Here is a 72089-nt window from a genome sequence, read left to right as displayed (position 1 = left end):
ATGACTAAGCCCCCTAACCTAACACCCCCTAAATTAACCCCTTAAAGGGACAGTCTACACCAGAATTTCCCAGTTTTGCATAACTAACACAGTTATAATAATATACTTTTAACCTCTGTGATTCTCTTGTATCTAAGCCTCTGCAAACTGCCCCTTTTTTAAGTTCTTTTGACAGACTTGCAGTCCAGCCAATCAGTGCCTGCTCCCAGATAACTTCATCGTGCACGAGCACAGTGTTATCTATATGAAATACGTGAACTAACACCCTCTAGTGGTGAAAAACTGTTAAAATGCAATCTGAAAGAGGTGGGCTTCAAGGTCTAAGAAATTAGCATATGAACCTCCTAGGTTAAGCTTTCAACTAAGAATACCAAGAGAACAAAGTAAAATTGGTGATAAAAGTAAATTGGAAAATTGTTTAAAATTACATGCTCTATCTGAATCATGAAAGTTTATTTTGGCCTAGACTGTCCCTTTAACTACAATAAAAATAAATTACTACATTGCAATAAAAAATACAAAAAAATTACATTACATTAATCTAATTACAGAAAATAAAAAAACGCTAACATTACAAAAAATAATAAACAACACTATCCAAAATAAAAAAATGAAACCTAACCCCTATGAAAATAAAAAAGCCCCCAAAATAAAAACACCCCCTAATCTAAACTACCAATAGCCCTGAAAAGGGCTTTTGTAGGGCATTGCCCTAAGTTTAACAGCTCTTTTACATTACAAATAAACCAAGTCTAACAGTAAAATCCCGCACCCACCAAACCCCCCCCAAAAAAACACTAATAAACCTAAACTACCCATTGCCCCTAAAGGGGCTCTTGTATAGGCATTGCCCTTATAAAAGGGCATTCAGCTCTTTTTTGAAATTTGCCCCAAAAAACCTTAATCTTAAAAAAAACAAAAAAATTAAAAACAAACAAACACTAAAGCCCCAAATAGGTACTTACTGTTTCAGAAGTCCGGCGGAGAAGGTCTTCTTGCAGACAGGTCCATCATCTTCAGCAACAGCGAATGCAGCGTGGAGCGGAGGTCCGGAGCGGTCTTCCCAAAAGAGGCAATCCTCTGCAGCGGTGGCACTCCTCAGCGGCGGTCCTCGGCGAAGGCGGGGTGGTTCCTCTTCATGCGATCGTCCGCCGCACACTGAAGATTGAATTCAAGGTACACCATATTTATTGGGGTACCTTGAATTCCTATTGGCTGAAAATTAAAAAATCAGGCAATAGGATGAGAGCTACTGAAATCTTATTGGTTGATTTGAACAGCCAATAGGATTTCAGTAACTCTAAGCCTATTGGCTGTTTTGAAAAATTCAGCAGCCAATAGAATGAGAACTACTCAAATCTTATTGGCTGATTTGAACAGCCAATAGGATTTTAGTAGCTCTAATCCTATTGGCTGTTTTGAAAAATTGAACCAATAGGAATGCAAGGTACTTCAAATTGATTATGGTACCAAGCATTCAATATTCAGTATACAACAGACATTGGATGAAGAGGAGCCTCCATGTCGCCAAGGACCACCGCCACTGCCGAGGACCGCCACTGCCACCACAGATGACCACCGCAGAGGATCGCCACATCTGGGAAGACTGCTCCGGACCTCCGCTCCGTGCCACCTTCACTGTGGATGAAGATGATGGACCCGCCTGGATGAAGACCTTTTTCTGCCGGACTTTTGAAACCGTGAGTACCTATTTGGGGCTTTAGTTATAGGTTTTTTTTTAAAAAAAATTGGGGGGTTTTGTTTTTTTAGATTAGGGCTTTTTGGGCAAATTTCAAAAGAGCTGAATGCCATTTTAAGGGCAGTGAAAAAGAGTTGAATGCGCTTTTAAGGGCAATGCCTATACAAATGCCCCTTTAGGGGCAATGGGTAGTTTAGGTTTATTAGTGTTAGGTGTTTTTTATTTTGGGGGGTTTGGTGGGTGGGGGCTTTTACTGTTAATGCCTAGGCATTCCATATTATGATACTCGTGGGTAGGGTGAGCTGAAAGGTGGCTTGATCTCACCTACAGGTTTGTGTGTGTGTGTGTGTGTGTGTGTGTGTGTGTATATACTGTATATATATCTGTATTTCTGTGTTTGTTTAGGGAAACAGATGTGTACATAGATATATGTGTATGTTAGTGTGTGTGTGTATATATATATATATATATATATATATATATATATAATGTGTGTGTGTTTGTAAACGCAAACACATATCAATTTGCATGCACAAATTCGTATTTGTACAGATATCAATGTGTGAGTATAGAAATCTATAAATATATAGATTGCAGTGATGTTTTCAGCAACCACAGGAGTGAATTACCGCAAGCAGCATTTTGTTTCCTCTAGGCAGCATTACATGCACATAGCTATCAAGTGGAGTCAAGGAGGGGAAGTCACAGGATGGGAGCTCAGGATGGAACAGAAACGGAGATGTAACAGCATGAGCTAGAGCTCCTATCCTGTGTTACAGCGCCATCTATTGACCGTTGCAGAACTGCTCCTCCAAACTAAAGTACCCTGCCTCCAGTTTTCTGTGACTCCACATTATTCCATAAAATGCCACCCCTGTTTGCAGGCCTATTTTTTTGCGTGCTTTTTTTAAATGAAATTATGTTAAAGCTGTTTATTTTCATTTTAAAAATGACAGGAAATCCACAACTCATCCTTGAGATAAAGGCTCGCTGTCTGATAAGCAACATACCCACATCTCTATTGGTGGACAGTCACATGTCCCACAAAGAAATGCATTTTTTTTAGCACAAAAAAATCCATTTAAAAAAAAATGGATTTTCTAATGCCCTCTATCAAATGCAAATAAAAAAAATACTTGAATGACCATTTAAATAGTAAAAATAGTTTCTTTCAAAACTGGTCCAACATTTTGTGGTATTTACAATTGTCATGGTAATAACTTGTCAGCTGTACAGATTTAGGAGAGTTAATTATTTCATCTTTCAAGGGAGCTCTTTTCCCTTATGTATAATCTGGGCGCTCACGTAACAACTGAAAGACGTGTGTTGCATATGAGTACTTGTACCTCTTTTAAAACCCTGAACAACATAAAAGTCACCATTATGATTTTTATTACAATTGGCTGCTACATAGAGGGTTAAGTGAACCTTCATATGAAATAAAAAGTTAGTGCAAGAGCAAAAAACCGAGGCGCACTAACTTCAGGACTTCAGATATCGCAACTGCGATAACTTCTTCTTCCCATAGACTTCTATGGGGCGTGCGGAAAACCCCCCAACTATTAATTATTGCTTGTGTACTAAGACGACACTGCACTAGATCAACTGTGCTGAACCCAAAAATATTACAGAATACACTACTAGATTCTTCACATAGTAGAAAATGTTATTTTTATTTTTAAATATATTTTTCTATTTATATGGCTAGATTACGAGTAGAGCACTAACGTTTGAGCACGAGCGATAAGGGGTTAATTGCGGGTGTTTGCACTCGTATAGTTTACCATTGGTATTAGGACTTGAAAGTATTTACACTAGAATGATTACCACGTGCTCAGAATGCTGGTTAACTGTTTAGCGAAACTAAAAAGTGTCACAAAACACATAAAAATACATTACAAAGTACACTTACACTCATAATAACACCATCTAATAAAATAATTGAAATTAAAGAGCTTTAACATTGAGATACATACTACATCCATGTCTAAAAATGTGTGTGTATATATATATATATATATATATATTTACAGACATACTGTATATACACATATAAACACATAAATACACTGTGCATTGCAGCCTTATACAGTTAAGTAGATGAAAACATGTAAAAACATATGCAATATTTATAAAGTGGAATGCTGCTGTTTCCGCACGAGCTTTCAGGCTCACTGGAAACTTAAGTTAAGAAGCAGCTGTCTTAAGACCGCTGCTCCTTAACTCGTCCGCCACCTCTGAGGTGGCGGACAGCAATCATCAATGTCGACATTTATCAATGTGGGGTGGACATTAATAAATCGGCCCCACAGTGTAAACATTTCACATTCCAATGTTCTTCACATAGCAGAATATGTTCTATGTATTATAGATATTTATATATATATACAGTATATATATATATATATATATATCAATACCTTTATATAATCATTTATACAGTCAACTGTAAATGTTATTAATCAACTTGGAACAGGACGTGTGTCTATATTGTCTTAACACACTCTGAAGAGGATCTTTTGAGTGGCCAAAATATCTCCAAGGATCTTAGCTAGAGAATTGCAGAAGTTATTTGCGTCTCTGGATCAGAAAGTCTCCAAAACTACAATCCAACGTCACCTACATCACCACAAGTTGTTTGGAAGGGTTTAAAGAAAAAAGCCTCTACTCTCATCCAAAAACAAACTCAAGTATCATCAGTTTGCCAGACACTACTGGAACTTCAAATGGGATCGAATCTATGGTCAGATGAAACCAAAAGAGAGCTTTTTGGCAATAAACACCAGAGGTGGGTTTGGCGCACACACGGCTAGATTTAGAGTTTTGTCGGTAAGGACCCGCATAGCTAACGCCGGCTTTTTTCTGGCCGCACCATAAAAATAACTCTGGTATTGAGAGTCCACAGAATCGCTGCGTTAGGCTCCAAAAAAGGAGCGTAGAGCATTTTTAACGCCACTCCAACTCTCGATACCAGAGTTGCTTACGGACGCGGCCAGCCTCAAAAACGTGCTCGTGCACGATTCCCCCATAGGAAACAATGGGGCTGTTTGAGCTGAAAAAAAACCTAACACCTGCAAAAAAGCCGCGTTCAGCTCCTAACGCAGCCCCATTGTTTGCTATGCGTAAACACTTCCTAAGTCTGCACCTAACACCCTAACATGTACCCCGAGTCTAAACACCCCTAACCTTACACTTATTAATCCCTAATCTGCCGCTCCCGCTAATCGCTGACCCCTGCATATTATTTTTAACCCCTAATCTGCCGCTCCGTAAACCGCCGCTACTTACATTATCCTTATGTACCCCTAATCTGCTGCCCCTAACACCGCCGACCCCTATATTATATTTATTAACCCCTAATCTGCCTCCCACAACGTCGCATCCACCTGCCTACACTTATTAACCCCTAATCTGCCGAGCGGACCGCACCGCTACTATAATAAAGTTATTAACCCCTAATCCGCCTCACTAACCCTATAATAAATAGTATTAACCCCTAATCTGCCCTCCCTAACATCGCTGACACCTAACTTCAAACATTAACCCCTAATCTGCCGACAAGAGCTCACCGCTATTCTAATAAATGTATTAAGCCCTAAAGCTAAGTCTAACCCTAACACTAACACCCCCCTAAGTTAAATATAATTTTAATCTAACAAAATAAATTAACTCATTAAATAAATTATTCCTATTTAAAGCTAAATACTTACCTGTAAAATAAACCCTAATATAGCTACAATATAAATTATAATTACATTGTAGCTATTTTAGGATTAATATTTATTTTACAGGCAACTTTGTAATTATTTTAACCAGGTACAATAGCTATTAAATAGTTAAGAACTATTTAATAGTTACCTAGTTAAAATAATAACAAAATTACCTGTAAAATAAATCCTAACCTAAGTTACAATTAAACCTAACACTACACTATCAATAAATTAATTAAATAAAATACCTACAATTATCTACAATTAAACCTAACACTACACTATCAATACATTAATTAAATACAATATCTACAAATTACTACAATGAAATAAACTAACTAAAGTACAAAAAATAAAAAAGAACTAAGTTACAAAAAATAAAAAAATATTTACAAACATAAGAAAAATATTACAACAATTTTAAACTAATTACACCTACTCTAAGCCCCCTAAGAAAATAACAAAGCCCCCCAAAATAAAAAATGCCCTACCCTATTCTAAATTACTAAAGTTAAAAGCTCTTTTACCTTACCAGCCCTGAACAGGGCCCTTTGCGGGGCATGCCCCAAGAAGTTCAGCTCTTTTGCCTGTAAAAAAAAACATACAATACCCCCCCCAACATTACAACCCACCACCCACATGCCCCTAATCTAACCCAAACCCCCCTTAAATAAACCTAACACTAAGCCCCTGAAGATCTTCCTACCTTGTCTTCACCATACCAGGTTCACCGATCGGTCCAGAAGAGCTCCTCCGATGTCCTGATCCAAGCCCAAGCGGGGGGCTGAAGATGTCCATGATCTGGTAGAAATCTTCATCCAAGCGGGGCAGAAGAGGTCTTCCATCCGATTGAAGTCTTCATCCAGGCATCTTCTATCGACATCCATCTGATAGAATGCAAGCTCAATCTGATTGGCTGATTGGATCAGCCAATTGGATTGAACTTGATTCTGATTGGCTGATTCCATCAGCCAATCAGAATATTCCTACCTTAATTCCGATTGGCTGATAGAATCCTATCAGCCAATCGGAATTTGAGGGACGCCATCTTGGATGACGTCATTTAAAGGAACCGTCATTCGTCATTCAGTCGTCGGCCAGGATGGATGTTCCGCGTCGGAGGTTTTCAGGATGCTGCCGCTCCGCTCCAGATGGATGTCGATAGAAGATGCCGCCTGGATGAAGACTTCAATCGGATGGAAGACCTCTTCTGCCCCGCTTGGATGAAGACTTCAATCGGATGGAAGACCTCTTCTGCCCCGCTTGGATGAAGACTTCTACCGGATCATGGACATCTTCAGCCCCCCGCTTGGGCTTGGATCAGGACATCGGAGGAGCTCTTCTGGACCGATCTGTGAACCTGGTATGGTGAAGACAAGGTAGGAAGATCTTCAGGGGCTTAGTGTTAGGTTTATTTAAGGGGGGTTTGGGTTAGATTAGGGGTATGTGGGTGGTGGGTTGTAATGTTGGGGGGGGGGTATTGTATGTTTTTTTTTACAGGCAAAAGAGCTGAACTTCTTGGGGCATGCCCCACAAAGGGCCCTGTTCAGGGCTGGTAAGGTAAAAGAGCTTTTAACTTTAGTAATTAAGAATAGGGTAGGGCATTTTTTATTTTGGGGGGCTTTTTTTATTTTATTAGGGGGCTTAGAGTAGGTGTAATTAGTTTAAAATTGTTGTAATATTTTTCTTATGTTTGTAAATATTTTTTTATTTTTTGTAACTTAGTTCTTTTTTATTTTTTGTACTTTAGTTAGTTTATTTCATTGTAGTTATTTGTAGATATTGTATTTAATTAATGTATTGATAGTTTAGTGTTAGGTTTAATTGTAGGTAATTGTAGGTATTTTATTTAATTAATTTAATGATAGTATAGTGTTAGGTTTAATTATAACTTAGGTTAGGATTTATTTTACAGGTAATTTTGTAATTATTTTAACTAGGTAACTATTAAATAGTTCTTAAATATTTAATAGCTATTGTACCTGGTTAAAATAATTACAAAGTTGCCTGTAAAATAAATATTAATCCTAAAATAGCTACAATGTAATTATAATTTATATTGTAGCTATATTAGGGTTTATTTTACAGGTAAGTATTTAGCTTTAAATAGGAATAATTTATTTAATAAGAGTTAATTAATTTCGTTTGATTAAAATTATATTTAACTTAGGGGGGTGTTAGTGTTAGACTTAGCTTTAGGGGTTAATACATTTATTAGAATAGCGGTGAGCTCCGGTCGGCAGATTAGGGGTTAATAATTGAAGTTAGGTGTCGGCGATGTTAGGGAGGGAAGATTAGGGGTTAATACTATTTATTATAGGGTTAGTGAGGCGGATTAGGGGTTAATAACTTTATTATAGTAGCGGTGCGGTCCGCTCGGCAGATTAGGGGTTAATAAGTGTAGGCAGGTGGAGGCGACGTTGAGGGGGGCAGATTAGGGGTTAATAAATATAATATAGGGGTCGGCGGTGTTAGGGGCAGCAGATTAGGGGTACATAGCTATAATGTAGGTGGCGGCGCTTTGCGGTCGGCAGATTAGGGGTTAATTATTGTAGGTAGCTGGCGGCGACGTTGTGGGGGGCAGATTAGGGGTTAATAAATATAATACAGGGGTCGGCGGTGTTAGGGGCAGCAGATTAGGGGTACATAAGTATAACGTAGGTGGCGGTCGGCAGATTAGGGGTTAAAAAAAATTAATCGAGTGGCGGCGATGTGGGGGGACCTCGGTTTAGGGGTACATAGGTAGTATATGAGTGTTAGTGTACTTTAGAGTACAGTAGTTAGGAGCTTTATAAACCGGCGTTAGCCCAGAAAGCTCTTAACTACTTACTTTTTTCTGTGGCTGGAGTTTTGTCGTTAGATTTCTAACGCTCACTTCAGACACGACTCTAAATACCGGAGTTAGAAAAATCCCATTGAAAAGATAGGATACGCAAATGAGGTAAGGGGATCTGCGGTATGGAAAAGTCGCGGCTGAAAAGTGAGCGTTAGACCCTTTTTTGAGTGACTCCAAATACCGGATGTTAGCCTAAAACCAGCGTTAGGAGCCTCTAACGCTGGTTTTCACGGCTAACGCCAAACTCCAAATCTAGGCCACAGAGAGGTAGCCATATGGAAATGTACCTCATGCTCATGGTTAAATATGGTGGTGGTTCTTTAATGTTTTGGGGCTCTTGTTCTGCCAGAGGACCTGGACATTTTGTTAGGATACATTGCATGTACACTATGAAATATCAACAGATATTAAACACCTGACTGCCTCTTCCAAAAAGCTTAAAATGGGCCGTGGTTGGATCTTCCATTAGGACAATGATCCAAAACATACAAATAATTAACACAGAAATGGTTTAATGACCACAAAATCAAGTTCCTGCCATGGCCATCCAAGTCCCCTGACTTGAACCCCATAGAAAACCTGTGGGGGTGAACTGAAGAGGAGAGTCCAACAGCATCAACCTCAAAATTTGAAGGATCTGGAGAGATTCTATATGGAGGAATGTTCTCAGATCCCTTGCCATGTATTATCCAACCTCATCAGGTATTATAGGAGAAGACTCAGAGCTGTTATCTTGACAAATAGAGGAAGCACAAAGCATTGACTAAAAAGATGCAAATGACTGACTGTGGCACACATATATTTTACAAAGATTTTTGTTTCTTTGGATAACCTGTGTTGTGTTTGCAATTGATTGACATCCATGAGAGCAGAGTATTTTTCTGTACTTTTTGAACAAAAGATCAATAGGTTAAACAATAAAGAGTGCCGATATTAGTGGAGGGCACTGTATACACACTATATACACACACACACACACATATGTATGTATGTATGTATATATATATATATATATATATATATATATATATATATATATATATACATACACACACATACACAATATACACATATTTAGACATATATTGGAGTCATTTCCATTTATTCCATTTAGGGTTGCCACATTGCCGCTTTAAAGGAGGACATATGATGGAACATTATTCCACCATTTCATTAAACAGCCCCTGACTTTAATGATTGCAGTTTCTGTTGGAGACAAAATCCAGATTGCAATGGATAAAAGGAGGGAATTTAATGTAAGGAAATGTGATAAATATGTATGCACAAGCATTTCCAGAAGTTTTTAGGCAAGGGGGAGTAGGGACATAGGGCAGTAGTTGGATGGGGATGATGGACCGAGAGTAGATTTTTTGAGAATAGGTAATGAGGTAAATATACCAGTGCTGAGGGAGAGATTAAAAATATGTGTGAGAATAGGAGTAAGAGTAAGAGAGAGGGAGGGCAGTAGTTGTGAGGGGATAGGATCAAGGGGACAGGTAGTGAGGTGAGAGAACGATATAAGGGCAGAAACTTATTCCTCAGTAGCAGGAGCAAAAAAGTTTAATCTGTGGCTTTTGGACATTGGTGATTGGGGTTGGAGACTGGTAGTGTGTTGAGAGGTGATTTAATTTCTGATCGAATCTATTTTGTTGGTGAAGTGGTTGGCAAAGTCTTGAGCTGAGAGAGAAGTCGAAATAGGAGGTGGGGGTGGGCAAAGAAGGGTATTAAAAGTGGAGAACAAATGTTTTGGGTTTGAAGAAAGGAGAGATAAGAGTAGAGAAGTAATCCTGCTTGTAGAGGTTAGGGGCAGAATAGCAGGAGTTTAAGATGAACTCATAATGAAGGAGGTCATATGATTATATATATATAGGTATACATATTATATATAGGTATACATACTGTATACACACACACATATATATATATGTATATATATACACTGTGTGCAGAATTATTAGGCAAATGAGTATTTTGGCCACATCATCCTCTTTATGCATGTTGTCTTACTCCAAGCTGTATAGGCTCGAAAGCCTACTACCAATTAAGCATATTAGGTGATGTGCATCTCTGTAATGAGAAGGGGTGTGGTCTAATGACATCAACACCCTATATCAGGTGTGCAAAATTATTAGGCAACTCCCTTTCCTTTGGCAAAATGGGTCAAAAGAAGGACTTGACAGGCTCAGAAAAGTAAAAAATAGTGAGATATCTTACAGAGGGATGCAGCACTCTTAAAATTGCAAAGCTTCTGAAGCGTGATCATCGAACAATCAAGCGTTTCATTCAAAATAGTCAACAGGGTCACAAGAAGCGTGTGGAAAAACCAAGGCGCAAAATAACTGCCCATGAACTGAGAAAAGTCAAGCGTGCAGCTGCCAAGATGCCACTTGCCACCAGTTTGGCCATATTTCAGAGCTGCAACATCACTGGAGTGCCCAAAAGCACAAGGTGTGCAATACTCAGAGACATGGCCAAGGTAAGAAAGGCTGAAAGACGACCACCACTGAACAAGACGCACAAGCTGAAACGTCAAGACTGGGCCAAGAAATATCTCAAGACTGATTTTTCTAAGGTTTTATGGACTGATGAAATGAGAGTGAGTCTTGATGTGCCAGATGGATGGGCCCATGGCTGGATTGGTAAAGGGCAGAGAGCTCCAGTCCAACTCAGACGCCAGCAAGGTGGAGGTGGAGTACTGGTTTGGGCTGGTATCATCAAAGATAAGCTTGTGGGGCTTTTTCGGGTTGAGGATGGAGTCAAGCTCAACTCCCAGTCCTACTGCCAGTTTCTGGAAGACACCTTCTTCAAGCAGTGGTACAGGAAGAAGTCTGCATCCTTCAAGAAAAACATGATTTTCATGCAGGACAATGCTCCATCACACGCGTCCAAGTACTCCACAGCGTGGCTGGCAAGAAAGGGTATAAAAGAAGAAAATCTAATGACATGGCCTCCTTGTTCACCTGATCTGAACCCCATTGAGAACCTGTGGTCCATCATCAAATGTGAGATTTACAAGGAGGGAAAACAGTACACCTCTCTGAACAGTATCTGGGAGGCTGTGGTTGCTGCTGCACGCAATGTTGATGGTGAACAGGTCAAAACACTGACAGAATCCATTGATGGCAGGCTTTTGAGTATCCTTGCAAAGAAAGGTGGCTATATTGGTCACTGATTTGTTTTTGTTTTGTTTTTGAATGTCAGAAATGTATATTTGTGAATGTTGAGATGTTATATTGGTTTCACTGGTAAAAATAAATAATTGAATTGGGTATATATTTGTTTTTTGTTAAGTTGCCTAATAATTATGCACAGTAATAGTCACCTGCACACACAGATATCCCCCTAAAATAGCTATAACTAAAAACAAACTAAAAACTATTTCCAAAACTATTCAGCTTTGATATTAATGAGTTTTTTGGGTTCATTGAGAACATGGTTGTTGTTCAATAATAAAATTAATCCTCAAAAATACAACTTGCCTAATAATTCTGCACTCCCTGTAGGTATACAAATATACAGATACATATAGGATTATCTATTCATAAATCTTAGAACATAGTCCCTTGTGTGAAGAACTTTATTAAATTTAAATATTACATAAAAATGATTTTACATGTTTTCAGCTACTTAACTGAAAAGGGCTCCAATGCATATATATATTTAATTTATACAATATGGAATATGACATACATTTTTTGAATTTTGTTGATCTTATTACATGGGATGACTTCTGACTAAAAAGTAGATATGTGCAATTCGGTTCGGTTCGATTCGGAAATTCAGAAAATTTGGCGATTGGGATCGAACCGAATTTCCGAATTAAAATTCTGCCGAATTTTCCGAATCGAACCAAATCGAATCGATTCGTAAATTCGGATGGCCATTGGATTACACTAGTATTGTACAGTATGTTAGGTTAACACCTAATATACAGTATAATAATAGTCTAATCCCACCTAACACTTACCGAAATGCCGAATTTCCGAACCAAATCGAACCGAATCAAACCGAATCGAGCCGAATTTCTTCGAATCCGAATGAATCTGAAATGAATCCGAAACGAATCGATTCAGAATTTTCCGAATTCGAATCGATCCGAACCGAACTTCGAAAAATTCCGAATCGATCTGAACCAAACTGAATTTTTTCGCCATGCACATGTATACTAAAAAGTGGAACAGACGGTCAGCTTCACTTAAGTGAATTGATAGATATATGCATATATATGTATTGACAAGGCTCTGCCTATCTGCCACTCCTGCTGCTTCCAATTAATTGTTCCTTAAGCTTCCCCCAGCGCTCCCCGCTGCTTCACACCCCTCCCCAGGGCCAGTACATGCCTGCAAGCTGCCCAGCCTCCCACTTCTCTCCTCTACTTAATGGCTGCCGCTGGAAGAAGAGGGTGAGTGCATTGTCTGACAAGGCTCTGCCTTTCTGCCAGTCCTGCTGCTTCCAATTCATTGTTCCTTAAGCTTCCGCCAGCGCTCCCCGCTGCTTCACACCCCTCCCCAGGGCTGTTACACGCCTCCCAGCTGCCCAGCCCTCCCAATTCTCTCCTCTACTTAATGGCTTCCACTAGAAACAGAGGGTGAGTGCATTGTCTGACAAGGCTCTGCCTCTCTGACACTCCTGCTGCTTCCAATTCATTGTTCATTAAGCTTCCCCCAGTGCTCCCCGCTGCTTCACACCCATCCCGGGCACACGCATCGGACACACGCAGTGGACGCATGCAGCGGGCATGCCAAAGGCAAGCCCGTCTGTGCCTGGAAGGTGCCTAGCGCCACGAACCCTGGTTCCTGCAACCGCCACCGCTACAACGCCTGCACCCTCTGTGTTCTCGACACCGGCAGATCGTCTGCCTGTCACCATGCATCCCGGACAAACACCAGAGGACCCTTCACCTGCCACAACTGCTCCTTCTCCTCCCTTCGGACCACAACCCAACTAGTCGACCCACACAAAAACAGCCACAACCACCTCAACTGCATCCTCCTCAACACCCGCTCCATCCACAAGGACGCCATCAAACCTTCTCGACTCCACCTCCCCAGACGTCGCCTTCCTTACCGAGACCTTGCTGAACCCTGCATCAATGCCTGACATTGTCATCCCCGATGGCTACAAGTTCACCCACAAGGACCGCAGCAACCCACCTGGAGGAGGCATTGTCATTGTCCACAAACACTCCCTCCACGTCACAACCAGATCCAACAACCAATCACCAGGCTTAGAACACCTACACTTCAAGATCCCGGTCAAACCCAACACCACCCTCTGTGGCACCCTCATCTACAGACCTTCCAGACCACGCCCTGCCTTCTGCGACTCCATCACCAACCACATCACACCCCACGCCCTTGCCTCAATGGACTACATCCTCCTCTGCGACCTCAACTTTCACCTAGACAACCCCAATGACCACAACACAACCAACCTTCTGGAAAACCTTGGAACCATCTGACTGAATCAACTCATCAACTTCCCAACCCACGTACTCGGACACACCCTCGACCCGATCTTCTCCACTTGCAACCACGTCTTAGTCAACCACATCCCGAACTCCATTGGACCGACCACCACTGCATACACTTCTCCTTCAACAAACACACCAGACACCTTCAGCAGCACCACCTACCCCACAGAAACTGGAACAAAGTCACTGAAAACCAGCAGTATTCCACCCTGAACAAGTCCCCCCAGAGACCTCCACAGACGCCAACTCCTCCATCCCGCAACCTCCACCACTGGATAACTGACTGTGCCAACACCCTCGGCCCCCTTATGAAACCGTCCAGCCACCAACCCACCAACAAGGCCAGCTGGTTCACCCCGGCCCTCCAGGACGCCAAACGCCACTGCAGACAACTAGAAAGAACCTGGAGATTCCTCAAGACCCCTTCAGACAAAGCGGCCTACAAAGAAGCCATAACCACCCACCACCACCTCATCAAAACCACCAAGAAAACAGCAATCCAAGACAAAATAAACGACAATGCCCACTACAGCAAGGAGCTGTTCACAGTCATCAATGAATTCTCCAAACCCAACAGCAACACCAACAACATCCTGCCCTCCCAGGACATCTGCGACAACCTCATCACATACTTCCATCGAAGATCGTCGACATCTACGACAGCCTCACGCCCCAGACCTCACCCACTACCACCAACCCACCAACCCCCACCAACAATGCACCCATAAACACTTCCGCCTACCCCCCACGGACCATCTGGAGCCCCCTCACCACAGAGGACACCCTAAGGATCATGAGTTTAATCCACTCCGGTGCCCCCTCAGACCCATGCCTGCATCACATCTTCAGCAAAGCGGGTTACACCATCGCTCCCGAACTTCGCTGCACCATCAACTGCTCCATCAAGACCGGCACCTTACTGGAAGCACAGAGAGGTGAACCCCCTGCTGAAGAAACCCACAGCAGACCCCAAGGACCCTAAGAACTTCTTATCTCACTACTCCCCTTTCCAGCCAAAGTCATCGACAAGACAATTAACGCTTAACTTGTAGACCACATTGAAGCCAACCACACCTTGGACCCCTCCCAGTCCGGTTTCAGGAGCAACCACAGCACCGAGACTGCCCTCTATGCCACCACAGACAACATCCACACCCTACTCGACCGAGGAGAGACCGCTACCCTCATCCTCCTGGACCTCTCAGCAGCATTCGACACCGTCTTCCACCGCACCCTCCACTCCCAGCTGGATCATCTCCTTCCTCACTGGCAGAACACAGAAAGTGAGACTCCCACCCTTCACCTCCAAGCCCACAGAGATCAGTTGCGGTGTACCCCAAGGCTTTTTGCTGAGCGCTACCCTCTTCAACATCTACATGGCCCTCCTCACCGCCATCTTCCGGTGACATGACCTCAACCATTGTCTCCTATGCCGATGACACCCAGCTGATCCTCTCACTCACCAGAGACTCCACCACCGCCAAGAAAAACATCCATGAAGGGATGACAGCAGTCGCCACCTGGATGAGAAACAGATGCCTCAAGCTGAACGCAGACAAGACCGAAGTCCTCCTCTTCGAACCCTCCACATCTGCTAGGGATAACTCCTGGTGGCCCACAGCTCTTGGACACCCGCCTACCCCCAACAACCACACACAAAACCTAGGCATCATCCTGGACTCATAGCTCTCCATGGACCAACAAGTCAACACCGTCTCCTCTTTATGCTTCCACATACTCCACCTGCTGCGAAGGATCTTCAAGTGGATCCCAACCAAGACCAGGAAGACAGTCATGCATGCCCTCATCAGCAGCAGACTGGACTATGGCAACACACGCTATGCCGGCTCCACCACCAAGCTCCAAAACAGACTCCAGCAAATCCAGAACGCCTCGGCCAGACTCATCCTCGACCTCCCTCACCAATGCCACATCACCAAACACCTGCGAGACCTGCACTGGCTACCCATCAACAAAAGAATCTCATTCAAGCTTCTCACCCACGCGTTCAAGGCCCGCCACAATATCGGTCCGGAATAAGTCAACCACCGAATCACCTTCTACACCCCCGCCAGACAGCTTTGATCGGCCAAACAAGCTCTCGCAGTCATCCCCCGCATCAGGAAGACCACAGCGGGAGGCAGATCCTTCTCTCACCTGGCAGCCAAGACATGGATCACTCTCCCGTTGCACCTCAGACAAGCTACCACCCTAACTAAGTTCAGAAAGGACCTCAAGACATGGCTCTTCGACTGAACTGCAGCAACCCCAAGCGCCTAGAGACCCTTATGGGTGAGTAGCTGCACTTTACAAAAACCCAATAGATACTGATGTGTTAATATGTGCAAATATGTCTGTAAATACATATACATACATAAATAGATCTGTACACACATATATAAACATTATACACATATAAATAAATATATATATATACAGTATATATATATATATATATATATATATATATATATATATATATATATATATATATATATAAAGAATAAAAAGATAGAGTCCAGCACCATACCCATAGGTATTTTTACACACTGTGTGCTCCTCACCGTGGAGTATCAGCAAAAGCTCCAAATTGTACAGTCAATGCATCAAGTGTGACAGCACCACAATACAGACGTTTTGCTTAAAGGTGAAAAATTCTTTCTTTATTTGGATATTACAACCTTAAAAGTAGCGACGTTTCAGACCTACTTGGTCCTTAATCATGCATAGTTAAAAACAACTGAACATACACTTTAAAAAGTGTGTATATATATATATATATATATATATATATATATATATATATATACAGGGCTTGACATTTCCAATGGTCCATTAGTTCCGTGTGACTTTGAAATTGCAGCGGTCGACTTAAAAATTTGAATTTTTCCTATCTTTAACATTGAGTGGACTAGTAACTTTTTCCCTCTGGGCAAGTAGCTTTTAACCCCTGACTAGTAAACCATAGCGATATTTTTCCACCCCTGTATATTTATATATATTTTTATATATATATATATATATATATATATATATATATACATACATACATACATATTTAGACATGTTTATGTATCTCTATGTTAAAGCCCTTTGCAGTCTTTTTTTCTAACACCTGAGACCTCGGCCTCTATTTAACAAGCTCCGTAAAGAGCTTGATGGCCCCTGTTTAGCTCGCCAGAAACAGCAGTTATGAAGCAGCGGTCACAAAGACCGCTGCTCCATAACCTGTCCGCCTGCTCTGAGCAGGCGGACAGACATCGCTGGTAATCAACCCGATCCAGTACGATCGGGTTGATTGACACCCCCCTGCTGGTGGCCTATTGGCCACGAGTCTGCAGGGGGCGGTGTTGCACCAGCAGCTCACAAGAGTATTGCGCACCGTATTCAGCGAGGTCTGGCGGACCTGATCCGCACTGTTGGATCAGGTCCGCCAGACTATGATAAATAGAGGCCTTTATATCTTTGATCATTTTTTTTAATGCATTTTTTAAAAAAAAAGTAATTTTTATCAGATAGTGTTATTATGTGTGTAACTGTACTTTTAATTTTAGTTAATTGTGCAACTTTCTATTTGAACATAACAGTTAACCAGAGCTTTGAGGTTGTGCCAACCTGACACACGTTAAATGCAATTGCGCTCAAGCAAATGCGTTTACCTTCAACTTATAATACAAACAGCTGCAATAAACCAGATTTTGCTTGCACAAAATTAATTCTAGATATAATGATGTATTCCAAGCAAATATATTAGTTGTTTTAATATTGAAGAAGTGTAAAGTTTTATTTTCAATCAAGTAATGGGTACCACCATGTTGAAACACAGTTTTCTCTTTTCTAATCACTGATTCTGAGGACAATAAGTAACGCATATAAAACCATAGTGTGTGGAATATAGAGAGTTTTAAAGCGACATTAAGGTAAACATGAATGTTTCATATGGCATGCAATAAAAAAACTTTTCAATGTTATTCCAATATCAAGTCTACTTCTTTGCTTCTTCCATTGTTGAAGAGCATACCTAGGGTAGGGTGTGTGTGTATTGAGCATTAATATTGCAGTGTTTGCAACAATGTTTGTATTAATATTGTACATTATTGCAAATAATGCTGCTAGTTATATTGGTAAATCAGAGTGGGTGTGGGTGGAGATTTTTGAGAAAAGGAAAATTACCTTTCCAATACAATTGTGAGGTACTTACCCGCAGCACCTCTCCTGTTTCAGGTGAAACGCTGAGGTCTTTCTCCCCAACCTCAGCATCCCATGTGGAGGAACGCCAAGGCCAGGTTCCTGCTGCAGATGCTGCTTCTCTATAGGTGTGTGTGGCCAAGCAATGCCTAGATTTAAAGGGGCCCTGTCCTAATTACTGGTACTCCCATCTGGAGGCTATTGGCGTGGGAGTTCCTATAAAAGGTACTCAACCCATCACTCTGGGCTGAGTTATTGTAAAGCTTACCTTGTTCCTGAAACTTGTATACTTCCCTTGTACCTGCGTATGCTCACCTGGTAACTGAAAGTCAAGCATCCTCACCTGATACCTGTGTATGCTCACCTTTTTCCAGAGACCAAACATACTTACCTTGAACCTGAATATGCTCACCTGGTTCCTAAAGCTGTGCCTAGGGGCACCCTGTGTGAAGATGCGGCACAATGTGTTTTTAAGGGGTTAAAATAAGAAAACAGCTTTTGTAAGTCTGTCTGTGAAATCAGTAAATTCACATCAGATAACCTGTTTTACTTTCCAGAGCTACAGACTTATGAAGGCGATTTATCTACCTCTAATTATGAAGATTCAAATTTGGGTAGTTTGATTATATGATTCCTAAAGATAAAATCATAAAGTGTAAGGATATTCTTACCTACGTTTGGGTTTGTTTCCATTAAATCGTAATTAGGTTTGCGCGAGGTAGCAAACCAATAAATATGCTGTTGGAAGCAATTTTGTGTATCGACCGCTTCTGATGACGTGTTATACCACAATATCAGCGTCCCATAGAAAGTATTAGTAGCCATTAAGCAATAATTTATGTCAGGTCTCCAATGAAAGCGTAAACCGTTAATACACTGTCAGAGGCTGTCGATACACTGAAAAAAATTACACCCAGCTCAACTAGGTGTAAAAGAGGAAAAAGGAGCTTTTTGAGGCCTAGTTCTGATTAAAATTTTAAAACTTGCAAATAATGTAAATGTTAATAATGTAATATTTATTGTTTTCCCATTTATAGGAATAGTTGCACTTATGTTCTTATAGAAATATCAATATGTATTTACATACAAAAATATATCAATAAAGAAGAAAATGTAGTTTTAATAAAAAGTAGTTTTGCCTATAATTAAAAAATATGTATTATAAATAAGTGCATGCGAGAAATGTGCCGAGAGTTGAGTTCCAACAAGCAGGCAAGGTGAGCTGTAAAATGTTTTTACCACTGTGAAGGTATGGGGATGTACCGCTCCACCTCTTACTGACTGCATACTCTGCTTAACTTTCTTTGAAGACAATTTGATGAAGCTGAACTATTATTTCTGCTAAAATGCTTCTCTTTTCTTCGCTTGCCATTAACTGACAAAGGACGTCTGGCTTTATATCACTAAAACCTCACGTAACACTAATTGCATGCAAAGATTTCCAAGATACAGCTGTGGAGACGAATTTTATTTAGGAATTAGACAGAGTTACAGTCTATATGTATTTTGTACAGGTTGGTGCCAATAATCAGCGTTTATTGATATGGTATCAGTGATGTGACATATTAGTGTATGTTAAGATTACCCTAATAAATGGGATTCAATTGACTAGTGTTTACCTCCGCTTCTTCTGTGTTTACGTTTGGTCCACATAGTGCACCGAGGGTAACTCACAATTTGGGTAAATGAGTGTGTGCTGGACTAAGGGTATTTTCTGTGCCTCTTTTCTTTATAAATAAGTGCATATTTAGTTTTTGTTTCTCTTTAGAGGTAATCACAGGTAATGAGCGCAGATTTTAAACGTAAATTTTATAGCGTAAGGTCGGGTTACCATAGCAACTAACTTGTTATGGTGCAATTTTCATGACACCTTACATCGGATGGAAGCGTTAACGCAATCTTATCTTACTCCTACTCGAAAAGAGCGACTGCATGCACTGTGCAAAAAATTTAAATGGAAACCTGGTACTAATATGGAGCCATAAGCTAGTTTTAGCTGTTGGCAACTTCAGTAGTAGGGATGGGGGAATATGCTGGAACTGTAATTCGGTTTTAAGAACAAATAGTCCTGTAGACATAAATTTTGGAAAAATCGAATGTTAATAAGAATGAAAATCCATTAATATTCAGTAATCTAATGTTATTTCTGTTTTTTGAATGAAACTATCACTTTCGAATGTTCATAATTAATTTGAAAATCCACGTTCGAAATTTTGAATGTAACATTCGATTTAATAAATATATTCAGAAGTTTAATAGTTCATATGGTAGGGAATTTAGTAAATTGATACATAATAGATACAAATATAATATATATATACAATTTGAATGTTTCTATTTTGAACATTGCATAATTAGAATTTTACATTTAAAGAGAGCATTAGAAATACTATTACAAATATTTGGATTCAAATTTTTCGAATTCGAATATTGCATAATTTGAATCGAATTTTAAGAAAAATTTGAATAGAATATTACATTTAAAGAAAGCACTAGGTATACTATTACATTAAACAAATGTTAGAATGTTGTATAAACATTCGAAACTAAATTTTAAAATTTGTTTATTTTTTTTTAATGTTGCAAAACATTCGCCCATCCCTATTCGGTAGCTTATGGCTTCATATTTATGGCTAAATGGAAATTAGCTTTTTTTTCCCTGGACGTGGACGAAAGAGAAAAATGTATCAAAGATTGCAACGAATGATTGTTCGAATGGTGGATAAAGAACCTCGATCAACTTGCAGACAAATTCAAGCTGACCTTTAGACACAGGGTACAAATGTGTCAGCTCGCACTGTAAGTTGCCATCTAAATGAAAAGGGACGCTATTGTAAGAGACCCAGGAGGACCCAACTGCTGACACCTGAGGAAGCCAAAATCCTTTTGGGAGAATGTGCTGTGGACAGACGAAACAAAATTACAGCTTTTTGGTAAAGGCCATCATTCTACTGTTTTCAGAAAAAGAAATGAGGCTTTTAAAGAAAAGAGAAAACTAGACTCACTCTTCAGTGAAGAGGAAAGTATAGAAGAGGGCGCTAAATTAAGAAGTGAATGAAATAAAAATAAATAATGTAAGGTATATATGATAATAATGTAAAAAAGTATATATAATATACATATATATATATATCCTATAGAATACAAATGTGTATGGATTCGCACAAATAATGTGATGCACAAAGGTATAAATGAACAATTAAAAAAAAGAATTAAAAATTAAAATTACAAATAAATTAAATGAAAATAAAAATCTAATATGAATAGTCTCTGAGTAATATATCCCAGATTCTAGAGTCCACAAGTTGTCTCTTCTTCCAACGGATTGGGCTTGTTGATGTGGGTTCTACGAATGAAACAAAAAAGAGCACCTCATGGTGCAGAGAAATGGTAACATGTGGTAAAGGTTCTTAAGTTATAGTGAAAAGTACTCACAAACAAAAAGCACTGTATGAAAGTGCTAATCTAGCAGGCTGAGCCTCTCAGTCTCCAGCTGACTGTCTTACAGGACCCTCAATAGGAGGTTGGTCTCTTGTTAAAAAACACAGAAATAACTGCCCAATGGTGCAGATCAATGGTGTTACCAAAAAAGTATGTGAAAAACAAGTAAAGTACTCACATTTGGATAAGCACTAACAGGAAGTGCAAATCTAACAGGCTGGATGTTTGTAGTCACCAGCTGACTAATCTCCTATTGTACCTTAGACAATGATTTTAGAATTTCAATGATGTTTGTGTATTTTGTACAGGTTGGTGCCAATAATCAGCGTTTATTGATATGGTATCAGTGATGTGACATATTAGTGTATGTTAAGATTACCCTAATAAATGGGATTCAATTGACTAGTGTTTACCTCCGCTTCTTCTGTGTTTACGTTTGGTCCACATAGTGCACCGAGGGTAACTCACAATTTGGGTAAATGAGTGTGTGCTGGACTAAGGGTATTTTCTGTGCCTCTTTTCTTTATAAATAAGTGCATATTTAGTTTTTGTTTCTCTTTAGAGGTAATCACAGGTAATGAGCGCAGATTTTAAACGTAAATTTTATAGCGTAAGGTCGGGTTACCATAGCAACTAACTTGTTATGGTGCAATTTTCATGACACCTTACATCGGATGGAAGCGTTAACGCAATCTTATCTTACTCCTACACGAAAAGAGCGACTGCATGCACTGTGCAAAAAATTTAAATGGAAACCTGGTACTAATATGGAGCCATAAGCTAGTTTTAGCTGTTGGCAACTTCAGTAGTAGGGATGGGGGAATATGCTGGAACTGTAATTCCGTTTTAAGAACAAATAGTCCTGTAGACATAAATTTTGGAAAAATCGAATGTTAATAAGAATGAAAATCCATTAATATTCAGTAATCTAATGTTATTTCTGTTTTTTGAATGAAACTATCACTTTCGAATGTTCATAATTAATTTGAAAATCCACGTTCGAAATTTTGAATGTAACATTCGATTTAATAAATATATTCAGAAGTTTAATAGTTCATATGGTAGGGAATTTAGTAAATTGATACATAATAGATACAAATATAATATATATATATACAATTTGAATGTTTCTATTTTGAACATTGCATAATTAGAATTTTACATTTAAAGAGAGCATTAGAAATACTATTACAAATATTTGGATTCAAATTTTTCGAATTCGAATATTGCATAATTTGAATCGAATTTTAAGAAAAATTTGAATAGAATATTACATTTAAAGAAAGCACTAGGTATACTATTACATTAAACAAATGTTAGAATGTTGTATAAACATTCGAAACTAAATTTTAAAATTTGTTTATTTTTTTTTAATGTTGCAAAACATTCGCCCATCCCTATTCGGTAGCTTATGGCTTCATATTTATGGCTAAATGGAAATTAGCTTTTTTTTCCCTGGACGTGGACGAAAGAGAAAAATGTATCAAAGATTGCAACGAATGATTGTTCGAATGGTGGATAAAGAACCTCGATCAACTTGCAGACAAATTCAAGCTGACCTTTAGACACAGGGTACAAATGTGTCAGCTCGCACTGTAAGTTGCCATCTAAATGAAAAGGGACGCTATTGTAAGAGACCCAGGAGGACCCAACTGCTGACACCTGAGGAAGCCAAAATCCTTTTGGGAGAATGTGCTGTGGACAGACGAAACAAAATTACAGCTTTTTGGTAAAGGCCATCATTCTACTGTTTTCAGAAAAAGAAATGAGGCTTTTAAAGAAAAGAGAAAACTAGACTCACTCTTCAGTGAAGAGGAAAGTATAGAAGAGGGCGCTAAATTAAGAAGTGAATGAAATAAAAATAAATAATGTAAGGTATATATGATAATAATGTAAAAAAGTATATATAATATACATATATATATATATCCTATAGAATACAAATGTGTATGGATTCGCACAAATAATGTGATGCACAAAGGTATAAATGAACAATTAAAAAAAAGAATTAAAAATTAAAATTAAAATTACAAATAAATTAAATGAAAATAAAAATCTAATATGAATAGTCTCTGAGTAATATATCCCAGATTCTAGAGTCCACAAGTTGTCTCTTCTTCCAACGGATTGGGCTTGTTGATGTGGGTTCTACGAATGAAACAAAAAAGAGCACCTCATGGTGCAGAGAAATGGTAACATGTGGTAAAGGTTCTTAAGTTATAGTGAAAAGTACTCACAAACAAAAAGCACTGTATGAAAGTGCTAATCTAGCAGGCTGAGCCTCTCAGTATCCAGCTGACTGTCTTACAGGACCCTCAATAGGAGGTTGGTCTCTTGTTAAAAAACACAGAAATAACTGCCCAATGGTGCAGATCAATGGTGTTACCAAAAAAGTATGTGAAAAACAAGTAAAGTACTCACATTTGGATAAGCACTAACAGGAAGTGCAAATCTAACAGGCTGGATGTTTGTAGTCACCAGCTGACTAATCTCCTATTGTACCTTAGACAATGATTTTAGAATTTCAATGATGTTTGATTCAATATAATCTTAAACTGATAGCTCAAAGGGATAGTTTACCTAACATTAAACTGTCATGATTCAGATACAGCAGAAATTAAAACCACCTTTTTACTGTCATGCTATTTTCAGTGTTTTTCTTTCTTCTCTTGAATTTCATTTTCATTAAGAAATGTCATCTTATATGCCAGCCCATTTTATAACACCTGTGTAGGGGTGGTGTTTAAAACTAGATTGCAATCAGGAAGGGTTACCCAGGTGCAGAGAGAAAACTGGCCCATCTCTTAAAATATCGATTTGCAAATAAATACATATGATACCCTGATTACATGTTATATTTGCAATTATTTATGCTCAGAATAATAATACATTTACACTATATACATATAGTGGTATAAATAAACACAGAGATATGAAAATCAACATTGTTTAGAACAAAAAAAGGAATTTAGGGACATGTAAATATGTTTGCAAAAGATTTCTGACATAACACATATACAAGTATGTGCAAAGATATATGTACAAATTCTAGCATTAATAATCATTTTAAAAAACAAAAAAACATGAGATAAGGCATATTATGATTTATACAAATACAAATATACATTAATTAATTTTTTTGTATAACAAATACATAGAAAATAAGTTTCTATGAGATATTATTGTTTGTTCAGGTATAAATCTAGCTATTTCTTGGACAATAACAGATGAGAAATAAAAGATTAGCTTTAGTGAAATGTGCTTGCTCATGGACAGTAATGAAATGGTATACATAAAGTCGAAAAAAACAGAATATCCGCGACATTGCTAACTCTTATTTATCAACAGTCCAATGCTCATCGCTCCGTACTTGACACGCGTGTTTTTTAAAGACTTTTTAATAAATAAGAGCGTCGTATGTAGATTCGCGGCAGCAATGTCTGGCAAGCATATTGACTCCAGTGAATGCGTCGAGATTGACACAATGATAAATAGGCCCTATAGACTTCAATGGAGAATGAAAAATGCAAAAAACCTAACACCCAGACTCGCGCGCTAACCCGACCCCGTATATTCAAGGGTGCTAAATGTAACATCAAATATGAATCTTTTACATTCACAATGTTCTTCACTTTTTATTGTAAATACATATTTCTATATAGATATGTATTTTACATGAACAGTGTCAGATATATATATATATATATATATATATATATAAAAATATATATTTAATAATAAAAAGTATGCTATTTTCTACGTAAAGAACATAGGAATGTAAAATATGCGTAATGTGGATCATAAACTACCTATTAACCCCTAAACCGAGGCCCTCCCACATCGCAAACACTATAATAAAATGATTAACCCCTAATGTGCCGCTCCGGACATCGCCACCACTATAATAAATATATTAACCCCTAAACCGCTGCACTCCCACTTCGCAAACACTAATTAAATATTATTAACCCCTAATCTGCCACCCCCAACATCACCGCCACCACTATACTAAAGTTATTAATCGCTAAACCTAACCCTAAGTCTAACCCTAACACCCCTAACTTTAATATAATTAAAATAAATCTAAATAAAAATTACTATCATTAACTAAATAATTCCTATTTAAAACTAAATACTTACTTACCTGTAAAATAAAACCTAAGCTAGCTACAATGTAAATAATAGTTACATTGTAGCTATCTTAGGTTTTATTTTTATTTCACAGGCAAGTTTGTATTTAAAGGTTCCTTTAATCAGTCAAAAGAATGCAAGCTCAATCCTATTGGCTGATTGGATCAGCCAATAGGATTGAAGCTCAATCCTATTGGCTGATTGCATCAGCCAATAGGATTTTTTCAACTTTAATTCCGATTGGCTGATAGAATTCTATCAGCCAATCAAAATTCAAGGGACACCATCTTGGATGACGTCCCTTAAAGGAACCTTCATTCTTCAGTAGCCGTCAGCAGAAGAGGATGCTCCGCGCCGGATGTCTTGAAGATGGAGCCGTTCCGCGTTGGAAGGACGAAGATAGACAATGCCATCTGAATGAAGACTTCTGCTCACCTGGAGGACCACTTCTTGCCGCTTGGATGAAGACTTCTCCTGGCCTCGTTGAGGACTTCTGCCCGCTTGGATGAAGACTTCTCCCGGCTTGATGAGGATGGATATCCGGTCTTCAAAAACTGTAAGTGGATCTTCGGGGTTAGTGTTAGGTTTTTTTAAGGGTTTATTGGGTGGGCAGTTTAGTTTAGCCTAGGGTTTTTTTATTTTGGGGGGGATTTTTTATTTTGATAGGGCTATTAGATTAGGTGTAATTAGATTAAATATTTGATCATTTCTTTTTTATTTTGTGTAATTTAGTGGGGTTTTTTGTAATTTAGTTAATTGTATTTAATTAATGTAATTTATTTAATTGTAGTGTAATGTTAGGTGTTAGTGTGAGACAGGTTAGGTTTTATTTTACAAGTAAATTTGTATTTATTTTGACTAGGTAGCAAGTAAATAGTTAATAACTATTTACTAACTAGTCTACCTAGTTAAAATAAATACAAACAAAACCTGTAAAATAAAAATAAAACCTAAGATAGCTACAATGTAAATATTAGTAATTTTGTAGCTAGCTTAGGTTTTATTTTATAGGTAAGTATTTAGTTTTAAATGGGAATTATTTAGGTATTAATTGTAATTTTTATTTAGATTTATTCTAATTATGTTAAAGTTAGTGGGTGTTAGGGTTAGGGTTAGACTTAGGGTTAGGTTTAGGGGTTAATAACGTTAATATAGTGGCGGCGACTTTGGGGGCGGCAGATTAGGGGTTAATAAGTGTAATGTAGGTAGCGACGATTTTCGGGGGCGGCAGATTAGGGGTTAATAAGTGTAATGTAGGTGTCAGCGATGTTGGGGGTAGCAGATTAGGGGTGTTTAGACTCAGGTAGGTAGCGACGACATTGGGATGGAAGATTAGGGGTTAATAAGTGTAATGTAGGTAGCGACGATGTCGGGGGCGGCAGATTAGGGGTTAATAAGTGTAATGTAGGTGTCGGCGATATCGGGGGCAGCAGATTAGGGGTGTTTAGACTCAGGGTTTATGTTAGGGTGTTAGGTGTAAACATAACTTTTCTTTCCCCATAGGAATCGATGAGGCTGCGTTACGGAGCTTTACGCTCCATTATTGCAGGTGTTAGGCTTTTTTTTAGCCGGCTCTCCCCATTGATGTCTATGGGTAAATCATGCACGAGCATGTAAAACCAGCTCAAAGCAGCGCTGGTATTTGTGTGCAATATGGAGCTCAACGCTGCCATATTGCCTGCTAACGCCGGGTTTTTGCAAACCTGTAATAGCAGCGCTATAGGAAGGTGAGAGGTGACAATAATTTGCAAATTACTACAGAGCCGCTCATAACGCAAAACTCTTAATCTGGCCATTAATTTGTTATGGTTTAAAATAATAAATATTAAAAATTACTAAACAATAAGGTGTTTCACAAAGGCTAAACATATGCAAAGAAGGGGTTGAGTAGTTGGTGTGGTGTGGGCAGGTGATGGGTGGGATCAGTGGCGAGTAACATTGTGGCCTGGATAGTAGCTTAGGACTTGAAATGTTGAGTCCTGTTAATATATATCTGATGGTATTTTGGTATAATATACAGTATATACACATGATTTTATATAGGTATCTATATATATATATATTCTGCTATGTGAAGAACATTGGAATGTGAAATATTTACAGTAATCAATACATAGTTAAGACATTTATTAAATATGAATATTGCATAAATATGATTTTACATGTTATCATGTACTTAACTGCAAAGGGCTCCAATGCATTTATATACATATGTCTATATATGTGTACATATGTATTTATGTGTTTATATGTGTATTTATGTCTGTAAATACATAAATACACTCGTAATTTGGCCCATAGATTTTTATCTAATTAATAAAGCTACGTTTAATAGAGAACTTGTAGTTCACCCATAGGGGGCTACTTATCAAGCCGTCTACTTTTCTGGCTTCGCCGGCCCAATACGTCCGCCTAAGCTCGCCTACCTTCGCCGCCGCGGACCTTGAATACGTTCGCCTAAGTTATCAAATAAAGCTGTCAAAAAGCCGCGGGGCGATGAGCAGCGGACTGTGACAGTTATCACTCATCCGATCTCGCTGCCCTTCGGCTTTTTCCCAGCTTTATTGCTAGCCTGTCACTAAGCACTCACACTAAACTACACTGTTCTACCCCCTATACCGGCGCCCCCGGAGGCCCCCGCAACTAAATAAAGTTACTAACCCCTAAACCGCCGCTCCTAGACCCCGCCGCAAGTCTTATAAATGTATTAACCCCTAAACCGCCGCTCCTAGACCCCGCCGCAAGTCTTATAAATGTATTAACCCCTAAACCGCCGCTCCCGGACACCGCTGCCACCTACATTATACCTAGTAACCCCTATCCTGCCCCCCTATACCGTCGCCCTCTATTATAAAATTATTAACCCCTATCCTGCTGATCCCGCACCTCTCCGCAACTAAATAAATAGTTTAACCCCTAAACCGCCGCTCCATGAACCCGCCGCAACCTATAATAAATTTATTAACCCCTATCCTGCCCCCCACTACGCCGCCGCCACTGTAATAAAATGATTAACCCCTAAACCTAAGTCTAACCCTAACCATAACGCCCCCCTAACTTAAATATTAATTAAATAAATCTAAATAAATTAACTCTTATTAACTAAATGAATCCTATTTAAAACTAAATACTTACCTTTAAAATAAACCCTAATATAGCTACAATATAAATAATAATTATATTCTAGCTATCTTAGGATTTATTTTTATTTTACAGGTACCTTTCAATTTCTTTTAACCATGTACAATAGCTATTAAATAGTTATTAACTATTTAATAGCTTACCTAGCTAAAATAAAGAGAAATGTACCTGTGAAATAAATCCTAACCTAAGTTACAATTACACCTAACACTACACTATACTTTAATAAATTATTCCTATTTAAAAATAAATACTTACCTGTAAAATAAACCCTAAGATAGCTACAATGTAATTAATAATTATATTATAGCTATCTTAGGATTTATATTTAGTTTACAGGTAACTTTGTATTTATTTTAGCTAGTTAGAATAGTTATTAAATAGTTATTAACTATTTAATAACTACCTAGCTAAAAGAAATACAAAATTACCTGTAAAATAAATCCTAACTTAAGTTACAATTAAACCTAATACTACACTATCATTAAATTAACTAAATAAACTACCTACAAAGAACTACAATGAAATACAATTACATAAACTAACTAAAGTACAAAAAATAAAAAAAGCTAAGTTACAAAAAATAAAAAATTAAGTTACAAACATGTTAAAAATATTACAACAATTTTAAGCTACTTACACCTAATCTAAGCCCCCTAATAAAATAACAAACCCCCCCAAAATAAAAAAAATGCCCTACCCTATTCTAAATTACATAAATTTCAAAGCTCTTTTACCTTACCAGCCCTTAAAAGGGCCATTTGTGGGGGCATGCCCCAAAAAGTTCAGCTCTTTTGCCTGTAAAATAAAAATACAGCCCCCCCCCAACATTAAAACCCACCACCCACATACCCCTAATCTAACCCAAACCCCCCTTACAAAAACCTAACACTAATCCCCTGAAGATCATCCTACCTTGAGTCGTCTTCACTCAGCCGAGCCACCGATGGAACTGAAGAGGACATCCGGAGCGGAAGAAGTTAATCCTCCAAGCGGCGCTGAAGAAATCTTCGATCCGGCCGATGTCATCTTCAAAGAGGCGCTGAAGAGGTCTTCTATCCGGGCGAAGTCATCTTCCAAGCCGGGTCTTCAATCTTCCTTCCGCCGACGCGGAACCACCTTCTTCACCGACGGACTACGACGAATGACGGCTCCTTTAAGGGACGTCATCCAAGATGGCGTCCCCTCAATTCCGATTGGCTGATAGGATTCTATCAGCCAATCGGAATTAAGGTAGGAAAATCTGATTGGCTGATGGAATCAGCCAATCAGATTGAGCTCGCATTCTATTGGCTGTTCCGATCAGCCAATAGAATGCGAGCTCAATCTGATTGGCTGATTGGATCAGCCAATCGGATTGAACTTGAATCTGATTGGCTGATTCCATCAGCCAATCAGATTTTCCTACCTTAATTCCGATTGGCTGATAGAATCCTATCAGCCAATCGGAATTGAGGGGACGCCATCTTGGATGACGTCCCTTAAAGGAGCCGTCATTCGTCGTAGTCCGTCGGTGAAGAAGGTGGTTCCGCGTCGGCGGAAGGAAGATTGAAGACCCGGCTTGGAAGATGACTTCGCCCGGATAGAAGACCTCTTCAGCGCCTCTTTGAAGATGACATCGGCCGGATCGAAGATTTCTTCAGCGCCGCTTGGAGGATTAACTTCTTCCGCTCCGGATGTCCTCTTCAGTTCCATCGGTGGCTCGGCTGAGTGAAGACGACTCAAGGTAGGATGATCTTCAGGGGATTAGTGTTAGGTTTTTGTAAGGGGGGTTTGGGTTAGATTAGGGGTATGTGGGTGGTGGGTTTTAATGTTGGGGGGGGTTGTATTTTTATTTTACAGGCAAAAGAGCTGAACTTTTTGGGGCATGCCCCCACAAATGGCCCTTTTAAGGGCTGGTAAGGTAAAAGAGCTTTGAAATTTATGTAATTTAGAATAGGGTAGGGATTTTTTTTATTTTGGGGGGGTTTGTTATTTTATTAGGGGGCTTAGATTAGGTGTAAGTAGCTTAAAATTGTTGTAATATTTTTAACATGTTTGTAACTTAATTTTTTATTTTTTGTAACTTAGCTTTTTTTATTTTTTGTACTTTAGTTAGTTTATGTAATTGTATTTCATTGTAGTTCTTTGTAGGTAGTTTATTTAGTTAATTTAATGATAGTGTAGTATTAGGTTTAATTGTAACTTAAGTTAGGATTTATTTTACAGGTAATTTTGTATTTCTTTTAGCTAGGTAGTTATTAAATAGTTAATAACTATTTAATAACTATTCTAACTAGCTAAAATAAATACAAAGTTACCTGTAAAATAAATATAAATCCTAAGATAGCTATAATATAATTATTAATTACATTGTAGCTATCTTAGGGTTTATTTTACAGGTAAGTATTTATTTTTAAATAGGAATAATTTATTAAAGTATAGTGTAGTGTTAGGTGTAATTGTAACTTAGGTTAGGATTTATTTCACAGGTACATTTCTCTTTATTTTAGCTAGGTAAGCTATTAAATAGTTAATAACTATTTAATAGTTATTGTACCTGGTTAAAATAAATTGAAAGGTACCTGTAAAATAAAAAAAAATCCTAAGATAGCTAGAATATAATTATTATTTATATTGTAGCTATATTAGGGTTTATTTTAAAGGTAAGTATTTAGTTTTAAATAGGATTCATTTAGTTAATAAGAGTTAATTTATTTAGATTTATTTAATTAATATTTAAGTTAGGGGGCGTTAGGGTTAGGGTTAGGTTTAGGGGTTAATCATTTTATTACAGTGGCGGCGGCGTAGTGGGGGGCAGGATAGGGGTTAATAAATTTATTATAGGTGGCGACGGTGTAGGGGGGGGCAGATTAGGGGTTAATAAATGTATTATAGGTGGCGACGGTGTAGGGGGGGCAGGATAGGGGTTAATACATTTAATATAGGTTGCGGTGGGCTCCGGGAGCGGCGGTTTAGGGGTTAATATGTATAGAGTAGCTTGCGGTGGGCTCCGGGAGCGGCGGTTTAGGGGGTAATAACTTTATTTAGTTGCGGCGGTGTAGGGGGGGTCAGATTAGCGGTGTTTAGACTCGGGGTACATGTTAGGGTGTTAGGTGTAGACAGCTCCCATAGAAATCAATGGGATGTCTGTCAGCAGCGAACTTGTACTTTCGCTATGGTCAGACTCCCATTGATTCCTATGGGATCCGCCGCCTCCAAGCTGGCGCTTTGAAAACCAGGTACGCTGGGCCGTAAAAGTGCCGAGCGTACCTGCTAGTTTTTTGATAGCTAGCAAAAGTAGTGAGAATGTGCCGCACTTGTGTGCGGAACATCTGGAGTGACGTAAGAATCGATCTGTGTCGGACTGAGTCCGGCGGATCGAAGCTGACGTCACAAAATTCTACTTTTGCCGGTCTCGAGCCTTTGATAACTAAGGCGTATCAGCCTCGCCACAAATACGCTGCGGAATACGCAGCGTATTTGAGGTTGACGGCTTGATAACTACCCCCCATAACCTCCTTTTCCCTTTCTTCCCCTTATTCTGAATGTGCACTAATTCCAATGCTTAATAGTTAATATTAAAGGGATACGAAAACCCAAATTTTTTTATTTTGTGATCAGACAGAGCATACCATTTTATTATCAAATTTGCTTTGTTTCCATGATATTATGTGTTTAAGAAATACCTAGGTAGGCATCTGGAGCACTACATGGCAGGAAATAGTGCTGCCATGTAGTGCTCTTGCAAAACTGCTGCCATTTAGTGCTCCAGAAATGTGCTGGCTCCTAAGAATACGTCCCTGTTTTTTAACAAAAGATATATAAAGAATGAAGACAAATTGATAATAGAAGTATATATATATATATGGTAGTAATGTATTAATTATAAATTACCCTCTTTTACACTCACACTGCTTTTTTTTTTCCGCAAAGGCAGAACAAATACAGGATTAAGGCTGTTGAGTCACTTGAACTATTATTCTCGGAGGACAACTGGCTTTGGACACAGCAATTTGATGCCACAGGAGACTAGTTCTTGGTGCGCTAATCCTGCAGGTAGCACATGTGACTCTATACTAGAATGTAATCTGTAAATTCTCAAGTGATTTTAATGGTGCCTGGATTTTCTGCTCTTCATGAGCTGTATTGGAATAGATGCCCTTTGTGAAAAAAAAAATAGCCAGATTACAATAGACTTTGGACTTAAAGGGACATGATACCCAAACATTTTCTTTCATGATTCAGATAGAGAATACAATTTTAAACAACTTTCTAATTTACTTCTATTATCTAATTTGTTTCATTCTCTTTGTATCATTTTTTAAAGAGCAGAAATGCACTACTGGTTTCTAACTCAACACATGGGTGAGCCAATGACAATCGGTATATATATATATATACAGCTACCAATTAGTAGCAAGAACCTAGGGGTGCGATCACATATACGGCGCAGGTTTCAGAGCAAGTGTGGGAACCTGCGCTGCCCGTAATTTCACCTCGCACATCGGGGTATTACATATACGGCGCCGGCAGTTCATAAATTGCCGTAAGTCGGATAAACTAGCGATGTCCAGAAATCAGCGTAACTACAAATTTCTGGAGTCGCTAGTGACTTACGACACTTTAGAAACTGCCGGCGCCTAAGAAAAGTAAAGAAAATAACAAATCTCCGTAAAAGTCTAACCTGCCTCCCAAAAATAAGCCCGACACGTAAAACCTCTATATCCACAATCCCCCCTCTCACTACTAATAATAAATGTATTAACCCCTAGACCGACAACCCCCCACAACGCAATATGCCTAATTATTAACCCCTAAACTGCCATAGCCCAAACCGCAATTAATAACTAAATTATTAACCCCTAAACTGCCATAGCCCACAACGCAATTAACCTATTCAAGTATTAACCCCTAAACCGCCATAGCCCACATAGCCTATTAAATGTATTAACCCCTAATCTGCGCCGCCAAAGTCGCCGCCACTATAATAAAGTTATTAACCCCTAAACCTAAATCTAACCCTAACACCCCCTAACTTAAATATTATTTAAATAAATCTAAATAATATTCCTATTATTAACTAAATTATTCCTATTTAAAACGAAATACTTACCTATAAAATAAACCCTAAGATAGCTACAATATAATTAATAATTACATTGTAGCTATTTTAGGATTTATTTTTATTTTACAGGCAACTTTGTATTTATTTTAACTAGGTACAATAGCTTTTAAATAGTTAATAACTATTTAATAGCTACCTAGTTAAAATAACTACAAATTTACCTGTAAAATAAAACCTAACCTAAGTTACAATTACACCTAACACTACACTATCATTAAATTAATTAAATTAATTAACTACAATTACCTAAAATTAAATACAATTAAATAAAATAAACTATTGTACAACCCCCCCCCCCCCACTAAATTACAGAAAATAAAAAAAATTACAAGAAGTTTAAACTAATTACACCTAATCTAAGCCCCCTAATAAAATAAAAAAGCCCCACAAAATAATAAAATTCCCTACCCTAAATTACAAATAGCCCTTAAAAGGGCTTTTTGCGGGGCATTGCCCCAAAGTAAGCAGCTCTTTTACCTGTAAAAAAAAGAAATGCAACCCCCCCAACATTAAAACCCACCACCCACACACCCAACCCTACTCTAAAACCCACCCAATCCCCCCTTAAAAAAACCTAACACGCATGCGTTAGTAGTTAGTTTATTTTTGCAGGCATTTTCGGGAGTTACGGTGCTCCCATACTCAGCGCAAGGCCTGCTACGGCTGCCTTTTATGGCTAGGTAAAAATGGAGTAAGATTTCTCCATTTTAGCCACGTAAGGCCTTGCGCTGGATATTGGATACCGGTTTACAACGTGGTCTCATGTTAGCCTATGGGAATAAAAAGTGTGAGCGACAGGTGAAATATACGGGCGTAACTTGTATGCTACGCCGTATATGTGATACCAAAACAGCGCAAAAAACGTCGTTGCCGGCTTTTGCGCACGACGCTCTATATGTAATGGAGGCCTAGGTTCTTTGCTGCTCCTGAGCTTTACTATATAAACCTTTCAGCAAAGAATAACAAGAGAAGGAAGCAAATTAAATAATAGAAGTAGATTTTAAAGTTGATTAAAATTGTATGCTCTGTCTAAATCATAAAATAAAAATTTTGGGTTTCATGTCCCTTTAATGTTCCTTCAAAATAAAGTTTCAATATTAAAAGGACAGTAAACATTTTCAATTTACTTCTATTACCAAATTTGCTTTGTTGAAGAATAAATCTAGGTAGGCAGATGGGAGCTTAGGAGCGTGCACGTGTCTTTAGCTTTCAATGGCAGCTTTGAATGCCACTAAGCATGTTATGCTCCCTTATCATATAAAAGCAGATACCTGCTGCCTCTCAGTTGGACTCCCGTTGTCAAAGCTAACAGTGGGACCTCAACCTGCATCACAGTGTTGGAAGTAGGTACTACATTAACACAGTACGCTGAGCAAAGCACTGTATGACGTAGTACCTATGTCCAATTGGCACAAGGGGTTAAAAATACACTGCTTCAAGGAAGAGTATATCCACATTACACCTATTTGTCTGTATAATTGACAGGCATACAGGAGTATGCTTCTACACTGTCATTTATTCTATTTATTCCCTTTATATTAACTATTAACCCCCCCCCCCCACCAGTATATTTAATCCACAGTTTAGGCTGAACCCTAGAAAGCTTAATTGTAATGTGTGTTAAACATTTAAAGTGGTTCTCTGTAAAGTATGAATAGAAATAACATTACTATCTAAACTGGTTTATATAATGTAAAAACTAATGGTTAAAAAATTAGCAACAATGACTGTGGCTAAACCTCCTATTAAATGCGTAAAAGTAGAAAAATCTTGTTTCACCAAATTGAAAGAAAAAAAAGAGCTGCAATGAGATAATTGGTATTAGCACAGCCTACTGAACTCTCATTCTTTTTTCAAGCACTGTTTTTCTACCTTTTGAATTGCTTTGAGAGTTTTTTTATTATTAAAAATTCCATCCACGCATTCTCTTTGCTACATTGGCTATTCTGCAGTCCCTGTGCTCTCACTGAAACTAGCACTTCTGTAAAATCTTAAAACTGTGGGACAGATGCTTCACATTACCAAAGTAGAGGTATAGAAAAAAATTATCTGTTCAATTTACTTGATCAAACAGCATGTATGTGCAAGTCCGTTTGCATAAATATATATCTGTGTGCTTGATATATGTGTGTGCACCTATCTGTTTGTGTGCACCTATGTCTATGTGCATCTATATGAGTACTTGTGCATGTGTGTTTGCGTGTGCGTGTGCATGTGTACTCCAGTTATATATGTCCTTTATTGCCGGTTAAATAATTCATGATACCAGGATACCAAGAAGAACATTTCCTGTGCATGTTTTATATCTTATTATGAGTGAAAAAGCATCGTTATGCTTCATAATGATGCTTTTTCCCTAACGCAGCTATTACAAGTCTTGCAGGTATAGGTGTACCGCACACCTTTTTGGCTGTCACGCAACGTCAGTACCGCACTTTTTAAAAAGTCCTTTTTCAATGGGACTTCCATAGCGCCGGTATTACGAGTTTGCCTGGGAGGCCAAAAAGTGAGCGGTACACCCTATAACCACAAGATCCGTACCGCCATCTAAAGTCAGTAGTTATGAGTTTTACGTTACAAAGCTGTAGCATATAACTCATAACTAAAGTGTTAAAAAGTACACTAACACCCATAAACTACCTATTAACCCTTAAACCGAGGCACTCCCGCATCGCAAACACTATAATAAACTAATTAACCCCTAATCTGCCACTCCGGACATCGCCGACACTTAAAAAATTTATTAACCCCTATTCCGCTGCTCCCCAACATCATTGCCACTATAATAAACCTATTAACCCCTAAACCGCCGCCCTCCCGCATTACTACATAAATAAATTAACCCCTAAACCTAACCCTAACGTAACCCTAAGCCTAAGTCTAACCCTAACATAACCCTAACCCTAACACCCCCTAACTTAAATATAATTAAATAAATCTAAATAAAACATAATTATTACCTAAATAACCTATTTAAAACTAAATACATACTTATCTGTAAAATAAAACCTAAGCTAGCTACAAAATAACTAATAGCTACATTGTAACTAGCTTAGGTTTTATTTTTATTTCACAGTTAAGTTTGTATTTATTTTAACTAGGTAGACTACAAAGTGACCTGTAAAATAAAACCTAACCTGCCTTACACTGAAAACTAACATTACAATAAAATATAAAAATAAATTAATCAAATACAATTATCTAAATTACAACCCTCCCACTAAATTACACAAAATAAAAAACAAAATTATCCAAAATAAAAATGAATTATGTCATTTGTATATACACAATGGTTTACTTTCTCATACAACTGCTAAGTCGCCAAGATTCTTATATCATGAGTCACCCAGCAAAGAAAAGCAAAACACAGTACTGCAGCAAATAAAAGATATATAATCTCACCGATTATTGAGGTATCAGTACCAAAAGAATCCACGAAGAGATAGCAGCTGTCACGCTGCACCGCTCTAACTGTTGCTAGGGGTGCAGCGTCTCCTTCCCTGCTCGTTGCCAGGGTCTGTGTCGGGTCTGGATGTGTGCGGCGCTGATGTCATCGCCGCACGCACTTCTCTCTCAGATGCCGGTCTGGATTCCTGTGGCACAAATCCTGCGCCTATGTAAGTCCCTCAATAACGATCTATCAATGCCCAAGTATAGGTGTTACTTTGTGTGCTCCTGGGCTTCTGCTTTATCTTTTATGTAGGAATTCTGGCAGTACTTCTGCTACAGAATATTCTCTCCTGGATCTCCGCCAGGGTAATAGAACTGTGGCACAATTCGCCATCAAGTTTCACACCTTGGCACTTGAAACCACTTGGGATGGCAGTGCTCTCAAGGCAGCCTTTAGGAGGGGTCTGCATGAATGCATCAAAGATGAACTGACTTATCGTGCTATTCCTTCTTCTTTGGATGACTTTATAACGCTTTGTATCAGTCTGGACTCTCGCATTCAGGAGAGAACGGCCGAGAGAGACAGAACAAGGAGGGTCCTTCCCTCCCGTCCTCCTGTTCGTCCGGTTACGGCAGTATCCTCTACCCCTTAAGCAGCTCCAGTTACCTTAGTGGAGGAACCTATGGATCTCTCCTCCTTCAAACCTTCAGAGTCTGAAAGACAGAGAAGAAGGAGACTGACATTATGCTTTTATTGTGGATCTAATTCCCACCAACTAAAGGACTGTGACATTTGGCCGGGAAAAGCCAATGCTTAGGGGATAACACAGGGGTACCTCTAAGCATGACCTCTACTAAATCCCCTCACTCCTCTTGGATAGGGGTACCTGTTACCCTTCCCTTCCCTCAGAATACTGTCTACACTCATAGGTTCAGGGGCAGCTGGAAACTTCCTGAATCACCATTTCATGATTCAAGCTGGCTTGCCTCTTTTGCAGAAAAGACATTGTCTCAAAATAACTACTCTGGATGGCACCTCCCTTCATCCATTTTGAGTCAGCACCGCTGACCCTGACTTTGGGAGTCCTTCATACTGAACAGCTGCATTTTGAGGTAATTCATTCCCCAGCACAGCCTGTCATCCTTGGTCTTCCTTGGCTTTGGGTACACAATCCACAGTTCGACTGGGCTGAAGGACAACTGGCCTCCTGGGGTGCCTCCTGTTTCCACTCCTGCCTTGCTAATGTTACTCCTCTGCTCCAAATTCCCATAGCCAGTATACAGACTCCTTCAAACCTTCCTTCAGTATACACGGACTTTGCGGATGTGTTTGAGAAATAAGCAGCCGACGTGCTGCCACCCCACCATCCTTATGACTGCAAGAATGACCTCTTTCTGGAGCACCACTTCCTAAAGGGAGGACCTATCCACTCTCCAAGGCTGAAACCAAATCCATGGAGGAGTACATCCAAGAGAACCTAGCTAAAGGTTTCATTTGCCCTTCATCCTCTCCTGCTGGGGCAGGCTTCTTTTTTGTCAGTAAAAAGGATGGTGGATGCATCGACTACAGGGCTTCGAACAACATAACCATCAAGAATCACTATCCCATACCATTGATCACCAAACTGTATGACTCACTCCAGGATGCGCGCTATTTCACTAAATTGGACTTACTTGGGGCAAACAATCTGATTCGCATCTTTCCAGGCCACGAATGGAAGACCGCCTTCAACACAAGATTTGGGCATTATGGATAACTTGTAATGTCCTTTGGGCTGTGTAACGCCCCTGCAGTCTTCCAGGCATTTGTCAATGATGTCTTCCGTGACCTCCTCAACCACACTGTCATCGTCTATCTGGATGATATCCTTGTTTTCTCTTCCACTTTAGAGGAGCATCATAGACACGTGAGACAGGTGCTTCTATGTCTCACAGACAATTCTTTAGTAGCCAAGCTAGAAAAGTGTGAGTTTGATCAAGTTCAAATCCAAGTCCTTGGTTATGTCATCTCGAAGGATGGTTTTTCCATGGATCCTGCTAAACTCACCGCAGTTCTAGAATGGCCTCAACCTTGTTCTTTGAAGGAATTACAGAGGTTCTTGGGGTTCTCCAATTATTACCGCAAGTTTATAAAGAACTTTTCTCAAACAGTCGCTCCTCTCACTGGATTGACAAAACGGAACAAAGACTGTAAACATTAGCCTCTCAAAGCCATAAAGGCCTTCTCTTGTCTGAAAAAGGCTTTCTGTTCAGCTCCTGTGCTCCGCCATCCTGATCCTGACCTACAGTTCACTTTAGAGGTTGATGCCTCCGAGAGGGGCTGGAGCAGTTCTTACCCAAAGGGATCTTTCGACTTCCAAGTCACACCCTGTAGCCTTTTTCTCTAAACGCTTTACTCCTGCTGAGAGGAACTATTATGCAGGTAATTGTGAACTCTTAGCATTAAGATGGCTTTGACTGAATGGTGTCATTGGTTAGAGGGCACTGCCAATCCCATTCAGATTCTCACCGACCACAATAATCTGACTTACCTAGAGACTGCTCATCGACTCAATCCTCGACAGGCCAGGTGGGCCTTGTTCTTTTCTCGTTTTAACTTTGTGGTCTCTTATCTTCCTGGGACCAAGAACAAGAAGGCGGACGTCCTTTCCTGTCAGTTCCCTCACTCAAGTGATTCCTCTGAAGCTCCTATTGAACACATCATACCTCCCTCCTGTGTGGTTGCTCAACTAAATACCACCCTTCTGCAAAGATTGCAATGTGCCCAGTCTAGTAAACCTCCTGGAGCCCCCGTGGCCTCCGATATCCTCTTTGTACCTCTGAACCTATGCAACCCTGTGCTATACTGGGCTCATGATAGAAAATGATAAACTTTTAAGCGTCTTTGCCAACACGTATGGTGGCCTACTATGATGTCTGACGCTCAGGATTATGTGAAAGCCTGCACAACTTGTGCTGCCAGCAAAATTCCATGATCCTTGCCTCCTGGCTTGCTCCAACCATTGTCCATTCCCAAACAACCATGGACACACATAACAATGGACTTCATTGTGGACCTTCCTCCTTCTGACCACCATTCAGTTATCTAGGTTGTGGTGGATCGCTTTTCCAAACTGGCTCATTTTGTACCACTAACCAAACTGCCTTCTGTCCAAGAATTATCGTCTCTTTTTCTCTTGCATGTGGTACGACTTCATGGCATGCCTGTGAATATTGTTTCCGACAGAGGTCCACAGTTCATCTCTACCTTTTGGAGAGCCTTTAGTAACTTGATTGGAACCACTGTTTCCTTGCCTTCTGACTACCATCCTCAGACCAATGGACTAACTGAGAGAGTAAACCAGGATCTTGAAGCCTATCTTAGAGCCTTTGTCAATGCTCGCCTTACCCCTAGATAAGCTGGCAAGAAACACTCATTGGCACTCTTCTCTTAAATGTTCTCAATTTCAAGCCGCAGCAGGGTATCAACCTTGTGTCTTCCCTCTCTCTGCTCAATCCACTGGGGTTCCTGCTGCAGACCGACACGTCACTGGACTCACCACTCATTGGCAATGTATTCGCTCTCAGCTACGTTCAGCTGTCTCTAGATATAAAAAGTTTGCTAATTGTCATAGAGCCTCTGTATGTGCCATCCCAGTGGGTGAACGTATTTGGGTCTCTACTCAACATATTTGTCTACGTCAACCCTGTCACAAATTGGGGCCTAGGTTTATCGGCCCTTACAAGGTCCTGAAAAGATTGTCTCCTGTTGCCTACAGAGTGGCCTTACCCAAAACCCTGCGCATACACCCAGTTTTCCACATCTCACTACTTAAACCTTACATTAAGAATAGATATACCCGGCTCTGAGCTCCTCCGCTCCAAGTCCGTGGTGACCCTGAATATGAGGTAGCTAAGATCCTGGACTCCAGATACAGGCACAGACAACTGCAGTATTTGATACACTCAAAGGATTACTCTGTGGCAGATCGTTCCTGGGTTCCTGCCCGTGATGTGCATGCTCCATCTTTGGTCTCCAGATTGCATGCTTCTCATCCTTTGAGGCCGGCTATGGTTCGCAGAGGGAACCCTCGAGAAGGGGGCTATGTCACACCGCACCGCGCCGCTCTAGCCGTTGCTAGGGGTGCAGCGTCTCCTTCCCTGCTCTTTGCCAGGGGCTGTGTCGGGTCTGGATGCATCATCGCCGCACCCTCCTCTCTCGCAGATGGCGGTCTGGATTCCTGTGGCGCGAATCCTGTGCCTATGTAAGTCCCTCAATAATGATCTATCACTGCCCAAGTATAGGTGTTACTTTGTGTGCTCCTGGGTGTGATAGATCGTTACTACAGTATTGCCTTAATGTGTTTGAACCCTGCCTGTCTGACTACTCTACCTGTTATACCCCTGAATTGCTGGATTGATATACTGCTGCTGAACTCTGCCTGTTTGACTACTCTGCCTGTTTAACCCATAAATTGCTAGACTGATATACTGCTATTGAACCCTGCCTGTCTGACTACTCTGCCTGTTAAACCCCTGTTGTTCTGGATTGCCTCTTTGTTGCCGAACCCTGCCTACCTGACCATTCTAGTGGTGTGCCCTTGGACTCCTTTACTGTTGCCAAATCCTGCCTGCCTGACCATTAGTGGTGTGCCCTTGGACTGTTTTGCTGTTGCCAAACCCTGTCTGCCTGACGCATTATGTGAATTTCACACAGCAGTATCCTATAGGATTACCACGAAGGGGTTTGTTTGATTCTCCCATACTTGGGGGAACGGACTTTCAATGTTGTTTAATACAGTGTGCGGCTTCACTTTACCCCATACGTGGAACCTATAAGCAGTGGAACTTTATTTGTTTATTGGAACTTTGCTTATCTACATATATATATATATATCAAGCATTCCTAATGGATACAGCATACATCCTTATATGAGTTTGTGTACTGTGGAAGATTACAATTTATTTAAGTTGAACATTCTGTCTCTATATTCGCCTAAGTGTCATACACAGCATTGTTTTCTGGGACCCATTGATAAAAAATTTTTTTTTTGGTGCTTTGATAAAGAGGGTTATACAAGCAGCCTACAAAGCATCTCCTTTTTGTATACCATTGATTCGGAGTGTACATGTACATTTATAGTGAGGGGCCACATTTCTATCCTCTTTTGATCCAGAGAAACTACTTCTGTCATATGAATGTCAGGATTGTAGCATTGTAAACCAAGAAACCCCATAGCTGTGTTATGTTCCTGTCCCTTTAAATCAGGATGTTCAGGTATTCACATCCCTATATAAGGCCCCTCCTCCAGTCTACCTATGCTTGGTAATTTGTATTCACTTAGCTATAAGCTGAGCAACAACGAAGACACCTTGCTGATATTCCTATCCAAGGAATTTACTCATAATAACTACAACTGCTGTGTGCTTTTCAACTTTGGATCGTCATATACCAGTTTCCCTTGTTCTGTCCGGAATCCTTAAAGTATCTCTTACTTGGTAATTCTGATTCTCCCGGCTTCTACATTGAAGCCGTGTATCGGCGTCTGACGTCACCGTAAGTCTCTGGAGCTCTCTCTCACTCTGGCTACAAACAACCAACTCCTGTGCTTAATAGCAACTCATCTTGAAGCTGCGGTAACCGTTACTATTCCTTATTCTCTGAAGTTGGTAACGTATTATACCTTAATTCACTTACTACTTTGAAGGACTTTCCTGCATGTTTTACAGTGTGACGCTTATGCAAATACAGCTACCGTTAACTATCTGATTGCCTGTAATATCTATCGATTCAGCTTGATGAACTGTGCTTATTTATTCTATGTGCTTTATTAAATAATCATACTGTTGGTTGTGAAAGACTGCCTGCTGTTTATATGAATACTAACAACGTTATAGACTAACTAAGGACTGCCTGTTAACTAAAAACAACATAACCTGTTATAGAGCTCTCCTGCTTACTTTATATAGAAACACCTCCTGGTTGCAACCTGTGTTTACTGAGGCTGACATTCACCTACTAATACTTAATCTTATCTAATCTTTCATTTATCTACTATCTCTATAATTATCTGCATATTGCAACCTGGTTTTGCAATCGGGATAATATACCTTTAAATCTCATTTCTTTCTCTCTGCATAATTATCTGCATATTGCAACCTGGTTTTGCAATCGGGATAATATACCTTTAAATCTCATTTCTTTCACTCTGCATCCATGCAGCAGTGACCCTCAGATCTATGAGCAAAAACTAGGTTCTTGATTACATCTAATGAACCTAAAGGTTTGGTGTGAGACTGAGTGGTCCTGCAGTTAAGGATATAAAATACTTGCACCTAACATAACATATAACATATTACCAAGCCATAACATATATCCTACAGCATGGATATTACTGAACTTACAAACCGTGTTGGTTCCCTTGCACAAAGCATGGACCATATGCTACAAGGCCTCAGAGAAATTAAAATTGAAAATGATCACATTAGGAAGTTTATTAATGAGCACTTATCTGATAAACCTGCTCCTATTGAATTAACACCTGAACCAACTGTATCTCCACCTGAAAAATTCTTTGGTGACAGGACTCAGTTTAGAGAATTTAAAAACTCCTGTACTTTTCTTTAAAACCCCGAACCTATACATCTGATCGGGTCAAAGTTCTAACGGTCATCTCATACCTCAGAGGAGAGGCTAAATCCTGGGCTAACGCCTTCTATGAGAACAATGACCCCATATTGGACTCCTTAGATGCTTTTTTTTCTGCCATGTCCCTATTATATGAAGACCATCATAAGCAGAATACTGCTGAGACTGCTCTTAGGAGCCTACGACAAGGTAAAAGAGCAGTAGAAGAATATATCACGGACTTTAAAAGATGGGCACCAGACACCCAGTGGAATGAACCTGCTCTGAGAAATCAGTTCAGAACAGGTCTTTCTGAAACATTAAAAGATGAATTAGCCCGTGGTGCAGTTCCTGTGGAATTAGAGAATCTTATGACCTTATGTATCACTGTTGATAGAAGGATAAGAGAACGTAGATCTGAAAGGGCACTATCTGATCCTATTGCCAAGAAAATCCCGATATACCATCCTGTGGTCACTGCACCATCTAAATCAAATGATGAACCTATGGAAGTTGCTGTCATGAGGGGTCCTCTAAAACCAGAGGAAAAAGCCAGAAGGAAGCTACATAACTTGTGTTTATATTGCGCAGCAAAGGACCATGCTGTTAGAGACTGTCCTGTGCTTATCAGACAGAAGAGGGGTAAGAATCTTCAGCACCAAAATTGCCTTAATAAATTGTCTACGCTTACCACTCATTTACCAATTTCTGTTCTTTTGCAGTGGCGTCTACAGAAGACAAAAACCCAGGCCGTTATTGACTCTGGTGCATCTGGGAATTTCATTGACCAAGCATTCGTAACAAAACATAAAATACCCACAATAAAAAAAGATAGTGCACAAGCCATAAGATTGGTTGATGGTTTTCTTATGAATACAGGGCCTATCACTCATCACACTACACCCTTACAAGTTATCACACAGAAAGGCCATACTGAGACATGTACATTTGACATTTTGCCCTCTAGTTTATACCCATTAATTTTTGGTATCAATTGGTTGATAAAGCATGATCCTGATATATCTTGGAAGCAAGGTGTTGTGAATTTTAATTCCACTTACTGTAAGGAAGTCTGTTTCCCCAAAGCTTCTGTGTGTTGTATGACTGATCATGTTTTACCTGAATGTTATAAAGAATATTCCGATGTGTTTGACAAAGTAGAAGCTCAGAACTTACCCCCCCATAGGTCTTATGACTGTCCGATAGACTTACTACCGGGCAGTTCTATTCCCTTTGGTCATATATACCCTATGTCAGAACCTGAATTGGTTCATTTGAAACAGTACTTAGAGGATAACCTTAAGAAAGGTTTTATAAGACCTTCCACCTCGCCAACGGGTGCTGCAATGTTTTTTGTTAAAAACAAGGACGGATCACTTCGTCCTATTATCGACTACAGACAACTTAACAAATGCACCAAGAAAAACAGGTACCCACTTCCACTTATCCCTGAACTTATAGAACGGTTGCAAGGAGCTAAAATTTACACAAAATTAGATCTTAGAGGAGCTTATAACTTGATAAGAATGAGGAAAGGCGATGAGTGGCTAACAGCTTTCCGCACACGTTATGGACTGTATGAATATACAGTAATGCCTTTTGGACTGTGCAACGCTCCTGCAACGTTCCAGTGTTTTATAAATGACGTATTTCATGACATACTTGATGTCTGTATGGTCATTTATTTAGATGACATTTTAATTTATTCTGACAATATAACAAACCATCACACCCATGTCAAGCTTGTTTTGTCCAGACTTCGTTCACACCATCTCTATGCCAAGTTAGAGAAATGCATTTTTAATACCACTACTATCTCCTTCTTAGGATACCATGTTTCCCCTTCTGGTATCGCCATGGAAGCAAACAAAGTGGAAGCTATTACTAACTGGAGCACCCCCCGTACAAAAAAGGATGTTCAGAGATTTCTTCGGTTTGCAAACTTCTATAGGAAGTTTATCAAGGGCTTTTCTGAGATTGCTAAACCCTTGACTAAATTAACTCAGAAAAAACCTGGTTTCTCTTGGAATGTCCATGCTGAGAACGCATTTAATATATTAAAGGAGAGGTTTGTAACAGCACCGATACTCAAATTCCCAGATCCCAGTTTACAGTACACGCTTGAGGTTGATGCTTCTGAGTACGCTCTTGAGTCTTGAGTACGCTTCCTTGAGTTTCACCCAAGGAAGCACTGCATCCAATATCATATTACTCTAGGGTAATGAGCTCAGCCGAGCTAAATTATGCTATTGGTGAAAAAGAGCTTCTCGCTATAAAATCAGCACTAGAGTTTTGGAGACACCTCCTTGAGGGTACTAAACATACTATTCTTATACTTACGGATCATAGAAACCTTGAATATTTAAAAACCAGCAAAACGTTAACATCTAGACAAGTTAGATGGAGCCTCTTCTTTTCAAGATTTGATTTTACCATCACTTACCGCCCGGGTTCCAAAAATACAAAAGCAGATGCGCTCTCAAGGAAGGATCCAAAACCTCAACATTATATACCTCCAGATTCTATCATTCCACAAAATAAGTTCATTGGATTAACTTCAATCACTGAAACCTCTATAAAAGAGTATCAGAGAGCAGATCCAAAACTCCCATTAGCAGATCTACAAAAACACAGTAGTAATCTGTATTATCATGGAAACCAGATATACATACCAGAACCTCTACGTAATGAATTGATGCATTCTGCACATGATTCTCTTCTTTCAGGACATCCTGGACTTCATAAAACACTACGCATACTTCAAAGAGACTATTGGTGGCCCAATATGAAAAGTTCTGTCTCTTCTTACATTCGATCCTGTTCAGTCTGCGCTACTTGCAAACATACTAGAACTCGTCCTTATGGTCTTCTTCTTTCATTACCAGTTCCTGAAAGACCCTGGAAGGACATAGCAATGGACTATATAGTGGAGCTACCCCCATCCTCTAACCATAACACAATTCTAGTCATTGTTGATCTGTTTTCTAAAATGGCACATTTTATTCCACATATGGGTTTACCAACCGCATCCGAAACAGCCATACTGTTCTTGAATCATGTTGTAAAGTTACATGGACTACCCGACTCCATCACGTCTGATAGAGGATCTCAATTCACCTCTAAGTTCTGGACTCAGTTATGTTCTATTCTCAAGATTACTAGGAGATTAAGTACTGCTTATCATCCCCAGACTAATGGTCAGTGCGAAAGGACTAACCAGTCTCTTGAACAGTATCTAAGATGCTATTGTACCAACCAACAGGATAACTGGTTCGCTCTGCTGCCTACTGCAGAATTTGCACATAATAACATGACCAACGCATCCACAAAAACTTCGCCATTCTATATTAATTATGGTTTTCACCCTTCATATCATCTTTTCCACAGAACCGATTCCTTGCTACCTACGGTTGATCAGACTGTCAATACTATTGCTGAGGGTTTTTCTGTTCTCAAAACAACCTTACAAGAAGCTCAAGCTTCACAGAAACATCATTATGATTTAAGACGCTCAAAACCCCCTCTTTATAAACCTGGGGATAAGGTTTGGCTAAGTACCAAACACCTGAAACTCTGTATTCCAAGTAAAAAGCTTGGAAGTCTTTTCATAGGTCCCTATGACATAGTTAAGGTTGTTAATCCAAATGCTGTGACTCTTCAGCTGCCTCCTTCTCTCAGGATACATCCTACATTCCATGTGTCCCTTCTGAAACCTTTCTCTCCGATAAGGGATCCCCCTCATCCTTCGTTGACTAACCCTCCAGTTGTGGATGAAGTTGAGTATGAGGTGGATTCTATTTTGGACTCTCGTTTATACCGCAATCAACTCCAGTACCTGGTACGATGGAAAGGTTTTGGGGCTGATGAGGACTCCTGGGAACCATACTCTAATTTGTCGGCACCCCGTCTTCTTTCAATTTTTCATCGGAGACATCCCGACCGACCCAAGCCTTGATCCGCGGAGCGGCTCTTTTTAGGGGGGCGTCCTGTTATGTTCCTGTCCCTTTAAATCAGGATGTTCAGGTATTCACATCCCTATATAAGGCCCCTCCTCCAGTCTACCTATGCTTGGTAATTTGTATTCACTTAGCTATAAGCTGAGCAACAACGAAGACACCTTGCTGATATTCCTATCCAAGGAATTTACTCATAATAACTACAACTGCTGTGTGCTTTTCAACTTTGGATCGTCATATACCAGTTTCCCTTGTTCTGTCCGGAATCCTTAAAGTATCTCTTACTTGGTAATTCTGATTCTCCCGGCTTCTACATTGAAGCCGTGTATCAGCGTCTGACGTCACCGTAAGTCTCTGGAGCTCTCTCTCACTCTGGCTGCAAACAACCAACTCCTGTGCTTAATAGCAACTCATCTTGAAGCTGCGGTAACCGTTACTATTCCTTATTCTCTGAAGTTGGTAACGTATTATACCTTAATTCACTTACTACTTTGAAGGACTTTCCTGCATGTTTTACAGTGTGACGCTTATGCAAATACAGCTACCGTTAACTATCTGATTGCCTGTAATATCTATCGATTCAGCTTGATGAACTGTGCTTATTTATTCTATGTGCTTTATCAAATAATCATACTGTTGGTTGTGAAAGACTGCCTGCTGTTTATATGAATACTAACAACGTTATAGACTAACTAAGGACTGCCTGTTAACTAAAAACAACATAACCTGTTATAGAGCTCTCCTGCTTACTTTATATAGAAACACCTCCTGGTTGCAACCTGTGTTTACTGAGGCTGACATTCACCTACTAATACTTAATCTTATCTAATCTTTCATTTATCTACTATCTCTATAATTATCTGCATATTGCAACCTGGTTTTGCAATCGGGATAATATACCTTTAAATCTCATTTCTTTCTCTCTGCATAATTATCTGCATATTGCAACCTGGTTTTGCAATCGGGATAATATACCTTTAAATCTCATTTCTTTCACTCTGCATCCATGCAGCAGTGACCCTCAGATCTATGAGCAAAAACTAGGTTCTTGATTACATCTAATGAACCTAAAGGTTTGGTGTGAGACTGAGTGGTCCTGCAGTTAAGGATATAAAATACTTGCACCTAACATAACAAGCTGTTTGGGCTCTACCGTTCAAGTGGACTGAACATTATTGACTGTGACTCTCTAGTTGATTAAACAGCACATCAAAATTATTAATAATTGGATTACATTATATCATACTGGACATTACTTGCAAAATATGGACTATATTCAATTATTGTCTTTAACCACGGACTTTAACCTCTGTCTTCAACTATTAACTATGGCCTATATTATTTCACAGTGAAAATCTCCCTGTGACAGTCTTTTGTATTATCTGGTAGTTAGGTTAGATTATTTGGCAGTTAGGTTAGCATTTATATTTAACAATCACTATATAGAGTGGTCCACTTACTTCTAATTATCTTAGTTTATTAACCAATATTTTTTTTCTGCATGGTGGATTGTTTATTGTTATTTTTCTATCTGAAATGTCTTTATGAGCAAAGGACAATACTATAATCAGGATCTATTGATAACATTCAGAGCCATAGGAGAGTATATGAGATTACACAATCATACTACAATATTGAGTAACTTGTAAGTAATTTCTACAATAAGTTTTAGATTCTGAATTACTTAACTAGAACATATATAGTGCAACAATCAGTAAGAATTGAGCATTAAGGTGCATCATGGAGTTAGTAGAGACTAATGAAAGAGGAGATTACTTTTCACTTAAAACATTTCATGAAAGAGATAACAGCACACATGATTTAGAGGAGGTCTTCTGTACAGACAGGTCAAAATTCTCTCTAGCAAAGCTATTTGAGGAAATGGAATTTTTACTTTTGAATGAAAGTAAATTAAGATGGGATATTATGACTCTTAACAAATACCAAGAATTAAAAATCATACCTAGGGGTTTAAGGGTTAACAAATTCCCAACCTTTCAAACAGATGACCGTGAATTTATTAGTGATTGGAACATCATATTATCAGACTGCTCTCTTCGTTTAATGGCACTTTTAGTACAATATAAAACCAAAACACTTAATGTTATTACTCTACAAATTGAGACAATACAAGTAGAACTGAACCAGAGGAGAGAGGCTTTAGAGTACCCCAAATATGATAGTATTTTACAAAAAACACTGATGGAGTCTAAAATATTATTAATCACGACCAAGCACAATAAATACCTCAGAGATCAATCTGACTACGATAACAATAGGGTATTTATTTGGAACAGAAAGGACAGATTTGAAGGCCGCAGGGCCTACAATAGGTCACGTGGCAGAGGAAGAGGTAGAAACACCTCTAACAACAAGAGTACTAGGGAGATTGGTAATCAGGGACAGAAAGAAAGTGAAGCTGATTATCACAAAGGGAAAAAGGTACAGTTCTCTGGGGAGGATAGTAATGAATTATCCAACCTGCCAGTAACAGACTCAGAGCAATTGGTAGTAAGACCAAAGACCCCCAATACTTTTATACCATCAATCCTGAAAAACAACATCAAGGGGCATCAAAGTATGCCCCTGATGAAGTATCCCTTGTAGTACCATCTAATACTGAAAGAAGGACAAGGACAGATTTGAGTGATAAACAAGATCTTGAACAGGTTTTTTCCCTTCCCCCCAAAGAACCGGAGGGTGGGGGGAGAGGGAGAGGAGGACAGGTAGGTCAACCGCGACAAAACCGACAATCAACCAGATGGGGCAGACAAGGGAGCAAGTACCAGTGAATGACACAAATGTGATTAATTTGTCTGATTATACATGGTCTAAAATGGAAATTAAAGTGTTAAGTTTGGGACTAGGTTTCGTTCCATCACAGAAGTTCAATTTGTTTAATACTTTGATTGACGTTAACAGATTGATCAAAAGGTTAACTGTACAAAAATTATTTTACAACAAGGAAGTTGAGGATACGGATGTGAATATTTCACATCATAGAACGGGTAAGGGAATAATTAATGAATTTCACTTCAGTGAGGAATGTGATATTCTAAATTTAGAAACACTATCACATGAAGGAATGATGAATGATAATACATCAGGGGTCCAGATACCAAAATTTAAGGCATCTTCTAGGTTTTATCCAATACAACACAGAGGAGATATATTGGAAACCTTCCAAGAGAGGGTTGAGAGGGACTTGACATTGCTACACCAGGCCACCCCATATAATCAGCATAATTTGAATTACAAGGAAAAAGAAGCTTTGAAAAAAATTAAAACCAATGAGAATCTGGTTATTAGAAATGCAGACAAGGGTGGCTCGGTTGTGGTAATGTCACGTACCCAATTTGTTGCGGAAGCTGAAAGACAGCTGCATGACGACAAATTCTATCTGGTTTTGAGAGGGGATCCAACCACTAGGTATAAGAGAGAATTGGCACAGATCCTCGATGATGGTAAAGAATTGGGAATCCTGGATGAGTCTACCTGTGACTTACTCCTGGTGGACAATCCTGTGACCCCAATTTATAATAATTTACCTAAGGTACATAAATCCCTGGAGGGGGTCACAGGTAGACCCATCGTGAGTGGCATAGGATCACTCCTAGAGAGGATCTTGCAGTGGCTTGACAGCATACTGCAACCCATGGTGGGGGGACTAACCAGTTTTTTGCAAGACACAACACATGTCTTGAAATTGATGGAAAGTATGGCTTGAGAGGAGACTGATTTGTGGCTCACTATTGACGTTAGAGCACTTTACACCTCCATACCGCATGATAAGGGCTTAGAAGCAATTGAATATTTCTTGAGTAGGAATACTGGCTTTTTGAATGAAATAATAGATTACATACTTAGAATTGTACAGTATCTGTTGACACATAATTATTTCTCCTTTGAGTGGGTTTTTTATCTCCAGAGATGCGGGACAGCCATGGGTGCCAAGTTTGCACCCTCCTTCGCCAACCTCTATATGGGGTGGTGGGAGCTGTCCCGCATCTATGGAGATGGGAACCCCTTCAGGAGAAATATTCAATTCTACCGGCGATACATAGATGATCTTCTCCTGGTGTGGAGGGGCACAGAGGGAGAAGCTGAGACCTTTGTGAAATGGTTAAACAACAACGACTTTGGGTTGGAGTTCACTTTTGAACTAAACAAGAACCAGATTAACTTCCTGGATCTCATATTGAGAGGCATTCCCAAGGTCGGGGTTGAAACCGAGGTTTACAGAAAACCGATAGCAGGAAATACACTACTCCCCGCCAGGAGCAGTCATCCGAAACCGGTGTTTAAGTCAGTCGCCAAGGGCCAATTCACCAGGCTTAAGTGCAATTGCAGCAATTCTGAACAGTTTGAGATTCATGCTGATCAATTGGCAGAACATTTAAAAGTGAGAGGATATCAATCATCCGTTATCAGAAAAGCAAGAGAAGAAGTGACTTCCTCCAATAGAAGGAAGTTGCTGGAGAAAGCCGAACCAAAATCAGTCAAGGGAGGAAATATATATTTTGTAACAGACTACAGTACCCAATACAACAAAATATGTCAAATAATAAGAAAGCATTACAAATTACTGGCAGCTGACAATGCGCTAGCTGGCACGGTGGAAAAGGGTTGTAAGTGCTCATTCAGAAAGGGAGTCACCATGGGCAATTTATTGGCCCCGACTCAATTAAAAAGTACACGGAGGGAGCAATCTAGCTCCTGGCTCCGATTCAAGGGAGTATACAGATGCAGTAATCAAACATGCAAAGCATGTGAGCATCTCTTGACAGGAGAAGGGTTCAAATGTAGTGTCACCAATGTAACATATAATCACAAACAGTGTATGAATTGCAGGAACAGTTTTGTGATTTATTTAGCTGGCTGTGTCATGTGTAACCTACAATATGTGGGTATGACCACAAGAGAGACACAGGAGCGGATTAGGGAACACCTTTTGGACATCAAGGCAGGCTCTTTGACCACCCCTCTCGTCCAACATTTCAAATTGTTCCACAACAAAGATGGTACACACTTTAAATGGATCATAATAGAAACAGTGGACGCTCGGCGGAGGGGAGGAGACAGAAAATCTGGATATTTAAATATAAAGACAAGATATCCTAAAGGATTAAATTCAGCTTATTATCTTATTAATCATTGGATCTAATACAGCATAGTCTTAAACACCAGTTCACACTTGTATATACTAGTAACTAAAGAGAAAGGTAAAGCAAAGAAGTTATGTTCAAACCAATCTTTATTTTTAGAGTGTTCTTTATATAGTATGAACAACTATTTTCAGTTTTAAAAAAATCCTTAAGTCTAGGATTTAAAGACACTTGCATTAACAGTATAAATTACACAAATTTATTTGATAAATTTCAAACACCAAAGGTAAAAGGTTTAAACACAATATTTAAGATTTTGCAGTGTAGTCAGTAAGGGAGGGCACTTAAATAGTACAGGATAGTGCAATAAGAGATTGAGTGGACCACTTAGTTTAGTATAAGGGTCAATAGCATTAGTTAGCATAAATATTAAGTACTAAGTTATATAAATACTAGGTCCCCCGTACAGGGGTTAACAAAAGTATTATTAATCTTTCACAAGGCACACAACTCTTAAGTATCACAAGTAGCGGATTTTGGTTTCTAACACCAAACATATAGAGACATTAAGTTTACCAGTTAAGAATGAGTTAAACTGGTCACAGCCTTTCAACCAATAGTTTGTTTTTACACCCTTTTTAAGCCCAAAGTAAGGAGGGAGTCTGTGAGCTATGATTACGGCATAACTGCCGAAACGCGTAAGCTTGTACACTATTGAAGGGCGGTCACATTTGTAACCTGTTTTATCGGATGAAATAAAGCTGTTATATCTATTGCACAATTGCGACTCCAGCATCCTTTTACTTTGCTACTATCAAGCCGTTTTTTGGAGCCGGCAGTTTATCATCTCAAGTTCCAAATTAAGAATTTCCATTCCGGATACTTACAAAGTGGATGAGTGAGGACCTCATGATTGAACATAAGAATCGGGGACTCCTTACCCCCCGCAAGTCGGCAACGGAGGATGACGTCACACCTGTAAGCCTGGCGAGTCATTGTGGCAGCGACCGATGTGTGGCTTGTTAGAGTGTGGAGGCTCCAAGCCGAGTACACAGACCGGCGACCGCGCAGTAAGTGTTTCACCATACGGCTGCAAACATACAGGTACCTACAATGGGATCAAAAGCCGTGAAGAGGGGGGTAAGTTTCATGCATCCACGTATTATGTGAATTTCACACAGCAGTATCCTATAGGATTACCACAAAGGGGTTTGTTTGATTCTCCCATACTTGGGGGAACGGACTTTCAATGTTGACCATTCTAGTGGTTTGTCCTTGAACTACTCTGCCGTTGCCGCTCAACGCCGGGATAACAAGACTACTGACCGAGTTCGGTCTTATAGAGGAGTATCCCACAAGCATTACAGCAGCAGTTTCAGTTAACAGTTTACCTTCTTAGTAGTTGCTGCTTTATCAAGTGATCCACAAATTATATCTAATCAAATTATATCTAATCAAAAACAACACAGAACCAAAGCTCATTCCAATATCAAGGTAATGGTTATACATGCAACATACAAATAAAACCAGGCACAAGCATTACTGCAAATATGGACTACTCCTCCCAGTGTGCCCTGTAAAGTACTTTTCATTTCAAACTTCCAGTCTCAGCAAGTGTTTCACTGAAATTTTGGTGTCTCTGCCTCAGTGTTACCGATTTCCCCTTGATTTAGAAAGTCTTCTATACATTTATCCCCCTCTAGTAAACTTTTGCAAGAAAGTCTTTGCTTGTTATTTTATGGATCTATAAGTTTTCTCTTATCAAAGCTACTGAAAGTGAAATAATTGCAGTTGAAAGTGATGTTTCTTATATTCTTACAGATTTACATCAAGTGACATCATTCTATACTGAAGCTGCGAAGCACCTTCTAAGGTTGAATGTTTAGAATACCGTATCCACAATGTAGTGTAATGTTCCTTATGGTTACATCATTGCAAGGTATGTTTTAGTTTCAAGGCAAACCTGTTTAGTTTGCAATTTGAGGAGTCCATGTTATCTTGGTAAAAGAATACGATAACAATAGGGGAAAGACAGGAAGTTAAAGTGCCGTTTTCACACAGCCATGCCTAGATAATCAGCTTTGTACCAACAGAGCTTATACCTCTAACATACCTCCCAACATACCCGAGTTAGAGGTTTAAATGTTGTAAAGTAAATTAATATAACAATGTTGGTTGTACAAGGCTGGGAAGGAGTAGTAAAGGTGTTCTTTATCTTTTTAAACAATAACAATGTTGGTGATGACTGTCTCTTTAAATCCTTGAACTGGGCGCTAAGCTTCTGTTATCCTCTTCACTGGAGTGGGTAGAAACTGTATACGCATCTGTAATGGAAAACAAACAGAAGTACCACACAAGGAGGATCTAAGTGCAATATATAAAATAAAACTACAGGGAGTGCAGAATTATTAGGCAAATGAGTATTTTGACCACATCATCCTCTTTATGCATGTTGTCTTACTCCAAGCTGTATAGGCTCGAAAGCCTACTACCAATTAAGCATATTAGGTGATGTGCATCTCTGTAATGAGAAGGGGTGTGGTCTAATGACATCAACACCCTATATCAGGTGTGCATAATTATTAGGCAACTTCCTTTCCTTTGGCAAAATGGGTCAAAAGAAGGACTTGACAGGCTCAGAAAAGTCAAAAATAGTGAGATATCTTGCAGAGGGATGGAGCACTCTTAAAATTGCAAAGCTTCTGAAGCGTGATCATCGAACAATCAAGCGTTTCATTCAAAATAGTCAACAGGGTCGCAAGAAGCGTGTGGAAAAACCAAGGCGCAAAATAACTGCCCATGAACTGAGAAAAGTCAAGCGTGCAGCTGCCAAGATGCCACATATTTCAGAGCTGCAACATCACTGGAGTGCCCAAAAGCACAAGGTGTGCAATACTCAGAGACATGGCCAAGGTAAGAAAGGCTGAAAGACGACCACCACTGAACAAGACACACAAGCTGAAACGTCAAGACTGGGCCAAGAAATATCTCAAGACTGATTTTTCTAAGGTTTTATGGACTGATGAAATGAGAGTGAGTCTTGATGGGCCAGATGGATGGGCCCGTGGCTGGATTGGTAAAGGGCAGAGAGCTCCAGTCCGACTCAGACGCCAGCAAGGTGGAGGTGGAGTACTGGTTTGGGCTGGTATCATCAAAGATGAGCTTGTGGGGCCTTTTCGAAGGTGGCTATATTGGTCACTGATTTGTTTTTGTTTTGTTTTTGAATGTCAGAAATGTATATTTGTGAATGTTGAGATGTTATATTGGTTTCACTGGTAAAAATAAATAATTGAAATGGGTATATATTTGTTTTTTGTTAAGTTGCCTAATAATTATGCACAGTAATAGTCACCTGCACACACAGATATCCCCCTAAAATAGCTAAAACTAAAAACAAACTAAAAACTACTTCCAAAAATATTCAGCTTTGATATTAATGAGTTTTTTGGGTTCATTGAGAACATGGTTGTTGTTCAATAATAAAATTAATCCTCAAAAATACAACTTGCCTAATAATTCTGCACTCCCTGTATATTACACTTTATTTAACATGCCAAAAATGCACTCACAAAAATAACCTCTTTACAAGTAGAGGCAAACTTATATCTATGCAGGTAATGGTTTTGGCAAGGTTCTCAAAGTTTAGCATCCAGCGTTCCTCCTCTCTGCCTCCTTACTAATCCGTCCAGATATGCACAGGGGATATTAGAGGTAGATCCGTGTAGTGCCTTTCATATATGTATAAAATCCCAAAATACCAATCCTTAGTCACAACGTATGCTTCAACATATAACAAGTTTATGTGCTAAATAAAATCAGTCTTCGGTTAAAATTAACATAACAACATTTATAAATCAACAGCAAATCAGTGAGACTGCAACTGGGCGGTCCCTGACACGTTTCGTAGGTGTATCCTGCTTCATTACCCATGTTCAATAATAATAATCTCTGCTGAAACCAGTTAGGGAAAGATATGTGGAAGGGTTTGGCTAGTGAAGTCTCTCATGTGCTTTTACAGTTGTCAGAATTAGAAACCTTTTAATATACAGAGTCAGACTTAAATTAGATACATTTGGGGGAAAATAAATATGGTGGTATATACTAAAATTCTTCACTTCTTGTGATTAAACATTGTACATTAAAATCTAAAAGTGTTTACTGTCCCTTTAAGCTCTTATTTAAATGTTTTCTGACGTTAAATTAAGCCACAACCAATTGGAAGACACACCCTCCATAACAACATTAATAACACCACAACTATTAAAGGGCCACTGTAAGTAAATATTTTCTATGCCTGTTACTAACTAACTACCCCAAATACGCTTTTTATCAATAGCATTTCATTAACATATCTCTACCGTATATCAGAAATCTTGTCTGCAAATTTAATTGTTTTCCAAACCCACTCCGTGGGTATCCTTTGTTCTGTACCAATCCGTTTACAATACCTAGGTTTCAAAATTTCGCTTTAAACACAAAGTTATTGGTTTAAGTATTTTGAACACTCAGTGCTGAAAATAGTGGGCAGGATAACGTGACATCATCGGCAAATAAAAGATATAACTTTTAGAACGTTATGAAACTTCTTTTTGGAGAAAATATAGGTCAGTAGGTTTTAATTAATGTTTATTAACTTTAATATGTTAGTTGTTTAGCTTAATAATTATAACAGAAAGTAATCCTTTAATAATATCACAAATAACAGCCAGCTAGATTACGAGTTTTGCGTTATGAGTCAAAAAGCATCGTTATGCTTCATAACGATGCTTTTTCAATAATGCTGCTATTACAAGTCTTGTCAGAAAAGGTGTACCGCACACCTTGTTGGCCGTCACGCAACGTCAGTACCGCACTTTAGCGCCGGTATTATGAGTTTTGCTGTGAGGCCAAAAAGTGAGCGGTACAGCCTAAAATGACAAGATTCATACTGCCATCTAAAGTCAGTAGTTATGCATTTTATGCTACAAAGCTGTAAGATAAAACTCATAACTAAACTGTCACAAAGTACACTTACACCCATAAACTACCTATTAACCCCTAAACCGAGGACCTCCCGCATTGCAAATACTATATTAAATTTATTAACCCCTAATCTGCTGCTCCCGATATCGCGACACTGTAAAAAAATCTTAACCCCTATTCCACCGCTTCCTGACATCGTCGCCACTATCATAAAATTATTAACCCCTAAACCGCCGCCCTCCTGCATGGCAAACACTTTTTAAATATTATTAACCCCTAAACTGCTGTCCGCCTATACCACCGCTATAATAAACCTATTAACCCCTACACCTAACCCTAAAGTAACCCTAACCTTAAGCATAACCCTAACATAACCCTACCTAACTTAAATATAATTAAAATAAATCTAAATAAAACTTACAATTATTAACTAAATAATACCTATTTAAAAATAAATACTTACCTATAAAATAAAACCTAAGCTAGCTACAAAATAACTAATAGTTATATTGTAGCAAGCTTAGGTTTTATTTTTATTTCACAGGTAAGTTTGTATTTATTTTAACTACGTAGACTAGTTAGTAAATAGTTATTATCTATTTACTAACTAACTAGTTAAGATGCCTTACAATAAAACCTAACATTACAATAAAATAAAATAAATTAATCAAATACAATTATCTAAATTACCAAAAAAAATAAACACTAAATTACACAAAATAAAAAACGAAATGATCAAAAATAAAAACTAATTACTCCTAATCTAATAGCCCTATAAAAAAGCCCACCCAAAATAAAAAAAACCTAGCCTACACTTAACTGCCAATGGCCCTTAAAAGGGCCTTTTGCGGGGCATTGCCCCAAAGAAATCAGCTCTTTTACCTGTAAATTTTTTTTACAAACAACCCCCCCACACAACCAAACCCCCCAAATAAAATTCTATCTAAATAAACCTAAGCTAACCATTGCCCTGAAAAAGGCATTTGGATGGGCATTGCCCTTAAAAGGGCATCTAGCTCTATTTCATTGCCCAAACCCTAAGCTAAAAATAACACTAACCCCTGACGATCCACTTAAAGTTTTCAAAGACCGAACATCCATCCTCATCCAGGCGCAAAAGTCTTCATCCAAGTGGGCTGAAGTCCTCATCCAAGCCGGCAGAAGTCTTCATCCAGACAGCATCTTCTATCTTCATCCATCTGGCGCGGAGCGGGTCCATCTTCAAGACATCCAGCGAGGAGCATCCTCTTCTTCCGATGGTCAACATAGAATGAAGTTTCCCTTTAAGGTACATCATCCAAAATGGCATCCCTTACATTCCGATTGGCTGATAGAATTATATCCGCCAATAGGAATTAAAGGGGAAAAAATCCTATTGGCTGTTGCAATCAACCAATAGGATTGAGCTTTCATCTGAGCTGATAGGATGAAAGCTCAATCCTATTGGCTGATTGTAACAGCCAATAGGATTTGTTCCCCTTTAATTCCTATTGGCTGATAGAATTCTATTAGCCAATCGGAATGTGAGGGACACCATCTTGGATGACGTACCTTAAAGGGAAACTTCATTCTACGTTGACCATCGGAAGAAGAGGATGCTCTGTGCCGGATGTCTTGAAGATGGACCCGCTTGGATGAAGACTTCTGCCACCTGGATGAGGATGGATGTCCGGTCTTCGAAAACTGTAAGTGGATTGTTAGGGGTTAGTGTTAGGTTTTTCTAAGGGCTTATTGGGTGGGTTTTATTTTTAGCTTAGGGTTTGGGCAGTAAAAGAGCTAAATGCCCTTTTAAGGGCAATGCCCATCCAAATGCCCATTTCAGGGCAATGGTTAGCTTAGGTTTATTTAGATAGAATTTTATTTGGGGGGTTTGGTTGTGTGGGTGGTGAGTTTTACTGTTGGGGGGTTGTTTGGTTTTTTTTTACAGGTAAAAGAGCTGATTTCTTTGGGGAAATGCCCCGCAAAAGGCCCTTTGGCAGTTTAGTGTAGGCTATGTTTTTTTTTTATTTTGGGTGAGCTTTTTAATTTTGATAGGGCTATTTGATTAGGTGTAATTCTTTTTTATTTTTAATAATTTGTTTTTTTATTTTGTGTAATTTAGTGTTTATTTTGTTTGTAATTGAGATAATTGTATTTTATTAATTTAATTTATTTTATTGTAATGTTAGCTTTTAGTGTAAGGCAGGTTAGGTTTTATTTTACAGGTAACTTTGTATTTATTTTAGCTAGGTAGTTATTAAATAGTTAATCACTATTTACTAACCAGTCTACCTATAAATAAATACAAACTTACCTGTGAAATAAAAATAAAACCTAAGCTAGCTACAATATAACTATTAGTTTTATTTTACAGGTAAGTTTGTATTTAGTTTTAAATAGGTATAATTTAGTAAATAATTGAAAGTTTTATTTAGATTTATTTTAATTATATTTAAGTTAGGAGGTGTTAGGGTTAAGGTTACATTAGGGTTAGGGTTACGCATAGGCTTAGGGTTACGTTAGGGTTACGGTTCAGGTTTAGGGGTTAATATATATTTTTAGTGTTAGTGATGTTGGAGGCCAGAGGTTTAGGGATTAATAACTTTAGTATAGTGGCGGCGACATTGGGGACGGCAGATTAGGGGTTAATACCTGTAATGTAGGTGGCGGCGATGTTAAGGGCGGCAGATTAGGGGTTAATAAGTGTATTTAGGTGGCGACGATATCGGGAGCGGCAGATTAAGGGTTAATAATTTTATGTAGGTGGCGGCGATGTTAGGGGCAGCAGATTAGGGGTGTTTAAACATGGTTTTTATGTTAGGGTGTTAGGTTTAAACATAACTTTTTATTTCCCCATAGACATCAATGGGGCTGCAGTACGGAGCTTTAGTTTTCTTGATTGCAGGTGTTAGGCTTTTTTTTTTTGCCGGCTCTCCCCATTGATGTCTATGAGGAAATCGTGCACGAGCACGTCAAAGCAGCGCTTGTATTTGGGTGAAGCATGGAGCTCAACGCCACCATATCGCCCACGCAAGCCTGCTTTTTGAAAACCTGTAATAGCAGCGCTATAGAGAGGTTAAATACCGCCACTTTTGTGGCGGTCGTTAATTTCCCTATAGCGCTCAAAACTCGTAATCTAGCTGACCATTAATTACATAAATGCTGACAGCAAATAGAATCAATTTTATATTTATAAATAACAGTGATTTAAATATAAAAAAATGTGTTTAAAAAAATTACTGGTAAAATACAATAATTGTTGGCATGTTCATACTATTATCAACATATAAAGTACTATCTTCTTTTTTAATAAGCCTATAAGGGTAAACGTATATATTTGAAAGAATTTAATTAATTAAACATTTTTATATAATTCTTCTATACAATGCATTAAACATATAACAATTACTTATTATATATATATTCAATTTATAAATGACTTGTAAAGCTGATAATACAAATCCAACATGATGCTATATACAAACACACAGAAGAATGCTATTAAAAGTGTAATAATACAGATTTTTTATTATGTGACAAATCTGTAGTCTGCAAATACCACTCAACCTTATCTATCAATGACATGATCCAATATCCAGCTTACACTTACTAACCAATCATCTTAACATCTGCTGACTCTTATCCAGTGAGCTAGTTCCAGGAAACCCGGCCATTATGGATGGCTTCTTGTCAATCAATGTTTGGTTTGCAAGCTGCTAAGACTGGATATGATTAATTGTTTTACCACCCCTTGCTCGACTAGGAGAGAAACAGATTTGCTTTGTCAGGATTTACATCCTGCTGAATGGAGTGATGACAGCTGCTGCAACTGATACTCCACTGTTGCTAGGGTGGAATGTCAACAACGTTCTAGTAATATGGGTCATATCTATGTTTCATATGAGTTTTTAGGGCACTTATTGGACAATTCATTTAATATGATTTAATACAGCTATTTTACGATTGGTCACATCTTATGTTAAAGGTCATAGTTACTGATATTTGGACCGTTATCTAGTGCAAGACAATAGGAAGTTTATTTGTGACTTGCATCACTTTTTAGCAAACACACAGAAAATAGTATTTTATTTTAAATGATATAATCTGTAAACTAAATTGTTTTACTAGTATAAAACTGTTTACTATTCTGTACAAAAAATGAATTTAAGTTGAGCTGCTGTCTTGGGAATTCCATATTTTGTCTAACGCACGGATTCTGTGGAACACCAAGACCTTTTTACATTTTGATACCTAAATGGCAAGTTGTGGCCTTTAGATTTATCTACGTTATATGTTGTCAATGGTTAATAAAAGTAAAAAAAAAAGATATATATCGAATCATGTCCGCTCGACAATTATTAAATCTACCCCTAAATGACTTAAAATATGATTATTTTTTTAACAGCCTTTTAATAGAGACTAATTAATGGCCAATAAAAGACAAATGAAATCAAATATACATAAAAGCTTTCATAGAAAAGGTTCATGAGAATCGAAACAACATTTTTTTTACTCAGTACCATTTATTTCGAAAGAAAATTACTTCAGGTTTCAAAGTTCCTCACCATCCAAGTAACAGAACAGTGTATTTTCTAATTACTAATCTAATTAATAGGTGGTGGATTTGAAAATGAACCTTTCTTACTGTATATCTGTCTATATACACTTTAAATTACATTTTGGAAGTCAGTCCTAATTGCTTCTGTAATTATCAAGGTATGTAGGGTAAGGTCTAGAGTGTAGCCCTGACTATTGCCAAAGCAATCAACAAAAGAATCAATCAGTATTAATTACATCCACAATTAGTAATAACAGGTAATGATAATAGGATATTGAATCTTCCACAAAACACAAGAGATCTGTGTAATAACAGGAGAAAGTAAATCATAGATAGAGAACAATAATTATACTAAGAACTAGAGATATGTAAAGTGAACATACACCTATTATAAAGGCATTGACATTGGCAAGAGCACCCCACCAGGCTTGTTAAATTATTCTACTGATAACTAATTTCCCTAAATGCATTTAAACTAGGGATGAAATAAATGGTTTCATGACTGGAGCCCTGGATTCATTTAATTTATTATTGGATGATCATGACAAACGGTTCATAGATGATGCACTTGAAGACTTGAACAATTAGATATGGTGACTGAAATATAAACAAGAAATGGTGCATCTGTGTTTTACAAGGTATTTAATAGATAATACAGGACACATATATACACACACACACACACACACACACACACACATATATATATATATATATATATATATATATATATATATATTTCAAAGAACAAAAGGATGCACTCTCCAGAATTTTTCAAATCATCACCGTTTTAATAGTGTAACGTTTTGGGGTATTATCCCCTTCCTCAGACACAAAAAATATAACAAACTGTATACTCACCACACTGTGATTTATGTACACACTGTATGTGACCAGACGCCATGCCGCACTTCCAAATCCACCAATCCTATCTGTAGTGATGTCATCAAAATGTGAATTCCTACAACATAAAATAACATAAATACATACACAGTAACAATCTACAAGATAAAAGTATCAAAAAATATATCAGATCGCACCCACACAATCTACTGTACAAGAAATACAGCGTATGGCCTCCCGGGTCAATCCACACACTGTTGTCATGGCAACCATGAAACAACATTACCGGCTCCTTCCAATCATCTTTTCATAAAAAAATCCACAGTACTGCCCATATTGGCACAAAGAAGGGGATATCTATAAACAGCAGATAACTATAGTGTAACTATAAAATAAATACAACCTAAAAATAATGATACCGGTTACCATTGTCATTGCAACTGTAAGCAAAGACATGTTGTATAAAGCGATATCACCCTCAACAGAATGTAAGTGGAATCAGGTCAGCAGTGGTTTAAGAGTTTAAATTCTGGTTTAAGAGTTTACATTCTGTTGTGAGTGATATCGCTTTATACAACATGTGTTTGTTTACAGTTGCCATGACAATGGTGCCAGGAATCAGACTGAGACGAGAAGTGCCGGAATCAGGAACAAGGAAAACAGCAGAGTCTGGAACTAGCCAAGGATCAGGAACCAGGAAGGAAGTCAGGCAGCCAGGTAATACACAGGAACTCTCACAAACAGGTCTGAGACAGCGCAAAGGCAAAGCAAACTGAACAGAGCCCCTTTAAATAATAAGTGATGACATCACAATTCTGAGACTGCATCCTGTCTCACATGGATGATGCACACCAGTCTGGACATAAAAGGAAGTGCAGGAAATGAGCAGCATCCCCTACAATGCACCATAGTCAGGAAGAGAGGTGAGTAAAATGTCTGCCAGCAGCACATGGCAAACACAACAGGGAAAAAACCCTGACAGTACCCTCCCCTCAAAAGGCTTATTGGGGAAACGGGCATGGAAGGCACAGAGGAGGGTGGGAGCATGAACATCCGAGGAGGGAACCCAAGAATGCTCCTCCGGACCGTAGCCCCTCCAGTGAAACAAATACTGTACACGGCCCCTGGACATACGAGAGTCAATAATGCTGCTAACCTCATACTCCTCATGGTTGACAACAAAGATAGGACGGGGACGAGGCAACACAGTGGTAAACTGATTACAAACCAATGGTTTCAAGAGGGAGACCTGAAAAACATTGGAGATGCACATAGCAGGAGGAAGGTCAAGAGCGTAGGCCACAGGATTAACCCGTCGGAGTATTCGAAAAGGACCAACATAACGGGGAGCCAATTTATTGGAAGGCACACGAAGGTTCAAATTGTGGGAGGACAGCCAAACTCTCTCACCAACCTGGTAGAAAGGTGCGGGCAGACGCCTACGATCAGCCTGGAACTTTTGGCGCTACATAGAACGATGACGGCAATCCTGAATATGCACCCACGTGGAACGGAGTTGCCGGAGATGCTCCTCCGAAGCCGGAATACCCTGAGACATGAATGAATCGGGCAACAAGGATGGTTAAAACCCATAATTCGCCATGAATGGGGATAACTTGGAGGAAGCATTAATAACACTATTACAAGCAAACTCTGCCCAAGGTATCAGTTCAGACCAATTATTGTGGTGATCTGAGACATAGCAACGGAGGAACTGTTCCAGAGCTTGATTTGAACGTTCCACAGCCCCATTGGATTGAGGGTGATATGCCGAGGCGAAGGAAAGCTGGATCCCCATTTGAGCACAAAAGGAACCCCAAAATCTGGAGACAAACTGGCTACCCCGGTCCGACACTATCTCCTTGGGTAACCCATGTAAACGGAAGACCTCCTGGGCAAAAATTGAAGCAAGCTCCTGAGCGGTAGGCAGCTTCATCAAGGGAATGCAATGTGAAATTTTAGAAAAACAGTCAACCACCAAAAGGATAACAGTATTGCCATTGGAAACAGGGAGCTCGACAATGAAGTCCATGGAAAGATGTGTCCAAGGATGCTCACCATTAGCAATAGGTTGAAGAAGACCCACAGGAAGACGTCGAGGAGTCTTATTCTGTACACAAACTGAGCAGGAGGCAACATACGCAGCAACATCAGAACGAAAACCTGGCCACCAGAATTGTTGAGTGACAGACCAAATCATTTGGTTCTTGCCTGGGTGACCTGCGGCTTTAGGATAGTGGTAAGTGTGCAAAAGTTTAGTTCGAAGATTCTCAGGAACAAAACACCACTAGGTTTCTCAGGAGGTGCATTGGTTTGTGCAGCCAGGATCTCCTCCCACAAGGGAGAAGTCAAATTAGTACTTATGGTAGCCAAAATATGGTCAGGAGGTATAACTGGAGTAGGTACAAACTCCTCCTTGGACAGAGGCGAAAATTGTCGAGAGAGGGCATCAGCCCTAACATTCTTACTACCAGGCAGGTAGGAGACCACATAATTAAACCGAGACAAAAATAGCTCCCATCTGGCCTGTCGGGGCGACAAAAGTTTTGCTTCAGATAGATAAGTTAAATTTTTGTGGTCAGTAAGAATGAGCACTGGCACGCTAGTACCCTCGAAAAGATGCCTCCATTCCTTAAGTGCCAAAATTATGGCCAGTAATTCCCTGTCGCCAATTTCATAATTGCACTCCGCTGGAGACAATTTCTTAGAGAGGAAACCACACAGATGCAAGGAACCGTCAGGCGTAGGACATTGAGACAAGAGGGCACCTACTCCAGTCTCAGGCGCATTGACCTCAAGAATGAAAGGCAGGACAGGGTTAGGATGAGCCAGAACTGGAGCGGCAGCAAAGGCAGACTATCAAAGGCCTTAAGACTATCAAAGGCTTTAATGGCAGTAGATGACCAATGGAGTAAAGGAAGAAAAGTTTTTAATAAACTTTCTATAGTAATTGGCAAACCCCAAAAAACGTTGAATAGACCGAAGACCAACTGGGCGAGGCCACTTCAGAACTGCAGATAACTTGTCATGATCCATGGAGAACCCTGCAATGGAGATAACATAACCTAGGAAGGTTACTTGAGTCTGATGGAACTCACATTTCTCGAGTTTACAAAACAGGCCATTCTCACGTAGTCTCTGAAGAACTCGTGAAACATCAGAACGATGAGCCTCAAGTGTGGGTGAGTGTATGAGGATGTCGTCTAAGTACACCACAACACACTGTTACAACATATCTCGTAGGACATCATTAATAAATTCCTGAAAAACAGCAGGAACATTACATAGGCCAAAGGGCATTACAAGATACTCATAATGCCCGCTCCAGGTGTTAAATGCTGTTTTCCATTCATGGCCCTCATTAATCCTAACGAGATTGTACGCGCCTCTCAAATCAAGTTTTGTAAAGACCGTAGCTCCCTTGAAGCGGTCAAAGAGTTCCGTATTAAGCGGAATAGGGTAAGCATTCTTAATGGTAAGACGATTAAGACCCCTATAATCGATACATGGTCTTAACTCGCCACCCTTTTTCTTCACAAAGAAGCCCCTGCAGGAGAGCAGGTTTGCGGATGATCCCCCATGACAGAGCATCAGCAACATACTCCTCCATAGCACAATTCTCTGCAACAGACAGAGGGTACACCCGGCCCGAGGAGGAATGGCTCCGGGTTGCAGGTCTATGGCACAATCGTAAGACCGGTGAGGAGGCAACGTACCGGCACGCACCTTGTCAAACACGTCTAAGAACTCTCGGTACTCCTCTGGCAATTGAGATACCAAAGTAGTGCACAAGACTTTAACTGGTTTCCAAATCAAGTGGAAATACATTGCGGGGACCACGACAAAATTTCGGACCTGCGCCAGTCGAGACTGGGATTGTGCTTTTGGAGCCAGGGATAACCCAGAACAACCAGAAAATGTGGAGAGTTTATCACCTGGAACTGGAGGGTTTCAAAATGGAGAACCCCAACAACAATGCACAACGGAGCAGTTTCGTGAGTAACGAGTGCAGGCTGAAGGGGCCTGCCATCAATGGCCTCAATAGCAAGCAGAACGGACCGAGGCAATACAGGAATGGAGTGCTTTGATACAAAAGCACTGTCAATGTAATAGCCCGCAGCACCGGAGTCAACAAGAGCCTGAGTGACTATGGAGGAGTCCACCCAGGAATGAACAACCGTGACCAAAGGTTTCTCCTTAAGCAGTTCCGGGACAAGGATAAAGCACCCAAGGTCTGCCCCTGACAGGACCTTAGGTGTGAGCGTTTCCCAGCCGTGTAGGACAAGACTTCAAATGGTGACCCTGTAACCCACAATAGAGGAAGAGCCCCTCCCTCCTCCTAAAGGCCCTCTACGCCGTGGAGAGACGCGTTATGGCTAGCTATATTAATAGTATAGTCCTAGTAAATAATTGGTGAGCAAATATTCCTTTAAGAACTCACTGATCAGGTTGCAGTATATTGATAGTATAGTTCTAGCAAGTAACATGTGTAAGTATCCCTTTAAAATTTCACTGAATATTATGCAGTGTATGTAAATACCCCTTTAAGAGCTCACTGAATATCATGCAGTCGCAATGTGATAATCTAAGATGTTGTGTTCTCTTGACTTGACATCCTTGCTCCAATTTATCTATAAAACAAAAGAGAAAAGAGAGCGCCTCATAGTGTAGATATCTCTGTGCCAAAAGATAATAAAGTGTGGTGGTGTCCGGTGAAAAGGTACTGACAAGTGAGGTGGCACTTTTCGTTAAAAAAGTGCAAGCAGGCAGGCTGACGTTTGCAGCAGTAAGTACGCTGGCAAATGCTGCAGTGGAATCTGGTTGGGCGTCTCACTGTTAGGAAGTCATCAGACAAAACCCCGGTGGTGGTTGGAGCCGTGCTCCACGGAGTGTGCAGTCCCAGTGTGAATTCGATCCTTGTTTTTTTGGGGCTGGTAGATGCTGACCAGAAAGTCCCAGTGACATCTCAAAGGTTGAGGATACGGGTAAGAATTGGAAACAGTCCAATGTAAGCAGAATAAAAACAATTTAATAGAGCTAATAACGCGTTTCTTGGCCGCTAACTTCTGGCCGTTTCATCAGATAAATTACATACAAAGTTTTGTAACAGGTTTAAAAAGGTGTATATATGACCTGATTGGATCAATGAGAACCAATAAAAGCATTTGTAGCATTGTTACCAAACTACAGTATCACCAATATCTATTTGCTCTGATCAAAAAATGTTTAACAAGCTGTAGTTTGGTAACAATGCTACAAATGCTTTTATTGGTTCTCATTGATCCAATCAGGTCATATGTACACCTTTATAAACCTGTTACAAAACTTTGTATGTAATTTATCTGATGAAATGGCCAGGAGCTAGCGGCCAAGAAACGCGTTATTAGATCTACTAATTTGTTTTTATTCTGCTTACATTGGACTGTTTCCAATTCTTTCCGTATCCTCAACCTTTGAGACGTCACTGGGACTTTCTGGTCAGCATCTACCAGCCCCAAAAAAACAAGGATCGAATTCACACTGGGACTAGGACACACTCCGTGGAGCACGGCTCCAACCACCACCGGGGTTTTGTCTGATGACTTCCTAACAGCGAGACGCCCAACCAGATTCCACTGCAGCATTTGCCAGCGTACTGACTGCTGCAAACCTCAGCCTGCCTGCTTGCACTTTTTTTAACGAAAAGTGCCACCTCACTTGTGAGTACCTTTTCACCGGACACCACCACACTTTATTATCTTTTGGCACAGAGATATCTACACTATGAGGCGCTCTCTTTTCTCTTTTGTTTTATAGATACCTGTCTCACCGCCAGCACCAAGAGAAGCAGCCTCAAAACACTGAACTTTATTTCCTACTTGTAGACTCACTTGAAACCATGAATCACTTGTTACATGTGTTACGAACACTTTATGGTTTCTATTTTGGATCAAATATAAATTTACTTTTTTCTTTTTACAGAAAGGACACATGTTTTTTATACCCACATTTGCAACTGTTAGCAATTTATATATTATATCTATATCTTAAGTGATATCAATGTTTCTGCTCTTATGCACATCTAATTGATTAGCTTTTATTCGGATTTTATTTTCCACACTTTGAAAGTATTTACTATTTTTTACGCTGATGTGGAATTACAACAAATTTTGACGTTTTCTACAGAATTACTCTGTTTTTCTCATTCGGCTTTATATATAACGCCACCTATTATTGTTTTTTATAATATTTTTTTATCATCTTTTTCATATATATAGTTTTCATATTTTACCGAATACATCTGTTTCCCTCTCCCTCTCCCCTTTTTTTTTTTGCAATACCCACACCAATTATAGGCGCATCTTATTTATTTTATATATTTAGTATAAAATATTTTATGTTTGCTCCAGTTTATGCTCATATATTAGACATTTGTGAATTGTCTTATTTTTCTTGATTCTCAGAAAAAATATGTCTTTCTAGCTGCATCTAAAAATAATATGTGTAACATTGTAAATAAGAAATAAGAAGCACATTGTGTTGAGGCTGCTTAGGTTTGTATAGGTAGGTTTAAAAGAGGTAGAGCTAGTTCACAAAAAAAGCTCCAATAGAAGGGTTTCAATCCATCAGCCCTGAGGAAGCCCCGTCTTGCACATGATGTTTGGGGTGAAACGATCATCGGCATTGGTCTGGAAGACCATGTGACTCCCCTGTTTGTGGAAGTCGGCTTGTTTGTTTCTCACGCCATACGATTTGGCGTTTGTTTGCCTTAAACCGGCTGGAACTTTCCCTCTGCACCGCTACTTGGATTATCTGACCAGGATATCATAACGGAAGCTTACAGCAGGATCACGGTGCCTGCAAATTTATCCAGATAAGTGCTTTAATGTACCAATTCATCATTTGAACTGGCAATTCCGCATAGTGGAGTGTCTAATGGAATAGACCTGGTTGCCACTGAATGAAACATTGTTGCTATCTGGAACTGTGACACTATAAAAAACCTGACATGTGTACATTGTAACATATTGGGGGCTTTGTGCTCTGCATGATATCGCTTGCTTATAATCCATGTTTTGATGTATACGCCTAACGTCGTACCGCTAAGTTTAGATCCCCTTTTAACTGCCCAGAAATAGCCCTGTAACTCACAGAGTTCTGTGAGCAGCTGGGTGTAACTTTAGCGGTATGCAGTGAGAGGTAAAATTGTGAAATATATGACATCACTGATTAACTGTCTATGTACTGATGTATATACCTATCACCGTATCGCCATCTTAGATCCCTATTATTATACCTGCCCAGATATGGCCCTTTAATTTGACAGGGTTCTGTGAGGAGCTGGGTGTAGCTTAAGCGATACGTAGTGAGAGGTGAAAGTGTATCAAGCTTAATATTATCTCTTTAAACTGACGCATACGGATCAGTACAAGATACAGGGTGAAATTTTAAGTCACGTGACTTCAGTTATAAGGTTAACACAATGTGGTTAAAATTCATGAAAACTTTGTGCCATTTGTGATTTTAATATTGAGTATTTCTATATTTTGGACGTGTACCAACTACTCTATTTTTAGAGGTTAATAAATACTGCAGTTACAAAATTCAAAAAGAGTGCTTGATTCCCTATATTTCTATTGGTTCATGTAATATGATGTCCCATAGATAAATATGTCCTGATGCCTTCTGTCACCTCGGATGTAGAGTAGCAATACCTATCATCAAATACTTCCTTTCAAATTTGAAACAAACTACACTACCTTGCAATTGACATACCCCAAATCATGCCCAACTATTCAACCTAAATTACACACCCTTAGAAAACAAAAAACAAACCCCACTGAATAGTTGGCATAAACAGGGACATCTCTCTTGGATGGGGCACATAAATGAGATTAAAATGGTCTTACTCCCTAAGTTCTTATATGTTTTTCAGGTCCTTCCACTCAAGCTGCCCTTTCCATACCTTGTAAAACAGCAAAAAGCATTTGAATTATTTATCTAGTCCCAAAAAACACTAAGGCCTAGATTTGGAGTTCGGCGTTAAAAGGGCTGTTAACGCTCCGCGGGCTTTTTTCTGGCCGCACCATAAAATTAACTCTGGTATCGAGAGTTTAAACAAATGCTGCGTTAGGCTCCAAAAAAGGAGCGTAGAGCATTTTTACCGCAAATGCAACTCTCGATACCAGAGTTGCTTACGGACGCGGCCGGCCTCAAAAACGTGCTCGTGCACGATTCTCCCATAGGAAACAATGGGGCTGTTTGAGCTGAAAAAAAACCTAACACCTGCAAAAAAGCAGCATTCAGCTCCTAACGCAGCCCCATTGTTTCCTATGGGGAAACACTTCCTACGTCTGCACCTAACACTCTAACATGTACCCCAAGTCTAAACACCCCTAACCTTACACTTATTAACCCCTAATCTGCCGCCCCCGCTATCGCTGACACCTGCATATTTTTTTTAACCCCTAATCTGCCGCTCCGTAAACCGCCGCAACCTACGTTATCCCTATGTACCCCTAATCTGCTGCCCTAACATCGCCGACCCCTATATTATATTTATTAACCCCTAATCTGCCCCCCTCAACGTCGCCGACACCTGCCTACACTTATTAACCCCTAATCTGCCGAGCGGACCTGAGCGCTACTATAATAAAGTTATTAACCCCTAATCCGCCTCACTAACCCTATCATAAATAGTATTAACCCCTAATCTGCCCTCCCTAACATCGCCGACACCTAACTTCAATTATTAACCCCTAATCTGCCGAGCGGACCTCACCGCTACTATAATAAAGTTATTAACTCCTAACCCGCCTCACTAACCCTATCATAAATAGTATTAAACCCTAATCTGCCCTCCCTAACATCGCCAACACCTAACTTCAATTATTAACCCCTAATCTGACGACCGGAGCTCACCGCTATTCTAATAAATTGATTAACCCCTAAAGCTAAGTCTAACCCTAACACTAACACCCCCC

The sequence above is a fragment of the Bombina bombina genome, chromosome 2, assembly GCF_027579735.1.
Source record: "Bombina bombina isolate aBomBom1 chromosome 2, aBomBom1.pri, whole genome shotgun sequence".
NCBI lineage: Eukaryota > Metazoa > Chordata > Amphibia > Anura > Bombinatoridae > Bombina > Bombina bombina.
The sequence above is the reverse complement of the archived record's forward strand: the minus strand, read 5'-3'. Positions refer to the sequence as shown.